General features: G+C 45.7%; 1 protein-coding gene across 2 annotated transcripts; it reads left to right on the top strand.

The window, feature by feature from the left end:
• Positions 1-35,845: 35,845 nt before the first annotated feature.
• On the top strand, positions 35,846-60,598 carry TMEM33 (transmembrane protein 33). Of its 2 annotated transcripts, none has more exons than XM_056557120.1 (8): positions 35,846-35,947; positions 42,528-42,583; positions 47,242-47,336; positions 51,063-51,250; positions 52,086-52,153; positions 56,658-56,791; positions 57,666-57,749; positions 59,788-60,598. In XM_056557120.1, the coding sequence occupies exons 2-8, from the start codon at positions 42,539-42,541 to the stop codon at positions 59,915-59,917; spliced, it is 744 nt and encodes a 247-aa protein (XP_056413095.1). In that variant the 5' UTR covers positions 35,846-35,947; positions 42,528-42,538; the 3' UTR covers positions 59,918-60,598. The 2 variants fall into 2 exon arrangements, with proteins under 2 accessions (XP_056413095.1, XP_056413099.1); XM_056557124.1 differs by lacking the exon at positions 35,846-35,947 and adding an exon at positions 36,621-36,715.
• Positions 60,599-72,089: the final 11,491 nt, after the last annotated feature.

The following is a 72,089-nucleotide window of genomic DNA, read 5'->3' on the forward strand; positions in this document are numbered from 1 at the left end:
TCTATGTTAATTGTTCGGCGGGCGCAGTAGAGGGCTCAGAAGGGAAGGAGCGTCAAATGGTTTTTGGGGGGCATGTCACCTTTAGGAAGCCCCTATGGTGCCAGGACAGCAAAAAAAAAACACATGGCATACCATTTTGGAAACTAGACCCCTCAGGGAACGTAACAAGGGGTAAAGTGAACCTTAATACCCCACAGGTGATTCACGACTTTTGCATATGTAAAAAAAAAAAAAAAAATGTTTTACCTAAAATGCTTGGTTTCCCAAAAATGTTACATTTTTAAAAAGGATAATAGCAGAAAATACCCCCCAAAATGTGAAGCCCAATTTCTCCCGATTCAGAAAACACCCCATATGGGGGTGAAAAGTGCTCTGCTGGCGCACTACAGGTCTCAGAAGAGAAGGAGTCACATTTGGCTTTTTGAAAGCAAATTTTGCTCTGGGGGCATGCCGCATTTAGGAAGCCCCTATGGTGCCAGAACCGCAAAAAAAAAACACATGGCATACCATTTTGGAAACCAGACCCCTCGGGGAACGTAAAAAGGGGTAAAGTGAACCTTAATACCCTACAGGTGTTTCACGACTTTTGCATATGTTAAAAAAAATTATAATTTTACCTAAAATGCTTGGTTTCCCAAAATTTTTACATTTTTAAAAAGGGTAATAGCAGAAAATACCCCCCCAAAATTTGAAGCCCAATTTCTCCCGATTCAGAAAACACCCCAAATGGGGGTGAGAAGTGCTCTGCTGGCGCACTACAGGTCTCAGAAGAGAAGGAGTCACATTTGGCTTTTTGAAAGCAAATTTTGCTCTGGGGGCATGCCGCATTTAGGAAGCCCCTATGGTGCCAGAACCGCAAAAAAAAACCACATGGCATACCATTTTGGAAACCAGACCCCCCCGGGAACATAAAAAGGGGTAAAGTGAACCTTAATACCCTACAGGTGTTTCACGACTTTTGCATATGTTAAAAAAAAAAAAAATTTTACCTAAAATGCTTGGTTTCCCAAAATTTTTACATTTTTAAAAAGGGTAATAGCAGAAAATACCCCCCAAAATTTGAAGCCCAATTTCTCCCGATTCAGAAAACACCCCATATGGGGGTGAGAAGTGCTCTGCTGGCGCACTACAGGTCTCAGAAGAGAAGGAGTCACATTTGGCTTTTTGAAAGCAAATTTTGCTCTGGGGGCATGCCGCATTTAGGAAGCCCCTATGGTGCCAGAACCGCAAAAAAAAAACACATGGCATACCATTTTGGAAACTAGACCCCTCGGGGAACGTAACAAGGGGTAATGTGAACCTTAATACCCCACAGGTGATTCACAACTTTTGCATATGTAAAAAAAATAAATAAATTTTTACCTAAAATGTTGGTTTCCCAAAAATTTTTGATTTTTAAAAAGGGTAATAGCAGAAAATACCCCCATAATTTGTAACACCATTTCTCCCGAGTACGGCGATACCCCATATGTGACCCTAAACTGTTGCCTTGAAATACGACAGGGCTCCAAAGTGAGAGCGCCATGCGCATTTGAGGCCTAAATTAGGGATTGCATAGGGGTGGACATAGGGGTATTCTACGCCAGTGATTCCCAAATAGGGTGCCTCCAGCTGTTGTAAAAGTCCCAGCATGCCTGGACAGTCAGTGGCTATCTGGTAATACTGGGAGTAGTTGTTTTGCAACAGCTTGAGGCTCGGTTTTGGAAACAGTGGCGTACCAGACGTTTTTCATTTTTATTGGGGAGGGGAGGGGGGCTGTGTAGGGGTATGTATATATGTAGTGTTTTTTACTTTTTATTTTATTGTGTGTTAGTGTAGTGTAGTGTTTTTAGGGTACAGTCGCACAGGCGGGGGGTTCACAGTAGTTTCTCGCTGGCAGTTTGAGCAGCGGCAGAAAATTTGCCTCAGCTCAAACTTGCAGCCGGATACTTACTGTAATCCTCCGCCCATGTGAGTGTACCCTGTACGTTCACATTGGGGGAGGGGGGAACATCCAGCTGTTGCAAAACTACAACTCCCAGCATGTACGGTCTACCAGTGCATGCTGGGAGTTGTAGTTTTGCAACAGCTGGAGGCTCCGTTTTGGAAACGGTGGCGTACCAGACGTTTTTCATTTTTATTGTAGGGGTATGTGTATATGTAGTGTTTTTTTTACTTTTTATTTTATTGTGTGTTAGTGTAGTGTTTTTAGGGTACAGTCGCACGGGCGGGGGTTCACAGTAGTTTCTCGCTGGCAGCTTGAGCTGCAGCAGAAAATTTGCTGCAGCTCAAACTTGCAGCCGGATACTTACTGTAATCCTCCGCCCATGTGAGTGTACCCTGTACATTCACATTGGGGGGGGGGGACATCCAGCTGTTGCAAAACTACAACTCCCAGCATGTACGGTCTATCAGTGCATGCTGGGAGTTGTAGTTTTGCAACAGCTGGAGACACACAGGTTGTGAAACACCGAGTTTGACAACAAACTCAGTGTTTTGCAACCAGTGTGCCTTCAGCTGTTGCAAAAGCTACAACCCCCAGCATGTACGGACAGCGGAAGGGCATGCTGGGTGTTGTAGTTATGCAACAGCCGGAGGCATACTACTTTGGCTGGGGATGCTGGGGATTGTAGTTATGCAACAGCTGGAGACACACTGGTTTGCTACTTAACTCAGTGTGCCTTCAGCTGTTGCAAAACTACAACTCTCAGCAGTCACCGACAGCCAACGGGCATGCTGGGAGTTGTAGTTATGCAACCAGCAGATGCACCACTACAACTCCCAGCATGCACTTAAGCTGTTTGTGCAAGCTGGGAGTTGTAGTTACACAACAGCTGAAGGTACACTTTTCCATAGAAAGAATGTGCCTCCAGCTGTTGCAAAACCATAAGTCCCAGCATGCCCATAAGTGCATGCTGGGAGTTGTGGTGGTCTGCCTCCTCCTGTTGCATAACTACAGCTCCCAGCATGCCCTTTTTGCATGCTGGGAGCTGTTGCTAAGCAACAGCAGGAGGCTGTCACTCACCTCCTGCTGCTGCTTGATCGCCGCACAGGTCAGTCTCGCCGCCGCCGTCGTCGCTCCTGGGGCCCCGATCCCAACATTAACGCTGGGGATCGGGGTCCCCAGCACCAGGGGTGCACGTCCCGCACCCGCTCACGTCCTCCGGAAGAGGGGCGGAGCGGGTGCGGGAGTGACACCCGCAGCAGGCGCCCTGATTCGTCGGCCGGTAATCCGGCCGACGAATCAGGGCGATCGTGAGGTGACACCAGTACCACCTCACCCCTGCAGGCTCTGGCTGTTCGGGGCCGTCAGATCAGCCAGTAATTCCGGGTCACTGGAGACCCGATTGACCCGGAATCGCCGCAGATCGCTGGACTGAATTGTCCAGCGATCTGCGGCCATCGCCGACATGGGGGGGCATAATGACCCCCCTGGGCGATATGCCGCGATGCCTGCTGAACGATTTCAGCAGGCATCCGGCCCCGGCTCCCCTCCGGCTAGCGGCAGGGGGTCGGGAAAGGACAGGACGTACTCCTACGTCCTCGGTCCTTAAGGACTCGGAAATGGGGGCGTAGGAGTACGTCCATTGTCCTTAAGGGGTTAAATATACAATATATATATATATATACTATTATATACTATTTGCTTGAGTTTGACAATGTATCTTCATTTAATTTACACAATGTCCAGTCCTCTGAAAGAAAGCGGAGAGGAAGGCCACACATACCCATTGTGGAGTGGCACGCTGAGCTTTCTTCACTTTTCATCATTTCTCAGGAAAACAATCTTTATTTGTCTGTTATGATGGTGGAGTACAGCTCGGATGACATACAATACAGAAAATAAATGGCACTTCTTCTCTACATAGAAGGGCCCTATTGTAAGAATGGTCTGCATCCATCATTTGTTAATGATTTACAAACAAGATTTTGGCCTCAGGTTAGACTAGCAGAAGGCAGAGGATGCTAGATTGTACACTATTGATAGATGCTATAGATGGATCGGAGTATATTTTAGCTATTTTCTAGAAAGCTATACACAGATCATTTTCCCAATCCATATTGTAATACATTTGATGAATCTCTTAATTAGAAGATAAAAAAATCAAAAGCGTCTTTCTTGAAATGAAACAGGTAAGAAAAAAGAATATTTGTCATTTATTTATGGTTGTTCGGTGACTCTCGGTTACTGGACGTCATATTAGATGAAATGCCAAATGACACAACATGGATAAATGTCACTGTGGTCTACAACTAGATGACCTGTCCATATGATCAAGTTATCACACAGGAACAATAGATATACACAGAGACTGAGTTTAATAACCTCTTTACATTTAAATGGGCACTGTCATGAAATCTAAAAATTTATATGTTATAATACCGTATTTATCGGGGTATACCACGCACCGGCCTATAACACGCACCCTCATTTTACCAAAGATATTTACCCAAATATCCATGGTAAAATGAGGGTGCGTGTGTGCGCGTGTATACCCCGATACACCCCCAGGAAAGGCAGGGGGAGAGAGGCCTTCGCTGCCAGCTTCTCTCCCCCTGCCTTTCCTGGGGTCTAGAGCCCTGCTGCCGGCCCTTCTCTCCCCCTGGCTATCGGCGCCGCTGCCCGTTCTGTCCCCCTGACTATCGGTGCTGGCACCCCATTGCCGGCGCCGATAGCCAGGGGGAGAGAAGCGGCGTTGACAGCCAGGGGGAGAGAAGGGGCCGCGGCACCCATTGCCGGCGCCGCTGCCCCGTTGCCTCCCCCCATCCCCGGTTGCATAATTACCTGTTGCCGGGGTCAGATCCACGCTGCTTCAGGCCTACGGTGTGCGTCCCCTGCATCGTTGCTATGCGCTGCACGGCACGGCGCATGACCTCAGTGCGCTGCGCCGTGCAGCGCATAGCAACGACGCAGGGGACGCACACCGAAGGCCTGAAGCAGCGCGGACCCGACCCCGGCAACAGGTAATTATGCAACCGGGGATGGGGGGAGGCAACGGGCCAGCGGCGCCGGCAATGGGTGCCGCTGCCCCTTCTCTCCCCCTGGCTGTCGGCGCCACTTCTCTCCCCCTGGCTATTGTCGCCGGCAATGGGGCGCCGGCACCGATAGTCAGGGGGACAGAACGGGCAGCGGCACCGATAGCCAGGGGGAGAGAAGGGCCGGCAGCAGGGCTCTAGACCCCAGGAAAGGCAGGGGGAGAGAAGCGGGCAGCGACGGCCTCTCTCCCCCTGCCTTTCCTGGGGGTGTATCGGCGTATAACATGCACATAGACTTTAGGCTAAAAATTTTAGCCTAAAAAGTGCGTGTTATACGTCGATAAATACGGTACTTAAGTACTACAACATATCTCTAATATTCTTTAATTAAAAAAAGTGATTTTAAACAAGTTTAAAATCACTTTTAAATTTGGCCACTAGGGGTCGCCCTCCTAGTGGCCGAATGCATTCGGCAGTGACGTCACTACTGGATTTCGACTCATTTAAGCCTGGCAATGAGTCGAAATCCAGTCACTGCGGTGCTCGCTCCCGCCTGTCAATCAAACAGGCGAGAGCGAGCACGCTGATAGCTGGGGCTGCACGCATAGGCCACTGGCCTCGCGCGCGGCCCCGCCCCCGTTACCCTGTCCGGAGGCAGCTCATTGATCCTCCGGTAAGTCTGCACCACTAGAGGAATGGGGTGGGGGAAGCAGGGTTCGGGGGAGCGCCGCCGCTCAGCACTAGAGGCATGGGGGGGGGGGAGCGGGGTTCGGGAGAGCGCCGCCGCTGCTGCTTCAGCAGCAATTTTCAAACTTTTTGCAAAATTTTCAAAATCTGAATTTTTCAGGGACCAGTTCAGGTTTGAAGTGGATTTGAAGGGTCTTCTGGTTAGAAATACCCCATAAATGACCCCATTATAAAAACTGCACCCCTCAAAGTATTCAAAATGACATTCAGTAAGTGTGTTAACCCTTTAGGTGTTTCACAGGAATAGCAGCAAAGTGAAGGAGAAAATTCAAAATCTTAATTTTTTGCACTCGCATGTTCTTGTAGACCCAATTTTTGAATTTTTACAAGGGGTAAAAGGAAAAAAATCCTCTCAAAATTTGTAACCCAATTTCTCTCGAGTAAGAAAATACCTCATATGTGTATGTCAAGTGTTCGGCGGGTGCACTAGAGGGCTCAGAATGGAAGGAGCGACAAGGGGATTTTGGAGAGTGAGTTTTTCTGAAATGGTTTTTGTCCCATTTAGGAAGCCCCTATGGTGCTAGGACAGCAACCCCCCCCCCCCCACATCGCACACTATTATGGAAACTACACCCCTCAAGGAACGTAACAAGGGGTACGGTGAGCCTTAACACCCCACAGGGGTAATAGGAGAAAATGCCCCTCAAAATTTGTATCCCCATTTCTTCTGAGTATGGAAATACCCCATGTTTGGACATCAAGTGCACTGCGAGCGAACTACAATGCTCAGAAGAGAAGGAGCGTCATCGAGCTTTTAGAGAGATAATTTGTTTGGAATGGAAGTCGGGGGCCATGTGCATTTACAAAGCCCCCCCGTGGTGCCAGAACTGTGGACCCCCTCCCCACATGTGACCCCATTTTGGAAACTACACCCCTCACGGAATGTAATAAGGGGTACAGTGAGCATTTACACCCTACTGGCGTTTGACAGATCTTTGGAACAGTGGGCTGTGCAAACAAAAAAATTATATTTTTTATTTTCACTGACCACTGTTCCAAAAATCTGTCAGACACCTGTGGGGCGTAAATGCTCACTGTACCCCTTATTACATTCCGTGAGGGGTGTAGTTTCCAAAATGGGGTCACATGTGGGTATTTATTTTTTTGGGTTTATGTCAGAACCGCTGTAAAATCAGCCACCCCTGCGCAAATCACCAATTTAGGCCTCAAATGTACATAGTGCGCTCTCACTCCTGAGCCTTGTTGTGTTTTTTTTTACACTTACAGGCTGGTGTAGCCCCCAACTTTTCCTTTTCATAAGGGGTAAAAGGAGAAAAGGACCCCAAAATTTGTAACGCAATTTCTCCTGAGTACGGAAATACCCCATATGTGGCCCTAAACTGTTTCCTTGAAATACGACAGGGCTCCAAAGTGAGAGAGCACCATGCGCATTTGAGGACAAAATTAGGGATTGCATAGAGGTGGACATAGGGGTATTCTACGCCAGTGATTCCCAAACAGGGTGTCTTCAGCTGTTGCTAAACTCCCAGCATGCCTGGACAGTCAGTGGCTGTCCAGAAATGCGTGGAGTTGTTGTTTTGTAAGAGCTGGAGGCTCTGTTTTGGAAACACTGCGGTACAATAAGTTTTTCATTTTTATTGGGGGGGACAGTGTAAGGGGGTGTATATGTAGTGTTTTACCCTTTATTATGTGTTAGTGTAGTATAGTGTTTTTAGGGTACATTCGCACTGGCGTGTTACGAGTTTCCCGCTAGGAATTTGCGCTGCGGCGAAATACTTGAAGCAGGAAACTTACTGTAAACCTGTCGTGTGAATGTACCCTGTATGTTCACATGGGGGGGGGGCAAACCTCCAGCTGTTTCAAAACTACAACTCCCATCATATACTGACAGACCGTGCATGCTGGGAGTTGTAGTTTTGCAACAGCTGGAGACACACTGGTTGGAAAACCTTCAGTTAGGTTCTGTTACCTAACTCAGTATTTTCCAACCAGTGTGCCTCCAGCTGTTGCAAAACTACAACTCCCAGCATGCACGGTCTGTCAGTACACGCTGGGAGTTGTAGTTTTTTAACAGCTGGAGGCACACTGGTTGGAAAACCTTCAGTTAGGTTCTGTTACCTCACTCAGTATTTTCCAACCAGTGTGCCTCCAGCTGTTGCAAAACTACAACTCCCAGCATGTACTGACAGACCGTGCATGTTGGGAGTTGTAGTTTTGCAACAGCTGGAGGCACACTGGTTGGAAAACCTTCAGTTAGGTTCTGTAACCAAAGTCAGTATTTTCCAACCAGTGTGCCTCCAGCTGTTGCAAAACTACAATTCCCAGCATGTACTGATCACAGAAGGGCATGCTGCGAGATGTAGTTATGCAACAGCTGGAGGTACCCAACTACAACTCCCAGCATGCCGAGACAGCTGTTTGCTGTTTGGGCATGCTGCGATTTGCAGTTTTGCAACATCTGGAGTGCTACAATTTAGAGACCACTGAACAGTGATCTCCAAAATGTGGACCTCCAGATGTTGCAAAACTACAACTCCCAGCATGCCCAAACAGCAAACAGCTGTGTGGGCATACTAGGAGTTGTAGTTTTGCAAGATCTAGAGGGCAGTATAGAGATCACTGTGCAGTGGTCTCTAAACTGTAGACCTCCAGCTGTTGCAAAACTACAACTCCCAGCATGCCCAGACAGCAAACAGCTGTGTGAGCATGCTGGGAGTTGTAGTTTTGCAACATCTGGAGGGCTACAGTCTAGAGACTACTATAGTGGTCTCAGACTGTAGCCCTCTATATGTTGCTAGGCAACTCACCGGCTTCCGTCGCATCCAGGGAGCCGTCCTCTTCTGCCGCACGCCGCCTGCAGATCTCTGTCGCCGCCCGCCGATCACCGTCGCTCTGCTGCCTCCGGACGGGTAAGTGATCTTCGGCTCCGCTCCTCTTCGTTTTCCCCGTTCTGGCCCACCTATAGTGGGTGGGCAGGACGGGGAAAACAAAAGTAAACCCCCCCCGCCCCCGATCTGCTATTTGTGGTCTCGTCTAGACCACCAATAGCAGGGATAGGAGGGGTGGCACCCGTGCCACCTCACTCCTATCGCTTCAGGGGACCGCGATCCCCCTTATATTCCGGGTCACCATAGACCCGGAATGACCCGGAATCGGCGCAAATCACAAGTGTGAATTCACTTGCGATTTGCGCCAATCGCCGACATGGGGGGGTCTAATGATCCCCCTGGTCATTTGCACGGGGTGCCTGCTGATGGATATCAGCAGTCACCCCGGTCCGGTCCCCGCCCGGCACGCAGCGGGGACCGAAATTCCCACAGGCGTATGGATATGCCCTTCGTCCTTAAGTACCAGGACGCAAGGGCGTATGCATACGCCCTTCGTCCCCAACAGGTTAAGGACTCAGGGTTTTTCAGTTTTTGCACTTTCGTTTTTTCCTCCTTACCTTTTAAAAATCATAACCCTTTCAATTTTCCACTTAAAAATCCATATTATGGCTTATTTTTTGCGACACCAATTCTACTTTGCAGTGACATTAGTCATTTTACCCAAAAATTCACGGCGAAACGGAAAAAAAAATCATTGTGCGACAAAATCAAAGAAAAAACACCATTTTGTAACTTTTGGGGGCTTCCGTTTCTACGCAGTGCATATTTCGGTAAAAATGACACCTTATATAGGTTTGATTTTGTCGTACTTCTGGAAAAAATCCTAACGACATGCAGGAAAATGTATATGTTTAAAATGTCATCTTCTGACCCCTATAACTTTTTTATTTTTCCACATACAGGGCGGTATGAGGGCTCATTTTTTGCGCCGTGATCTGAAGTTTTTATCGGAATGATTTTTGTTTTGATCAGACTTTTTGATCACTTTTTATTCATTTTTTAATGGTATAAAAAGTGACCAAAAATATGCTTTTTTTGGTCTTTGGAATTTTTTTGCGCGTACGCCATTGACCGTGCGGCTTAATTAATAATATATGTTTATAGTTCGGACATTTACGCACGCGGCGATACCACATATGTTTATTTATTTTTTTTATTTACACTGTTTTATTTTTTTTATGGGAAAAGGGGGGTGATTCAAACTTTTATTAGGGAATGGGTTAAATTACCTTTATTAACACTTTTTTTTTACAGTGTTATAGGTCCCGCGGCGGTCCCGAACAGCCCAACTGACTAGCCGGGATAGTTTCCCTTTCACTTTAGAAGCGGCGGTCAGCTTTGAAGGGTTCTAAAGGGTTAATACCGCACATTGCCACGATCGGCGATGTGTGGTATTAGCCGTGGGTCCCGGCCGTTGATGAGCACCGGGACCGACGTGATGTGATGCGGGGTCGCAGCGTCGTTAAGGGGTTAAAGGGGTGCTTCAGGGAACTAAACCCATAGCCCATCCTTCCCCTTTTACCAACCTATGTATTTGTTTAAATATCATTCATTAGCTATATAGAGCAGTTTACCTCTTTCAGCTGTCACTTACATGCAGCAAGTGAGAGAAAAATTTAATTTTTAGATCCACTTTGTCTCTTTGTGTAAGAGCAGCCCCCTCCCTTCAAGACAACACCACCTGATCTCTGTCTGATTTCTGTTTGGTCTAGAGCTCTGGCTGTGCAGCCACACCTCCCCCTCCCCTCCCTGTGTGAGAGCTTTTGAGCTGTGAGAGAAAAGCAGTGAAGATTATTAGTCACAACTGAGCATATAGCTGCTGTTTTTCTGTTGAAAATCTAATCATTGACTTCTGCTACTCAGAGCACAGCATGATTAATTGTTGGGGGAATTATAGTTTAACCTGTTAAGGGCCCAGGGCATACCTGTACGTCCTGAGTCCGCTCCCGATCTATAACGTGTGCCACGCGGGTCAGGCCCAGCCTCTAACAACGGCCGGGACCCGTGGCTAATAGCGCGCGGCATTGACCCTTTAGACGCGGCGTTCAAAGTTGAACGCCGTGTCTAAAATGAAAGTGAAACCATGCCGGTTAGCTCAGGGAGCTGTTCGGGATAGCCGCGATGAAATCGCGGCATCCCGAACAGCTTACAGGACAGCTGGAGGGTCCCTGCCTGCCTCCTCGCTGTCCGATCGCCGAATGACTGCTCAGTGCCTGAGATCCAGGCATGAGCAGTCAAGCGGCAGAATCATCGATCACTGGTTTCTTATGAGAAACCAGTGATCAATGTGAAAGATCAGTGTGTGCAGTGTTATAGGTCCCTATGGGAGCTATAACACTGCAAAAAAAAAGTGAAAAAAAAAAGGGAATAAAGATCATTTAACCCCTCCCCTATTAAAAGTTTGAATCACCCCCCTTTTCCCATAAAAAAAAACTGTGTAAATAAAAATATGTGGTATCGCCACGTGCGGAAATGTCCGAATTATAAAAATATATAATTAATTAGACCGCACGGTCAATGGAGATCAATAAGTCCTAGCAATGCAAAAATGGTACCGCTAAAAACTTCAGATCACGACGCAAAAAATTAGCCCTCATACCGCCCCATACGCGGAAAAATAAAAAAGTTATAGGGGTCAGAAGATTACAATTTTAAACGTATAAATTTTCCTGCATGTACTTATGATTTTTTTCAGAAGTACGGCAAAATAGGCCGTGATCTGAAGCGGTACCATTTTTGTATTGATCGGACTTATTGATCACTTTTCATTCATTTTTTCATGATATTAAAAAGTGACCAAAAATACGCTATTTTGGACTTTGGAATTTTTTTGAGCGTACGCCATTGACCGTGTGGTTTAATTAATGATATATTTTATATAATTTGGACATTTTAGCATGTGGCGATACCATATATGTTTATTTTTTTATAAAATGTTATAAAAAAGCAGCTATTTTGACCTTTTTTTTTTTTTTTTTTTTTACGTTCACGGCGTTAACCGTACGGTATCATTAACATTTTATTTTAATAGTTGGGATATTTACGCACGTGGTGATACCAAATATGTTTATAAAATATATTTTTTAATGGGACAATTTAAATTTTTATTGGGGGAGGGGGTTTTTCAAATTTTTTTTCTTTTTCTTTTACTTTTATTTTTACACTTTAACCCCTTGCCGCAGAACGCCAGGTTTTTACGGCGCTGCGGCACAGGAGCGTTATGAAGCGAGCTCAGGAGCTGAGCTTGCATCATACCCGCACGGTCCTGGCTGCTATCAGCAGCCAGGACCCGTGGCTAATGCCGGACATCACCATTCCGTCAGATGTCCAGCATTAACTCTTTAGACGTGGCAATCAACTTTGCATTGATCAGTGTTATTGGCGGTTGATTGCTCAAGCCTGGATTTCAAGCTTGCAGCAATCAATCGCCGTTCGGAAGCGCAGGAGGCAGGTAAGGCACCCTCCTGCTGCGTCCCGGCAGCTCAGTCAGGCTAATCGAGACATCGTGACAAAATCACGATGTCCCGATCAGCTGGGAAGCAGCAGGAGGGTTCCTTACCTGCCTCCTGCGCGTACGAACGCTGATTGATTGATCAAACGCCGATAACACTGATCGATGAAAAGTTATGTCTTTGCAGTGATCTGTGGAAAAGATCAGTGTGTGCAGTGTTATAGCCCCTATGGGAGCTATAACATTGCAATAAAAAAAGTAAAAAAAATTAAAAAAAAGTGAATAAAGATCATTTAACCTCTTCCCTAATAAAAGTTTGAATCACCCCCCTTTTCCCATAAAAAAACCCAGTGTAAATAAAAATAAACATATGTGGTATCGCCCCCTGCGTAAATGTCCAAACTATAAAGTTAATTAAACTGCACGGTCAATGGCATATGCGCAAAAAAATTCCAAAGTCCAAAATAGCTGTCACGATGCCGGCTGGCAGGTAGTGGATCCTCTGTGCCAGAGAGGGATTGGCGAGGACCGCGCTAGTGGACCGGTTCTAAGTCACTACAGGTTTTCACCAGAGCCCGCCGCAAAGCGGGATGGTCTTGCTGCGGCGGTAGTGACCAGGTCGTATCCACTAGCAACGGCTCACCTCTGACTGCTGATGATAGGCGAGGTACAAGGGAGTAGACAGAAGCAAGGTCGGACGTAGCAGAAGGTCGGGGGCAGGCGGCAAGGTTCGTAGTCAGGGTGGATAGCAGAAGTTCTGGTACACAGGCTTTAGACACACAAAACGCTTTCACTAGGCACAAGGGCAACAAGATCCGGCAAGGGAGTGCATGGGAGGAGGTTAGATATAGTCAGGGACCAGGTGGAAGCCAATTAAGCTAATTGGGCCAGGCACCAATCATTGGTGCACTGGCCCTTTAAGTCTCAGGGAGCTGGCGCCCGCGCGCCCTAGAGAGCGGAGCCGCGCGCGCCAGCACATGACAGCAGGGGACGGGAACGGGTAAGTGACCTGGGATGCGATTCGCGAGCGGGCGCGTCCCGCTGTGCGAATCGCATCCCCAACGGCCATGACAGTGCAGCGCTCCCGGTCAGCGGGACTGACCGGGGAGCTGCAGGGAGAAAGACGCCGTGAGCGCTCCGGGGAGGAGCGGGGACCCGGAGCGCTAGGCGTAACAATAGCGTATTTTTGGTCACTTTTTATAAAATAAAAATATGAATAAAAAGCGATCAAAAAGTCTGATCAAAACAAGAATGGTACTGATAAAACTTCAGATCACGGCGCAAAAAATGAGCCCTCATACCGCCCCGTACATGGAACAATAAAAAAGTTATAGGGGTCAGAAGAGGACAATTTTAAACATATACATTTTCCTGCATGTAATTATGATTTTTTTCCGAAGTAATAAAAAATCAAACCTATATAAGTAGGGTATCATTTTAATCGTATGGACCTACAGAATAAAACTAAAGTGTCATTTTTTATTTATTTTTTAATATATTTTTATTTATTTTCACGTAAAGAAAATAACAGCACATGAGCCAGGACAATCCCTGGACTGGATACTAGTGCATATCAAATAGTGACATAGGATAAAACAGGAAGACATAGGAAAACAGAAACAAAACAAGAAAGAAAGGCCACCGAGGATCCCCTTCAAGATCACATTAGTGCCTGACCGCCGACTGTACATCAAGGCACTTATACTCGTATCTACAGACATCGAGCAAGCGCAAACAAATGGAAGACAAACAATGTCAAGTGGGTACTATATTACTATATCTGCAGAAAACGGACCGCGGCCCCAAGGAAAACACAAGTTGTAGTAAAGATGTTATGGAAGTGGTACCTGCAACCTCCCTAGGGAGCCCGCAAGGGCCCTCGTGAGGTACCACGTAGTGTCCCGAAAAGGTCCCATCACTCTTGCTATCTCTTGGTCAGTGCAAAAAGCCATCAAGAACGGCCGCCATTTTTTAAAGAATGCCTTAGCCGATTTTTCTTTTGTACGTTGTATGTCAGTCAGATCCATAAATAAATACCTTTTCATCTGCAGCATAATTTCCCCAATAGAGGGGGTCGTGGGTAACAGCCAGTGTGTTAAAATACACCTTTTAGTAACCAATAAAAAGGTATGTATCAGTAAAGAGATGGTGGTATGTTCAGGCGGGATGTGAAGAACCAAAAGCTTGGGGTCCAAGGGTAATGAGACTTGTAGGCGGCCCCCCAAGAGCGCAAAAAGAGACGCCCAGAGCGACCTAGAGGAAGAGCACGTCACCAGTCCGTGCAACAGATCCGAGCGGTAAGTCCCGCACTTCGGACAGCTCTCAATGCGCTCCGGGCGGTTCGGTGTGCGGGGGAAAATAAAACCATACGTTGCGTGGTGTATTATCCGAAACTGTGTCTCCCGCCATTATTCATTGATTATAGCTTTACGCACCTTCGCCCATCCCTCTAAGATCGGGACAGTGAGATCAGGTGTATTCAGTTTAGTCTCCCAGTAGGAGAACAGGGAGGCTCGTGAACCCTGTTCACCTCTTCTAGTGATATGTCGGTATAGCAAAGATAAAGAGTGATAGCTCCCGTCATGAGTGATAAAGTGATCAAAGGACGTGCTGGTTGCTTCTTTCGACAAGTCCCTCAATCTCGGCCCTAAAAATCCCATAAGCTGTTGGTATGGCAGAAAGTGTTCTGGTGGGAGATTATATGTCGGAGAAAGTTCCTGAAATGTGAGGTATCTCTGATCTGTTGGTGAAAATAGATGCTATACCTTCCCTATCCCCATTCTCCTCCAGATCCCAAACATACTGTTTGCCTTCCCCATGGGGAATTCCGGTAGGCTCCACAATGGCATATGTTTGCTCAGTAGGAACGGTAAGCGCATGTGGGATCAAAGTGTAATTTTTAATGAAAAATGTACTGCGTAGAAACAGAGGCCCCCAAAATGTACAAAATTGCATTTTTCTTCCCTTTTGTCTCACAATGATTTATTTTCTGTTTCGCCGTAGATTTTTGGGTATAATGACAGATGCTATTACAAAGTAGAATTGGTGGCGCAAAAAATAAGCCATCATATGTATTTTTAGGTGCAAAATTGAAAGGGTTATGATTTTTAAAAAGTAAGGAGGAAAAAACAAAAGTGCAAAAACAGAAAAACGATATGTTCTAAAGGGGTTAATAGTCCTTTATAGCAATCATTCGATTGCTAATACTGTTCAGTGCTATGCATAGGACATCTTTGCAGAGGAAGGCTTGTGAGCCCTCAGCATGGTGTGAACCACTTGGGAAGAGAAACCGAGGGTCCTCAGAACCGCTGTCTCAACTGCCACGCGGTCAAAAGCAGAGACGGTAAATAGGGGTGGCACAGGAGACCTGATATAGGAGGTCTGGACGATAGGGAAGGTGCAGAGTTAAGTAGTACAGGAGTCTTACCACAACGGCGTACCACGCCCTCCGGGGCCAGTCTGGGCCACGAGAATGGCGGGAACGCCCTCTGCTGTGAGTTTCCTCAGGACCCCAAAAAGAAAGGAAGGGGAGGAAACAGATAAGGTAGGGCAAAGCCCGCCCAATAAACAGATAAGGTAGGGCAAAGCCCGGCCAAGAAAGAGGAGCGCTTGGTTGTAGTGGGAAGTGCAGAGGTCCACGCCTGGAGCGCCCCAGAGGTTGCAGATCACTGCAAACACCTCCGGATGTAGGGACCGCTCGCCTTGGATGACTGAGGACCGGCTGAGAAAGACCACATCCCAGAAACGCCCGGAATGAAAAGCCCTGAGATGGCCGGAAACCTGAGTTCCGCCAAGAAGCAAGCAAGAAAGGATTGCCCTAGGCCCCAACATGTTGAAGGGAAAAAGGGCTTCTCGAGGGATCAAGGCCCCAGACCGGCCAGTCCTTGAAAACACCTCCCCAGCCCGACAGACTGGCAGGGAGGGGCAGGAAGGAGCGCCCCCGAAAAAGCAGGGGGGAAACGAAGCCACCATAGAAGGGACCGACAAGACTGTCGAGTGACAATGGAGACCTGTCCCACCGGAAGAGAATCACCAATTGAAGAGGTCGGTGATGAAACTGGGCAAATGGCACGGTCTCCACGGCCGCCGCTAACCGACCCAGGACATCCATGCAAAAGCAAATGGAAACTGGAGCAGGGTGCCGAAGTCATCGGACTCTTTATAAGAGAGTCAGCCGATTGGTCGGCGGAGTTGAAAGCGGGCAAAGGCCGAGTCAAACTGGAGCCCCAGGAAAGCGGTAGGACTTGTCCCGAATGACCATCCAACCGAAGAGAGACAAGGTCTGGAGGTTGAGACTAAGACTCTCCAGGATCTGGGCCCTGGCTGGGCCCTGGCTGGAGCAACTGTTGTCCATAAAAGGGGCTATCACAGGCGCCAGGACTTTGTTAAAGGTCCGCGGAGAAGTGGCCAGACCGAAATGGAGGGCCACAATAGAAAATGACCGTCCGGAACTGCAAAGCAGAGGCACCGTTGATGACCGGAACAATGAGATGTGGAGGCAGGCATCCTTGATGTTCACCGAGGAACGAAAATTCCCCATGAACCAGGGACGCCAGCACCGAACGGAGAGACTCCATTCGGGATGGAAAGCAGAAGATGCTGGCTGAGATACTCGAGAACCAAGATTGGGCGAACAGAAACGCCTTACTTGGGGACCACAAAGAGGTTGGAATAAACCTCAAAAACGTTCCCCTGAAGGAACCGAGACAGTGAATGTGCGTGGTCCAGGCATCCCGAAAGAGTAAGAGGCGACCAACCACCTGAAAAAGATCGGCGGGTGGGAGTGACCCATCAGATCGAGGAAGGCCTACGGGTGCCTGATGGGGCCGCAAAACGGCCTGAACGGATAGCCGACCTCCGGGAGGGACAGGTCCGGAAGGAGGGAGCCCTCTTCCCGTGAAGGCGCCCGGCTGGACCCTTTGTTGGTACCTTGTGGTGGCAACAAAGGTCTGCAGAACCCGAAGGCGGACTTACGACGGAAGCGGTTCTGTGAGCCGTATCCAGAGGTAATAAAGAACTCTTTTCCGCCCGACGCCTCACTTCCTGAAGGCGGCGTCCACATTCCAGGCTTTAAGCCACATGGAGGGATGGTGGCTACCAGGTAGCTTGTGGCAAAGGCAGCACAGTGGCTGCGCATGGAACAGAAAATCTCCAGCTGCTGAGCATCGGGAGCTAGATTAAATAAATCCTCCAGAGGGATCTTGAAAACTACCCTGGAGGAGATGGGAGACCATACTGAAAGGGCCCGTGACCCCCAGGCCGAAGCAAAAGCAGGAAGATCCTGCTGTCTCAAAGGCAAAGTTTGCCAAAGTCTCCATCTTCATGTTGGCTGGATCTTGAAGGCAGCCGCATCAGCCAAAGGCCCGGTAGGCGCCTTAGAGAGGCGGGAGACCGGCAGATCCACAGTTGGAGAGGAGGTCCACCGAGCAATGAGGTCCTTGGCGAAGGGATACCGCACTTGAACCTTCTATGTTTCCTGAAACTTCTTGTCAGGTGCCTCCAGGCGGATACCAGTAGGGCGTAAAATTCAGCGTGAGAGCTGAAGGTCTTGGGTGCCGGTCGGGCACGAAGAAAAGCAGACTTCTGGAGCCACGTCCGAAGTTCCTGGGTCCTTTAGATGGAAGGTGTATCTTATGGCCGAAACCAATGAGTACACCACATCAGGCATCCATGCGTTCCTTTAAGTCGGAGGCCGAATCAGAAACCTCATTCGGAAGTTCTCCAGGTGAATGGGAACGAGGTGAGGCCAGGGCCGGTTTTAGACTAAGTGTGGCCCTGGGCAAAAATGAAAAATGGGGCCCCCAGATTGCGTGACCAAAGATCACTATGTAGTGCCCGCTGAATTGTGCTGCATCGTGGCTAATGCGAGTAAATGAGACTGCGCTGCAAACCCCAAATGGCTGTGACTACAACATGAGAAACGTAATAATTCCATCCAGGATGTATTTGTGGCTGTGGTAATTTGGGGTCGCAATGTGACCCCATTTAGTGCAGATCAGCTCCCCCCTTTGCAAAAGTGAAGTGCACGGACAGCTGTGGAGCAACAGCAACTTGTAAGGACACACGTAGGGAAATCCACCGCAAAACAGCATCATAACATGTATGGTCACAGGAAAACACAGGGTCACAGAAAGCCATACATTTTATGATGCTGTTTTAAGGGTTTAATAAACCCCCCAAAGAGCAAGAACTGATTTGTGCTGGATTTCTCCGTGTGTGACCACATTTACTTACATTAGCTAAGATTCGGCACCATTCAAGGAGAACAACATGGTGATCTTTGACTGTGCGACCCATTTTTGCCATGTAGCCCTCACCAAATATTGTTACCTTGCTCTTTATACAGTAATAGTCACCGCACACAGATAAACAGTGATCTTAACGCTACCTATCAGTAATAGCGCCCACATATACTATAACGCTAAGTTCACTGACAGAATGTCCACATGGAGAATCTCAATGCAGATAATCCGCAAACTGCAGGACACCGACATAATATGCCACCACTAGGACTGCACAGGAATGCAGCGTCTCTTAGACAGCCATGCATTCTGTGCAGATACAGAAAATTGAATTTCCGTGCCGGAAACACCTGTGGATCCGCCAGTGACCCGACCCATTTTGTGCCTTCAGCTGTTGCCACCCCCCTTCCCCCACCTCACCCGCCTGTTACGCCGAGCGCTCCGGGTCCCCGCTCCTCCCTGGAGCGCTCACAGCGTTCTTCCATTCGCAGCGCCCCGGTCAGACCTGCTGATCGGGTGCGCTGCGATAATGTTCCCAGCCGGGATACGATTCGCGACGCGGGACGTGCCCGCTCGCGATGCGCATCCCGACCCGCTTACCAGACTCGTTCCCCGTCTGTGCTGTGCCGGCGCGCGGCCCCGCTCCCTAGGGCGCGCGCACGCCGGGTCTTTGCGATTTAAAGGACCGGTGCACCACTGATTGGCGCATGGGTTTTATTCAGTACCTTCACCTGTGCACTTCCCTATTTATGCCTCACTTCCCCTGCCGGATCTTGTTGCCATTGTGCCAGTGAAAGCGTTTCCTTGTGTGTTCCTAGCCTGTGTTCCAGACCTCCTGCCGTTGCCCCTGACTACGATCCTTGCTGCCTGCCCTGACCTTCTGCTACGTCCGACCTTGCTCTTGTCTACTCCCTTGTACAACGCTTATCTCAGCAGTCAGAGAGGTTGAGCCGTTGCCGGTGGATACGACCTGGTTGCTATCGCCGCTGCAAGACCATCCCGCTTTGCGGCGGGCTCTGGTGAAAACCAGTAGCAACTTAGAACCGGTCCACCAACACGGTCCACGTCAATCCCTCTCTGGCACAGAGGATTCACCTCCAGCCAGCCGAATCGTGACAGTAGATCCGGCCATGGATCCCGCTGAGGTCCCGCTGCCAGTTGTCGCTGACCTCACCACGGTGGTCGCCCAGCAGTCGCAACAGATAGCGCAACAAGGCCACCAGCTGTCTCAACTGACCGTGATGCTACAGCAGCTTCTACCACAGCTTCAGCAACCATCTCCTCCGCCAGCTCCTGCACCTCCTCCGCAGCGAGTGGCCGCATCCAGCCTCCGTTTATCATTGCCGGACAAATTTGATGGGGACTCTAAATTTTGCCGTGGTTTTCTTTCACAATGTTCCCTGCATTTGGAGATGATGTCGGACCAATTTCCAACTGAAAGGTCAAAGGTGGCTTTCGTAGTTAGCCTTCAGTCTGGGAAAGCCCTGTCATGGGCCACACCGCTCTGGGACCGCAATGATCCTGTCACTGCCTCTGTACACTCTTTCTTCACGGAGATTCGAAGTGTCTTTGAGGAACCTGCCCGAGCCTCTTCTGCCGAGACTGCCCTGCTGAACCTGGTCCAGGGTAATTCTTCTGTTGCCCAGTACGCCATCCAATTCCGTACTCTCGCCTCCGAATTGTCCTGGAATAACGAGGCCCTCTGCGCGACCTTTAAAAAAGGCCTATCCAGTAACATCAAAGATGTGCTGGCCGCACGAGAAATCCCTGCTAACCTGCATGAACTTATTCATCTTGCCACCCGCATTGACATGCGTTTTTCCGAAAGGCGTCAGGAGCTCCGCCAGGATATGGACTTTGTTCGCACGAGGCGGTTTCTCTCCCCGGCTCCTCTCTCCTCTGGTCCACTGCAATCCGTTCCTGTGCCTTCCGCCGTGGAGGCTATGCAAGTTGACCGGTCTCGCTTGACACCTCAAGAGAGGACACGACGCCGCATGGAGAACCTTTGCCTGTACTGTGCCAGTACCGAACATTTCTTGAAGGATTGTCCTATCCGACCTCCACGTCAGGAAAGACGCACTCCGACTCCGCACAAAGGTGAGACAGCTCTTGATGTGAATTCTGCTTCTCCACGTCTTACTGTGCCGGTGCAGATTTCTTCTTCTACCTTCTTCTCAGCTGTGGCCTTCTTGGATTCCGGATCTGCAGGAAATTTTATTTTGGCCTCTGTCATCAACAGGTTCAACATCCCGGTGACCAGTCTCGCCAGACCCCTCTACATCGCCTCTGTTAATAATGAAAGATTAGACTGTACTGTGCGTTACCGCACGGAACCCCTCTTAATGTGCATTGGATCCCATCACGAAAAGATTGAATTTCTGGTCCTCTCTAACTGCACTTCGGAAATTCTTCTTGGACTACCATGGCTTCAACGCCATTCCCCAACCCTTGATTGGACCACCGGGGAGATCAAGAACTGGGGTACTACTTGCCACAAGAACTGTCTTAAGCCTGCTCCCTGTACTGTCAGTCAAGACCCTGTGGCTCCTCCGATACCTGGTCTCCCCAAGGCCTATCTGGACTATGCTGATGTTTTTTGCAAAAAACAAGCAGAGACTTTGCCTCCTCACAGGCCTTATGACTGTCCTATTGACCTCCTCCCTGGTACTACTCCACCCCGGGGCAGAATCTATCCTCTGTCTGCTCCGGAAACACAAGCCATGTCGGAGTACATCCAAGAGAATTTAAAAAAGGGGTTTATCCGCAAGTCTTCCTCCCCTGCCGGAGCTGGATTTTTCTTCGTTTCCAAAAAAGACGGCTCCTTACGTCCTTGCATTGATTACCGCGGACTTAATAAAATCACTGTAAAAAACCGCTATCCCCTACCTCTTATTTCGGAACTCTTTGACCGCCTACGAGGCGCCTACATCTTTACCAAGCTGGACTTAAGAGGTGCATATAATCTCATCCGCATCAGGGAGGGGGACGAGTGGAAGACCTCGTTTAACACCAGAGATGGACACTTTGAATATCTGGTTATGCCCTTTGGGCTTTGCAACGCCCCTGCCGTCTTCCAAGACTTTGTAAATGAAATTTTTCGTGATCTTCTATATACCTGTGTTGTGGTCTACCTAGACGATATTTAGATTTTTTCTGCTAACCTAGAAGAACACCGCCGGCATGTCCGCATGGTTCTTCAGAGACTTCGGGACAATCAATTATATGCCAAAATGGAAAAATGTCTCTTTGAATGTCAATCTCTTCCCTTCCTAGGATACTTAGTCTCTGGCCAGGGACTCCAAATGGACCCAGACAAACTATCAGCCGTATTAGATTGGCCACGCCCCTCTGGACTCCGTGCTATCCAACGTTTCTTGGGGTTTGCCAATTATTACAGACAATTTATTCCGCATTTTTCCACTATTGTGGCCCCTATCGTGGCCCTAACCAAGAAAAACGCCAACTCTAAGTCCTGGTCTCCTCAAGCGGAAGATGCTTTCAATCATCTCAAAACTGCCTTTTCTTCTGCTCCCGTACTCTCCAGACCTGATCCATCTAGGCCCTTCTCGCTGGAGGTAGACGCCTCCTCGGTGGGAGCTGGAGCAGTACTCCTACAGAAAAATTCTTCCGGACATGCTGTTACTTGTGGTTTCTTTTCTAGGACCTTCTCTCCGGCAGAGAAAAACTACTCCATTGGTGATCGAGAACTACTGGCCATAAAATTGGCGCTTGAAGAATGGAGGCACCTGCTGGAGGGATCCAAATATCCAGTTATTTTATACACTGATCACAAGAATCTCTTTTATCTTCAATCTGCCCAACGGCTGAACCCTCGCCAGGCTAGGTGGTCGTTGTTCTTTGCCCGTTTTAACTTTGAAATTCATTTTCGCCCTGCTGACAAGAACAATAGGGCTGACGCCCTCTCTCGTTCATCGGATGCCTCTGAAGTGGAAGCTTCCCCGCAACACATTATTCCTCCGGACTGTCTGATCTCCACTTCTCCAGCCTCATCAGACAAACTCCTCCAGGGAAGACCTTTGTCTCTCCACGCCAGCGCCTCAGGATTCTCAAGTGGGGACACTCCTCACACCTCGCAGGCCATGCTGGCATCAAAAAATCCATCCAGCTCATCTCTCGATTTTATTGGTGGCCTACCCTGGAAGTTGATGTTGTTGATTTCGTGCGGGCTTGTACAGTCTGTGCCCGGGACAAGACCCCTCGCCAGAAGCCTGCTGGTCTCCTCCATCCTCTGCCTGTTCCTGAGCGACCATGGTCTCAGATTGGTATGGATTTTATTACTGACTTACATTTATCCCATGGGTGGTCGTTGATCGATTCTCCAAGATGGCACATTTTATCCCTCTTCCAGGTCTTCCTTCTGCACCTCAGTTGGCGAAACAATTTTTTATACACATTTTTCGCCTTCACGGGCTTCCTACGCATATCGTCTCGGATAGAGGCGTTCAATTTGTGTCAAAATTTTGGAGGGCCCTCTGTAATCAACTTAAAATCAAATGAAACTTCTTGTCTTCTTATCATCCCCAATCCAATGGGCAAGTGGAAAGAATTAATCAGGTTCTGGGTGACTATTTGCGACATTTTGTTTCCTCCCGCCAGGATGACTGGGCCGATCTTCTACCATGGGCCGAATTCTCGTACAATTTCAGAGTCTCTGAGTCTTCCACTAAATCCCCATTTTTTGTGGTGTATGGCCGTCATCCTCTTCCCCCCCCTTCCCACTCCCATGCCTTCTGGTTTGCCCGCTGTTGATGAGGTGACTCGGGACTTCTCCACCATCTGGAAAGAGACTCAAAATTCTCTCCTACGGGCCTCATCCCGGATGAAGAAACATGCCGATAGAAAAAGAAGAATTCCCCCCATTTTTTCTCCCGGAGACAAAGTATGGCTCTCCGCCAAGTATGTCCGCTTTCGTGTCCCCAGTTATAAACTGGGACCACGTTATCTTGGTCCATTCAAAATCAAGTGCCAAATCAACCCTGTCTCTTACAAACTCCTTCTTCCTCCTTCTCTCCGTATCCCCAATGCTTTCCATGTCTATCTCCTTAAACCACTCATCCTTAACCACTTCTCTCCCAAGGTTGTTGCTCCCACTCCTGTTTCCGGGTCCTCTGACATCTTTTCGGTGAAAGAAATTCTGGCATCCAAGACGGTCAGAGGTAAAAAAAAATTCTTGTTGATTGGGAGAATTGCGGCCCAGAGGAGAGGTCATGGGAACCCGAGGACAACATCCTTGACAAGAACCTTATCCTCAAATTCTCAGGTACCAAAAAGAGGGGGAGACCCAAGGGGGGAGGGTACTGTTACGTCGAGCGCTCCGGGTCCCCGCTCCTTCCCAGAGCGCTCACAGCGTTCTTCCATTCGCAGCGCCCCGGTCAGACCTGCTGACCGGATGCGCTGCGATAATGTTCCCAGCCGGGATGCGATTCGCGACGCAGGACGTGCCCGCTCGCTATGCGCATCCCGACCCGCTCACCAGACTCGTTCCCTGTCTGTGCTGTCCGGCGCGCGCCGGGTCTTTGCGATTTAAAGGGCCGGTGCGCCACTGATTGGCGCATGGGTTTTAATCAGTATCTTCACCTGTGCACTTCCCTATTTATACCTCACTTCCCCTGCACTCCCTTGCCGGATCTTGTTGCCATTGTGCCAGTGAAAGCGTTTCCTTGTGTGTTCCTAGCCTGTGTTCCAGACCTCCTGCCGTTGCCCCTGACTACGATCCTTGCTGCCTGCCCTGACCTTCTGCTACGTCCGACCTTGCTCTTGTCTACTCCCTTGTACCGCGCTTATCTCAGCAGAGAGGTTGAGCCGTTGCTGGTGGATACGACCTGGTTGCTACCGCCGCTGCAAGACCATCCCACTTTGCGGCGAGCTCTGGTGAAAACCAGTAGCAACTTAGAACCGGTCCACCGACACGGTCCACGCCAATCCCTCTCTGGCACAGAGGATCCACCTCCAGCCAGCCGAATCGTGACACCGCCCCTGGCCTGCTGAAAATGTTCCAAACGCTGGGGCAGTGGACTACCCCTTTAAGTAAGCAGCATAGTTCCCCCCCTCCCCCATATTAAGTTGGCAGCACAGTTCCCCCCCACATTAGGTTGGCAGTATAGTTCCTGCACATTAGTTTGGCAGTATAGTTCCCCCACATTAAGTTGGCAGTATAGTTCCCCCACATTAGGTTTGGCAGTATAGTTTCCTTTCATTAGGTTGGCAGTATAGTTCCCCCACATTAGCTTGGCAGTATATTCCCCCACATTAAGTTGGCAGTATAGTTCCCCGACATTAGGTTCGAAGTACAGTGGTCCCTCAACATATGATATTAATTGGTTCCAGGAGAACCATCATATGTTGAAACCATCATATGTCGAGTACATATGTCTATGTAAAAATGGTAATTGGTTCTGGGGCCTCGGAACCATTGTATGTTGAATACATATCTCTATGGGAAATTGCTAATTGGTTCTGGGATGACCATTGTATGTGGAGTGTATGGGGAGTTTATAACAAACCAGGGTGCCTCCAGCTGTTGCACAACTACAACTCCCATTATGCATGTACAGCCATTGACTGTCTGGGCATGCTGGGAGTTATAGTTTTGCAACAGCTGGAGGCACACTGATAGGGAAACATTGATGTATGGGGTGTATATTGTGTATATGTATTGTATGTGATGTGTGACATCGCATACAGTACTGTACAGTTCTTTAAATACCTTCAGGGGGGACAGAATGTCCTCCATTACCATCCTGCCGACTACAGCTCTATAGGAAAGGAAGGGGAGGGCAGCCAGCAGCTCATTGGATGCCTGCAGCAAGATGCTGCAGGCTATTGGCTATGGCTGCTCTGGGGGGGCGGGGCTTACACGGAGCTCACAGTGGAAGCCTGGGTGAGTTAGCAGGACAGCATGTGAGTAACAGGAGGCAGAACGGGGCACATTAAACAACTATCTGTCAGTTGCTGAAGTTGTCAGCGCTGTCAGATAGCTGTTTGTAGGATGGCCCCGAAACACAGCAGCATCATATGTCGATACTGCCTTCAACATACGATGGGCTCTGAGAGGCCATCATATGTTGAAATGATCATATGTCGGGGCCATCATAAGTCGAGGGGTCACTGTATAGTTCCTCCACATTAGGCTGGCAGTATGTCCCCCCCTCCCCCCCCATTAGGTTGGCAGTATACTTCCCCCACATTAGGTTGGAAGTATAGTTTCCTTTCATTAGGTTGGCAGTATGTTCCCCCACATAAGGTTGGCAGTATAGTTCCCCCACATTAGGTTGGCAGTATGTTCTCCCCACATTAGGTTGGCAGTATGTTCCCCCACATTAGGCTGGTAGTATGTTCCCCCACATTAGGTTGGCAGTATAGTTCCCCCACATTAGGTTGGCAGTATAGTTCCCCCACATTAGGCTGGCAGTATGTTCTCCCACATTAGGCTGGCAGTATGTTCCCCCACATTAGGCTGGCAGTATGTTCCCCCACATTAGGCTGGCAGTATGTTCCCCCACATTAGGTTGGCAGTGTGTTCCCCCACATTAGGCTGGCAGTATGTTCCCCCACATTAGGCTGGCAGTATGTTCCCCCACATTAGGCTGGCAGTATGTTCCCCCACATTAGGCTGGCAGTATGTTCCCCCACATTAGGCTGGCAGTATGTTCCCCCACATTAGGCTGGCAGTATGTTCCCCCACATTAGGCTGGCAGTATGTTCCCCCACATTAGGCTGGCAGTATGTTCCCCCACATTAGGCTGGCAGTATGTTCCCCCACAGACATACAGCCTACAACCATATACAATGTATGGCTGGAGGCTGTATGTCTATGTATTGCCCTGCTTTAGTGCTCCGACCACCGCTCCTCCTGGTTTATAGGCCATAGCAGTAGGTCCCGGGACCAGAGGAGCAGTGGTTGGAGCACTGAAGATGACGTGCCTCTGGTAACTTATCATGCTTGCCAGTGGGCGTCCTCCTGCTCGATGCGCCGCGCCTCCGTTCCTATGGGCGTACGCACGGGATGTCAGTGATGTCCCGGCGTGCGCTATCTCCCGGCGGCCCCTGCGTTTTTAAAGTTAATGCAGGGCTGCAGAGAGTTAATGGGGGCAACCTTGTGTCCCGAAAAGATCTTTCAGGACATAGGGATGTCCTTAATAGTGATGGGGGAAATTAATCTGGGGGGGGGCAATTGCCACTGATACTTACACTACCAATACTGCCAGGGCCATTTTTTTGCAACCCTAGCCAAAAGCTAATTTTGCCACCCCTTCACTCTGCCCTTTGACACACCCCACCTTACTACTGGGATGACACACTGTAACAAATCTTCTCATCATGTAATCACCTTACTACTGGGGTGACACTGTAACAAGCCTTCTCCTCATGTAATCTCCTTACTACTGGGGTGACACACTGTAACAAACCCCCTCCTCATGTAATCGCCTTACTACTGGGGTGACACAATGTAACAAACCTCCCCCTTATGTAATCTCCTTACTACTGGGGTGACACATTGTAACAAACCTCCTCCACATGTAATCTCCTTACTACTGGGGTGACACACTGTAACAAACCTCCTGCTCATGTAATCTCCTTACTATTGGGGTGACACACTGTAACAAATCCCCTCCTCATGTAATCTCCTTACTACTGGGGTGACACACTGTAACAAACCTCCTCCTCATGTAATCACCTTACTACTGGGGTGACACTGTAACAAGCCTTCTCCTCATGTAATCTCCTTACTACTGGGGTGACACACTGTAACAAACCCCCTCCTCATGTAATCGCCTTACTACTGGGGTGACACAATGTAACAAACCTCCCCCTTATGTAATCTCCTTACTACTGGGGTGACACATTGTAACAAACCTCCTCCACATGTAATCTCCTTACTACTGGGGTGACACACTGTAACAAACCTCCTGCTCATGTAATCTCCTTACTATTGGGGTGACACACCGTAACAAATCCCCTCCTCATGTAATCTCCTTACTACTGGGGTGACACACTGTAACAAACCTCCTCCTCATGTAATCACCTTACTACTGGGGTGACACACTGTAACAAACCTCCTCCTCATGTAATCTCCTTACTACTGGGGTGACACACTGTAACAAACCCCCTCCTCATGTAATCTCCTTACTACTGGGGTGACACACTGTAACAAACCTCCTCATCATGTAATCACCTTATTACTGGGGTGACACACTGTAACAAACCTCCTCCTCATGTAATCTCCTTACTACTGGGGTGACACACTGTAACAAACCACCTCATCATGTAATCTCCTTACTACTGGGGTGACACACTGTAACAAACCTCCTCCTCATGTAATCTCCTTACTACTGGGGTGACACACTGTAACAAACCGCCTCCTCGTGTAATCTCCTTACTACTGGGGTGACACACTGTAACAAACCTCATACACACATCATACATACCTACATCATAGATACACATCTAACACACATACACACATCATACATACACATCTATCATGCACACATAATACATATACACACACATCATACAAAATCATACACATACATATACAATACACATCCCCAACCCAAAGCCTCTCCTTACCCCCAGGAGATGATTGCTGGAGATCGGGTTGGCTGAGGCTGCGTTGCTGGTGTTCCAGGGTCACATCAGCAGGGGCTCCCAGCAGCCCTTGGCCTCCTCAGCCCTGGAGGGCCACAGATAGTAGAAGGAAAAAAAAAAGTGCTGTCAGCAATCGCCTGGGCCCCGGAGCAGTGGAGCGCAAGCAGGATGTGAGGGGATTTACTAGTGGAGCGCTGCCTGCGTGGTGACGTCTGATAAGTGGAGCGCAAGTAGGGCTCCTCCAGAATGCTCAGGACAGGGGGAGGATTTTACCACGATTTTGCGCAAAAGGGAGTATTGTTAGTAATGCCCTAAAGCTTTTCAGGAGCCCTCTTTTGGAGGGGGGTCCTAGGCAACTGCCTAGGATGCCCCGCCCTAACGCCGGCCCTGGGTGAGGCAGCCCTGGAAGAGGTCGGGCACGATGAGAGGAAACTTCTGGACCACGTCCGAAGTTCCTGGGTCCTTTAGCTGGAAGGTGTCTCTTATGGCCGAAACCAATGAGTACACCACATCAGGCATATCCGTGCAGTCCTTGTGGATGAGGTTTGTGAGTCGGAGGCCGAATCACAAACCTCATCCACAAGTTCTCCAGGTGAATGGGAACGAGGTGAGGCAGCCCTGGAGGTTGGGCACGATTAAAGGAAATGGAGGGGCGGCCGAACCCACCGGGTCTGGTAGACAACCAGGGTAGAATAGCAGGGGGGTCTGGGGGAGCAGTGGAGCAGGCAGAACAAGTGGTTCAGCAGAACCAGACATTTTTGAGATACAGCTTTTACAGATGTAATGAGTGGCTAACGCTCCAGTTAACTGTTTAGAGGGAGCAAATGGGTTCAGCAGAACCAGGCATTTTTGGAATTACAGCTTTTACAGACAAAATGATGAACTAATGCTCCAGTTGTCTGTGCAGCCCAAGTCTGTGACCCCAGGGCAGCTGCTGTGAGGAGAACTCCGTTCTACTGGAGAAATGCCGGCCAATAGCAAAAGAGGGGCGGGCCAGGAGCAAGGGCACTGCTGATTGGCCCCTGCCTCTCACAAACGCGTGCACAGCGCTGATTGGAGGCTAATTCGTGCCTCTTAGAAGCCCCGACAACAGAGGGGGCGGAGCTATAGTGCCCTCAGCTACTGAAGGTCAGTAATGGCGCCCATGCCCGCTCCTCTACCCGAGCGCACTGTCATTCGCATATGCGCTTGCGGGGAAGCGAGCAAGCGAGACGCAGCCGACTGCTGCCGAAAGTGAAAGTAAACCGGCGCTTCATGCGCCCGCATAGTAAAAACGCTGCGGCTGTCAGCCGCTTAAAGAAACACACACACCACACACACATATCGTTCAGGAAAGTGAAAAGTATGAATAAAGCTGTGCCCCAGTCCAAAAATGCTCCTGCTCACCCCAGCAATAAATATAGAAAAAACCCCTGTCCAGGCCAGCCCCTGAGAAAAAGTGGGCAAAAAGTGAGGGTCTCCAGAGGTTGCAAGGCTGTACCTAAGGAGAAAGGGAATATATTCACCTCAGTCAGAAGAACTTACCTAATGGAGTCTTCTGTGAGGTATTCAGTCAGCTTTCTGTCACCTGCATCACGCTGAGCTACCATGTGCGAGCGAGGCAAGCAGGGAAATAGGGGGACCCGGACTCATGAGGTACAACCCTAGGCGCTGACCGTTGGCGAGAGGGGGTTAACAGCGCATATACGCAATGTCTGTGCCCCCTCAATCGCAATGTGGAAACAGTGAGCCGCAGTTCCTGAATCCCCACCTGAAAACATGAAAGAAAAAGGAATAAAAAAACTAACACATCCCTAACTAGGAAAATAATAAAACATAAGGCCTGGTCTTGAGAGAACTCCAGACCATGTCCACCTCCTTAAGACACTAAACTAAAACTGATTATCTCAGGTGCCTGTGGGCGGGTATACCCTGCTGAGAGGAGCCGACTTCTCTTGTTGCCATAGTGTCGAGCCTCCTAGAGACAGCAGCATACACCCATGGTCTGTGTCCCCCAATGGAGCCGATAGAGAAATTAAATTTTTTTCACTAAAATGCTGGTGTTACCCCAAATTGTACAAGGGGTAATAGGAGAAAAATCCCCCCAAAATTTGAACCCCATTTTTTCTGAGTATGGAAATACCCTATGTGTGGACGTCAAGTGCTCTGCGGTTGAACTACAATGCTCAGAAGAGGAGGAGCGCCATTGAGCTTTTGGAGAGAGAATTTGGTTGGAATAGAAGTCGGAGGCCATGTGCGTTCACAAAGCCCCCCATGGTGCCTTAACAGTGGACCCCCTACATGTGACCCCATTTTGGAAACTACACCCCTCACAAAATTTTAAATTTACATCACACTGGCATTTGATAGATCTTTAAAACAGTGGGCTGTGCAAATGAAGAATTACTTTTTTCATTTTTACAGACGACTGTTCAACAAATCTGTCAGACACCTGTGGGGCGTAAATACTTACTGTACCCCTTATTACATTACGTGGGGGTGTCGTTTCCAAAATGGGGTCGCATGTCCACTGTTCTGGCACCATGGGGGTAAACACACATGGCCTTCAAATTTTCTCTCGAAAAGCCCAATGGTGCTCCTTCTCCTTCTCAGCATTGTAGTGCGCCCGCAGAGCACTTTACATCCACATATGGAGTATTTCCATACTCAAAAGAAATGAGGTTACAAATTTTTGTTTTTTTCCTATTTTCCCTTGTGAAAATGAAAAATTTAGGATAACACCAGCATTTTAGTGAAAACATTTTTTTTTTTTCATTTTAGTTTCCAGGTAGGTGTTTGAGCTGCGGCTGAAAATTGGCCACAGCTCAAACTTGAAGCAGGAGTCTCACTGTAAACCCCCGCCTGTGTGATTGTACCCTGTACATTCACATGGCGGGCAAACCTCCAGCTGTTGCAAAACTACATCTCCCAGCATGCACTGACAGACAGCGCATGTTGGGAGTTGTACTTTTGCAACAACTGGAGGCACACTGTTACCTAGCTCCGTAGCTCAGTATTTTCCAACCAGTGTGCCTCCATCTGTTGCAAAACTACAACTCCCAGCATGTATTGATCACCTAATGGCATGCTGGGAGATGTAGTTATTAGGGGTGTGAATCGCCAATAATTTGGCGATTCGATTCGAATCACGATACCAGGGTGGCGATTCGATATATCGCAATATATCGCGATACTGTCATGTTGGCGATATATCACGATATATCGCGATATTCCCTATTAAAAGCTTGGGAAAACTTATTCTAGCTGAGAAAGAACAAGGTCCCGCGCGAGTTGTCCTGTGAGTGCGTACGTTCTCCTTCCTGTTTGTTCTGAGTCTGTAGTCTCGCGGTAGCAGCCTGCGAGTGGGACAGAGCTGATAACAGGTACACTGCCAACTAGTGATCAGGAGTTTAAGTGTTATGAAAAAAATAAGACAGACAAATAGGACTGTGACTCAGTGAGTGAAATACAGTAAATGTTAATTATAATAATTTATAAAAAAAATCGATTCTCAGAATTTTAAAATCGATTCAGTATCGCGGAACAAAAAATCGCGATAATTGCGCAAATCGATTTTTTCTTACATCCCTAGTAGTTATGCAACAGCTGGAGGCACGCAACTGCAACTTCCAGCATGCCGAGACAGCCGTTTGCTGTTTGTGCATGCTAGGAGTTGTAGTTATGCAAGATTTGGAGACGTACAGTTTAGAGACCACCCCACAGTGATCTCCAACCCGTGGCCCTCCAGATGTTGCAAAAATACCAATCCCAGCATGCCCAGAGAGCAATCTGCTGTGTGGGCATTCTAGGAGTTGTAGTTTTGCATGATCTAGAGGGCCACAGTTTAGAGACCAATGCACAGTGATCTCCAAACTGTGGCCCTTCAGCTGTTGCAAAACTACAAATCCAAGTATGCCCAAACAGCTGTCTGGGCATGCTGGGAATTGTAGCTTTGCAACATCTGGAGGGCTACAGTTTAGAAACCACTGTATAGTGGTCTCCAAATTGCGGCCCTCCAGGTGTTGCTAGGCATGGGACCGGAATTCTCACAGGCATACAGGTACACCCTGGGTCCTTAAGGATTAGGGATGCAGGGCGTACCTGTATGCCCTGCATCCCCAAGAGGTTAAGGGCTGGAGGGGTATTATGAGTAGTTAGGGAATGTAGCCTGAGTTAGTTTAAAAAAGGTACTTTTTAAATGGTACGTGTATTTTAATGTTTCCTTTTATATATATTCTGAACACTTAATTGTTTGTGCACCATTTCACAGCAGACATTTCTGCAACTGACATATTTAGTTCTACAGTATGTGCAAAGATTTATGCAAGTCACATGACTTAGTTAGTTTCTATGCAGAAACTACTAGAAAGCCTGAGGAAAAAGTATTCCAAGTACAGAGTTTTGGAACCAAACCTGTTATGTCTGGCTATAGTCAGAGAAAGGGGAGGATGTCTCCCAACTCTGCTCCTGTTGGGTAGATCAGAGCCTGGTATAGCTAAGGCTAAAGAGCATAACCAGCCTGTCTGTTCTCTGCTAGGTCATGTGAGAATGTTTAAGGCCTAGTCAAAAACCTATTTAAGTTAAAGCCTGTTATAAGCAGATCTGGTCAGTTCGCAGTAATCACAGCACTGTGAGGCATTCAGGAGGTTTCATCCAAGACTGTTTCCAGTCCATGTTGGGAGGACAATTATCTCCAATATCCTGTTTCCTGAATTATCTAGTCAGAAGAGGCCAATAGCTGAGCAAGGACTATTCTGCAAACACTTAAGTCTTCCAGCCAGAATTAGTGCTGCATCACAAACTTTAGAGTACACCCTGCAGTAAGGAATCGCGCAGCATTTTAGTTATAAAGTTGGTGACCTCTTGCTATCAGTTATGGTATTTTGGGGGTTTTGACCAATGCAGTATTGTAAGCACTAAACTTCAACAGGAAATCTGCAGTGAAATCTTCAGTGACAAATGTGCACTAAATAGTCTTGATTTTAGTGTAGATTACCTTGCTTATTAAAGAACAGCTGTTTATGAAAAATTAAAAACTATACTCACTTAACCAATGCCACAGCGATCCCAATGCTGCAGCTTTCCTGGTCTTTGCCAATTTCCAGCAAAGCTGTGTTGACCCATGGGAACACCATAACCTGTGACTGGAGGCAAGCAAACTGAGTGCAGTAGGGGACCAAGGAAGTCCTGACTCCGTGCTATTGGGGATATTGATAAACATTTGATTAAAATTTCACTTCTGTCTTAAAATCAATGCTGTAAATCTGTAAAAAAAAATCCACAGCAGAAATTGACTTTTTGGGGAGTTAGAAATCTGCACTTCAGGTCAATTCCTTTGTGGATGAGATTTGTTAAAGTCTCATCTATTTTACTGCTGTTGCTGTATTCTGCTTTAGATTTTCCATCCAGAAATCTGATTAGAAAATCTGTAGCATTTCTGCTACATGTGAACGTAGCCTTAGAAAGCATTAATCAAGAAGACTGTACCCTATCATGGCAAATCCCTCTGATTACTCTGGGACCATTTATCCTCATAGCTGCCATTAGTGCCGTAACTGCAACGCGAGGTAAATGAGACTCTAAAGAATTTCCAGACTCTGGAGACCTCAGAGGTGAAATCCTAGCAGAAAGCTCACTGAGTATGAAAGCTTTACCCTGTATATTACACTCACAATATACCCAATTTCATCAGTGCCCGCTGCAGACAGAATCTCTGATTGATATGTTTCTGGGTAGAAATTCACCAGTGTGCATGGACCCTAAGGAAACAGGCCATAAGGGGATGTGTTAAAGCATTATTGTCATTAAAGGGGTACTCCGGTGGAAAACAAGTGGTAAACAAATGTTTTCAAATTAACACGGGCCAGAAAATTTTAACAGATTTGTAAATTTTCTTCTATTTTAAAAACGTAATCCTTCCAGTACTTATCAGCTGCTGTATACTACAGAGGAAGTTGTGTACTTCTTTCCAGTCTGACCACAGTGCTCTCTGCTGCCACCTCTGTCTGTGTCAGCAACTTTGCTCTTGCTCTGGACAGTTCCTGGCACGGGGAGCACTGTGGTCAGACTGGAAAGAACTACACAACTTCCTCTGTAGCATACAGCAGCCGATAAGTAATGAAAGGCTTATGATTATTAAATAGAAGCAATTTACAAATCTGTTTAACTTTCTGGCACCAGTTGATTTGAAAAATGTTTTTCCCAACGGAGTACCCCTTTAACACTTATCCCCATCCAGACATGTCAAAAGTTTAGATCACATCAGGTCTCAGTACTGATAGAAACTGCGATTGAGAGTTATAACTGGGTTAAGTAAAATACCGTCTACCTGAATAAGTCGGCTGGGGTGGCTGTCCAGGCATTGAAGGGCACTGCTGTGCCCTTCACCCTTTTATAACTCGCAATCACAGCTTGAGCCGCAATGCGGTCTAAACTTTTCATATGTCTGGACGACACATCTAAAGTTTATGTTAATGACAGTAATGCTATAGTGATTTGATAACATCCCCTCTCTTTACCCTTCCTCATTGGCAGCACAGAGGATGTAAGCACATTCTAATAATGGAGCGTGTTGGGGTCGTCTCCTTTGGGACTTTTTCAGAGCTTTTCTTGGGTTTAAGGCAGTGTTTTCCAACCAGTGTGACTCCAGCTGTTGCAAAACTACAGCTCCCAGCATGTTCAGACAGCCTTCGGCTGTCTGGGCATGCTGGGAGTTGAAGTTTTGCAACAGCTGGAGAACACTGGTTGGGAAACACTGGGTTCTGGTGGCCATTCAGATGAGCTGCTCTGTCGTAGCTAGAGGGGCTCCCTTCTCTATGATGTCTACATGGACATTGCTTCAAAGCTCCCTAAAGACAAAGAACACTATAGGGCAGTATTATTTATAATATTTTGGCGGTATTATTCTTGTATGACAACTTTTTTTCTTTCTCTCTGTACAATGGTATTTTTTGGCACAGTATGGAAGTATTTGGTATCTTTATGGAAATTTCATACGGAACCCCTGCCGGTATTACACTGGCACAGCCGCCATTTTGCCCACACTGCAGGAATCTTTATTTCTACTTCTATTTAGTGCAATATGCTAGGAGTTGTAGTTTTGGTTTGGGGCAGGTGCAGAGCCATAGGCTGTATCGGGGCATGCTGGGAGTTTCGTAACTAACAGCAACACCCAAATTTAATAAAAAGTTATCAAAAATTCCATCAAAACAAAAGTGATACCATTAAAAACGGCAGATCACAGCGCAAAAAATGACCCTATAACATCCCCGTATACGGAATAATTATTAGAATTATAGGTATCAGAAGAGGGCAGAATTTGGGCCGCATATGTATTGTATCTCTTACATCACTTTCTGTGATGTCACGCATGTATAATTAATTATGCTAATTAGTATGACCGGTATTTTTTTTTTTTGCAAGAAAGGTGGCAACCCTATATGGAAATGTAATTTGTATATGGTATACGGCATATCTATCATACACATTGTATAATATATACTATACATATATAAGTCTTTTGCAGCACTACAGATATAATAAGAAATACCACTGGTGCCAACGTCCACAGCTCGATGACAACTCCACAGATATCCACACAAGGCGCAGCACTCCATGTGACAGGAGATAATAAACTACACGAATGTTGATATGTTGTGCTGCGCCCTTTTGTGTGTGTGTGTGTATGTATATATATATATATATATATATATATATATATATATATATACACAGTGTATATATATATATATATATATATATATATATATATATACACATACACTCTGCCCCTACTACCTGAATGAATTGCTGTCTACATCACTACCTAAGCTGAGCCGTATCCCCGTCCCATAGTGGGTTGCTTCACCTCACATGACTGCATCCACTATGCGGAAGATTCTAGAACTGTCATCCCGTCTTTTTCATTGGTTCTTCACCCTGCCAATCACCGTGACGTTCTTAGTTTTGCGACCGGTCTCGCCACACTTCTGTCGTGGAGCCACGCCTCTCTTTCGTCTTTCCCTGCAGTCATTGGCTGGGCTACAGGTGACGTCATTGGGTTGCTGTCGCTACCGGAGGAAGAAAGTGTCCGCTAGAGACCAGTGTGTGCGGTAAGGAGGGGTACCGGGGGCACGGGGTGGGCACAGGAGACCGGTGGGGGGCAGCATAGTGCGGGGGTGACCGGGCTGTGTGCTGCTGGGGAGTGTATGGCGGCGTCCTGTAGAATGAATGGGAGCCATGATGCTGGAGGCCTGAGCTGTCACTGCATCCCCTGTGTGTAGTGAGGCTGGCTGTGACATTGTGTTACATTGTGTTGTATGGATGTTGTCCACAGCCTATACACAGCCTATATTAGGCAGAAGTGCACTAAAAATCAAAGGATTCTTCCGGGAACTAAAACTTATCCCTTTATCAACAGGATTAGGGAAAAGTGCCTCATTGTGGGGCGATGACCGCTGGGACGCCCTAAATTCCAGCCAGGCCAGGGCCCTCCTTCATAGATGAACACAGGTGACAGGACCCCCATCTTAGCTGATGATTGGCTGAGCAGACTGTCACTTGTGCTCATCTTGGAAGGTGGGGGTCATCGTGCACTTAGGATAAGTAAGTAGCAGGGCCCTGTACAGAAGATTGCGGAGGGTCCCAGCGATCAGACCCCCCATGATCAGACACTTATTACCTGTGGATAGGGGATAAGTTTCAGTTCCCCGGAAAGCGCTTTTTTTAATTAATATTCTAATTAGGGTGTTTGGTGCACTGGGGGTGTTACTTTACCTCTAGGTGCACTATTTTGCCTGCTCTCCTCTGTAACAGCGCCTCCCCTTGGATAATTTATAGTCCGACTGCTAAGACCCTCTGTGATCTCCTGGATGGGAAAGGTGAAATTCTTTTTTTTTTTCTCAATATGCCCAGTATTCCGCTATTAATGAAATACACCTTGCCGCTGCTGCCGTAAATTTTGCGCAGCGTCAAATACGCTGCGTATACGCCCTGTGGGAACGCACCCTTAAAGGGGTACTCCGGTGCTTACACATATTATCCCCTATCAATAGAATAGGGGATAAGATGCCTGATCGCGGGAGTCCCGCAGCAGGGGACGCCAGTGATCATGCACGCGGCACCCCGTTTGTAATCAGTCCCCGGAGCGTTTTCGCTCCGGGTCTGATTACGACCGACCGTAGGGCCGGCGTTGTGTGACGTCAAGCCTGTGCCCCCGTGTGACGTCACACTCCGCCCCTCAATGCAAGCCCACGGGAGGGGGCGTGACAGCTTAGTTCACTTTCACTATTACTTTGGATTTTAATATGTTCCATTAAAGCCTTACTTTTATCCAGGATAGCCCAGCCCCCCCCCCCCCCTCCCCCTCCCCCTCCCCGCAGCACCATTGCGGGGGAGCAATCCACTGTGGAGGTAGCCAGAGGGCTTACCTCTGCGTCATTGGTGTCTGTGGCTCTTCATTGGATTGAGCCTGGCTAACCAGGCCCCACCAAATGAGCACAGATCACACAGATCAATAAAGTGTGGAACTCCATTGATCTGTATGAAGAATCAAACGATTCCTCCTAAATGTACCCTAAGGGGACTAATAAAGTGTGAAAAAAGGTTAAAAAACACCCATCAACCCCTTCCATGTTAAAAGTTTAAATCACCCTCCATTTCCCATTTTCCATATAAAAAAAAAGAAAAATATTTGGTATCGCCACGTGCGTAATTGTCCCAACTTTTAAATTATGTTTCTGATCCTGAAATATAAAATGAAGCATAAACGCAAAAAAAAAAGCAAAAATTGCTGATTTTGATCACATCCCCAAAAAAAGTAATAAAATAAGTACCAAAAACATGCATTTTTGGTTTCAGTTTTGAGGCAAGCGTAGCCTAAATTTTCAGTTTTGTCCCAAAATGTACCTTTCGGTGCATCTTTACTACACTGCTCACAAAAATAAAGGGGACACTTAAACAACACAATGTAACTCCAAGTCAATCACACTTCTGTGAAATCACACTGTCCACTCAGGAAGCAACACTGATTGACAATCAATTTCACATGCTGTTGTGCAAATGGAACAAACAACAGGTGGAAATAATAGGCAATTAGCAAGATATCCCCAATAAAGGAGTGGTTCTGTAGGTGGTGACCACAGACCACTTCTCAGTTCCTATGCTTCGTGGCTAATGTTTTGGTCACTTTTGAATGCTGGCAGTGCTTTCACTCTAATGGTAGCATGAGACGGAGTCTACAACCCACACAAGTTGCTCAGGTAGTGCAGCTCATCCAGGATGGCACATCAATGCAAGCTGTGGCAAGAAGGTTTACTGTGTCTGTCAGAGTAGTGTCCAGAGCATGGAGGTGCTACCAGGAGACAGGCCAGTACATCAGGAGACGTGGAGGAGTCCGTAGGAGGGCAAAAACCCAGCAGAAGGACTGCTACCTCCACTCTTGTGCAAGGAGGAGCACTGACAGAGCCCTACAAAATGACCTCCAGCAGGCCACAAATGTGCATGTGTCCACTCAGATGGTCAAAACAGACTCCATGAGGGCCCGACATCCTCAGGTTGGGGTTGTGCTTACAGCCCAACACCGTACAGGAAATTTGGCATTTGCCAGAGAACACCAAGATTGGCAAACTTGCCACTGGCGCCCTGTGCTCTTCACAGATGAAAGCAGGTTCACACTGAGCACCTGTGACAGTCTGGAGACGCTGTGGAGAATGTTCTGCTGCCTGCAACATCCTCCAGCATGACCGGTTTGGCGGTAGGTCAGTAATGGTGTGGGGTGGCATTTCTTTGGGGGCACGCACAGCCCTCCATGTGCTTACCAGAGGTAGCCTGACTGCCATTAGGTACCAAGATGAGATCCTCGGACCCCTTGTGAGACAATAAGCTGGTGCGGTTGGCCCTGGGTTCCTCCTAATGCAAGACAATGCTAGACCTCATGTGGCTGGAGTGTGTCAGCAGTTCCTGCAAGAGGAAGGCACTGATGCTATGGACTGGCCCGCCCGTTCCCCAGACCTGAATCCGATTGAGCACATCTGGGACATCATGTCTCGCTCCATCCACCAACGCCACGTTGCACCAAAGACTGTCCAGGAGTTGGCGGATGCTTTAGTCCAGGTCTGGAGGACATCCCTCAGAAGACCATCCGCCACCTCATCAGGAGCATACCCAGGTGTTGTATGGAGGTCATACGGGTGCGTGGAGGCCACACACACTACTGAGCCTCATTTTGACTTATTTTAAGAACATTACACCAAAGTTGGATCAGCCTGTAGTGTGGTTTTCCACTTTGATTTTGAGTGTGACTCCATATCTAGACCTCCATGGGTTGATAAATTTGATTTCCATAGATAATTTTTGTGTGGTTTTGTTGTCAGCACATTCAACTATGTAAAGACGAAAGTATTTCATACAATTAGTTCATTCATTCAGATCTAGGATGTGTTATCTTAGGGTTCCCTTTATTTTTTTGAGCAGTGTATTTACGGCAGTATTTCTGTTTTCAATTTACAATATGTGAACATAGCCTGAAGCTGCACTATCCTTTTTCTGCAGACATTTCCAGTTTTTCCAGTGTGTTGTAATCTTCAGAACCCACTTGGGATTGTGTGGGCAGTCACTCCCTCTGTGTGATGATGATGTCAGACAGAAATAGACACATTGGGGGAGATTTATCAAAACCTGTCCAGAGGAAAAGTTGCTGAGTTGCCCATGGCAACCAATCAGATCGCTTCTTTCATTTTTGAATAGGCCTCTTTAGAAATGAAGGAAGCAATCTGGTTGCTATGGGCAACTCAGCAACTTTTCCTCTGAATAGGTTTTGATAAGTCTTTCCCATAGTTTCTAGTGAAAAATAGAATTTTTTTTTTATATAAGGTCACATGTTACATTAGTGACTTATGTGCACTGTATCCTCAGTATAGTGTATGTTCTTTTCATATATACTTTATCTGTTACACAATGTACAATCCTTTAAATGGGCGTCCACAGTGCCTGTCCATGTGCTGCCGCCCTTTCTGTGTTAATATTCATTTCAAGATGATTCTCACTTAATTGTAGCTGTGGTGAAAGTTATTAAAGAGGTGCTCCAGCATTCTAAAGCTTAGAGCCGGAGGCCGGGACTGTGACATCAGACACGCCCCCCTCATGACATCACACCACACTCCTCCATTCATGTCTATGGGAGGGGGTGTGTCATAGACATGAATGGAGGGGTGTGGCCGTGGCATCATGACCACTGCTGCAGGAACCCGGCGTTTGTTTAGCACTCCAGGTGCTGCCGGAGATCGCGGGGGGCCCCAGCAGTGGGACCCCCCCATGATCAGACATCTTATCCCCTATCCTTTGGAAAGGAAATTTGATATCTAGCAGCAGAGTGCCCATTTAAATAGGGCCGATACCCGTTATTTGCATCGTATCGGGGACTTGTCTAATGTCCCCAATACCAAAGCCGATACCTGGTGGAGTGCTCCGCTGCTTCTCTGATCCGCATCATGCCGTAGCCCTGTTCTGCCGTGCCCTTTACTGCTGCTGCTCCATTCTGCCGTCTGCATTATGTTGTCTTATGGAGGAGCATGTGACACACACGTCACTCCACCTCCTCCCCTGCGCCCAGCGTAACGCTACGGAGGAAGCAGAGTGACGTGTGTGTCACATGCTCCTCCATAAGACCACATGATGCAGACGGCAGAACGGAGCAGCAGCAGTAAAGGGAGCGGCAGAACGGGACAGCGGAGCGGCGGCAGGCAAGTAAGCAACTACAAGTGGGGTCCTCCTGGCTACAAGGGGGTGGGTCCTGCTGGTTAAAAGGGAGGTCCGACTGGCTAAAGGGGGGGGGTCCTGCTCTCTAAAAAGGGGGTCCTGCTGGATACAGGAGGGCTGATACAAATGTTTACAGGGTAGGCTGCTGTCTAATGTCTGCAACTATCTATACTACTTACAAGGGGATACTACCTATTATTAAAGACAATCTTACAGCAGAGTCACCTGCACTAACTTAAATTTATAGGTAGATGCAGGTGACCCGGTTTCTACCACTGCTCAGCATGTGGTCATAGGTCTCACCGCCAATGCAAATTCCCTGTTCTGTCCAATGGAGAAGAGAGAAATCTTGGCTCATACTACAGCAGCCGCCTCCATTGTACACAACAAGGAACCCACATATCATACGGTAAGCAGCGCCAGAAACCGGGTCACCCTGGTGTCAGATTCCCTTTAAAATAAAAGTACTCATACTTGGTATCGGCAAGTACTAGAATTAAAGTATCGGTACTTGGTCTTAAAAAAAAAAATGGTATCGGGACATCCCTACCTTTTAAATATTGTCCCATTCATAGGACAATGCTGATTTTTTTATTTATTTATTTATTATTATTTTTTCATTCCTAAAGAATGAAAGCAACTGAAGTTTTTTTTAAAAAAATGCCCTACTAGATAAGTTTCTTCAATGACCTGAAAAAGTAAACACATTAAACAAATCATACACCGGTTACATCATAAGTAGTAACTTAAGTTGTAACATTATGTAACCGGTGAATGATTTGTTGACTTTTTTGGGTCATTGACCGCATTTCCTGAACTGATAATCTCATATATAATACATAAGTAAACTAAAGAATTCTTTAGTAGGAATAATTTCATATGGTTCAAGAACCTCCCACAGAAACGTGAACTGTTTTACAGCCTGACTGGTTTATTAAAATATATATTAAATTACTTAAAGGGGTATTCCTAGCTAATGAAGTGATGGTATATTGCTGGGATTTTTCCTCACTGTATAGTCTTAGGGGAGGTCATACTGCTCCTGAGAAAGAAGCCGTGGTGCTGATTTAGCGCTGTGACCCCATTCACTTAGGGATCTGTATTGTAACCACCATTCACTTAAATGAAGCTGTGCAGGGATCTGTATTGCTGTGCTGCATAGTGGGTGACTGGGTGTCATTGTCAATGGGCCACAGAGATGAATCATTGCTATGCTGGCTACATTCTCAGGATTAGTGGGGGTCGCAGAAGTTGGGTCTCCACCAATTGTAAAGTAACGGGTGATCCTAGTGATATGCCATTGTATTATAAGAAGGAAATGCCCCTACAGCGTCTAATCACATGTACTGTATTTGAAGCTGCAGATTTTATGCTGCAGCATTCAATGCAAGCTACTGTAAATGACTGAACACAGCTTCAAATCTGCAGCATCAAATATACGTAGAATACTGTAGGTGTGAATAGACCCACAAACTGCAAGTATCATAATCCAGTGATATGTTAGATCACCCTTTCATGACCATTAGTGTACAGAGAGGTCGGGGGGGGGCTGTCGCGGTGGCGGTCGCGGCAGGGGAGCGGTGGCAGTGATAGTTCTCAGGACCCCTGGACAGGCAGGGGGAGAGAAGCGGGTGGCGGTGGCGGTCTATGGCACCGCAAAAGCCACTGCAGTGCATTGATTTAAAGCGCCCGCTTTAAATCAATGATCTGCAGCGGTGTCGTGGGGGGATAAATAGCCGATAACTTATACCGAAATATCGGTATAAGTTATCGGCTATCGGCCCTGACCTCCACCGATTATCGGTATCGGCCCTAAAAAAAAGATATCGGTCGATCCCTAATGAAAACCTTTTGACTTATGTTTTTGACATATCAGAAATGATAGCTACAGCACTGGTAACTAACATTTACAATAATCTTACCTATCTATTACAGATTTAGCGGACATGGCGGACTCCGTCCCTAACAACGCTCCTCAGGCAGGAGCAGTGGTGAGTAGATGTGTCATGGCTACACTTGCACACATACGTACCCTTGTCGGTAGTTCTCTCGGTATTGGCGGCAAGAGTAGCACTGCTTGCAGTAATATTTTTGCTGTGCCAACTATGAAACCCCAATGTACTGTGGTGTAAGTCAATGGGTTCCATGGGTTGCGGTATACAACAGATGTGGCCCAGCGTCGTGTCTTATGGCATCTGGTGACTGATTCACAGATTTGTATAACAATATGGGCTGTTTTAGTTTTGTGACCTTTGTTTGCTATCACCTCAGTAAATAAAAGCTGCCATTAAATATTAACTCTTTCCATTCTTTAGTACTCCCCAGCACATTCCAGGAGGGGGTTTTCAATGAATACATTGTCCTCAAATAGCTGTTGTCATTTTATGGCTTGTTCTTCTTCCTTATTTCTTACCAGCAGTCACTGTAACATAGACTATAGTATATACAGTCATGGCCGTAAATATTGGCACCCCTGAAATGTTTCTAGAAAATGAAGAAAAGGATTGCAGTAGCACATGTTTTGCTATGCACATCTTTATTCCCTTTGTGTGTATTGGATGTAAACCAAAAAAGGGAGAAAAAAGCAAATTGGACATAATGTCACACGAAACTCCAAAAATGGGCTGGACAAAATTATTGGCACCCTTAAGTAACACTCACTAAAATAAATGTTTACCCTTATGGTAAATAAAAAATATTTCTAATATACTTTGTTTAAAAAAAAAAAAAAAAAAAAATAATGAAGTTTTCTATGTTTTATTTGTGCTTAAAGGGTAGCTTCCACCATCCTATTTTTTATTTTTTTTTGCTAACCCGTTCCCTCCTCCTAACCCCCCCCCCCCCCCCCCCCCGCATGCACCGTTCCCTCATTACACTTGCAGTTACTGCAGAGTCCGGCAGCGGGCGTGCAGGGACAGAGGCGTCGGCGGCGATGTGCGGGAGGAGTGGCCTCCCAGCCAGTGGCCGGGGAGCCAATGCACTCACTCCCGCCTGTCTGATTGACAGGCAGGGAGCGAGTGCAGCGTAACTGAAAAAGGACTGATTGCCACTCCAAAATCAGTCCTTTTTCAGTGGCCGGTTTTTAAATGTAAATTAAACCTTTTTAATGAAAAAAAAATAAAATAAAAGTATATTAGAGATATGTTGTAGTACATAAGTACTACAACATATCAAAAAATTAAGTTGGTGACAGTGCCCATTTAAAGGTGTGATTTATTTTTTTTATTTTTTTTTATATTGCCCACACCTGTTACTTGCCCCAGGTGAGTTTAAAGGAGCATCACATGCTTGAAACAATCTCTTATTTTTCCACAATTTTGAAAGGGTGCCAATAATTTTGTCCAGCCCATTTTTGGAGTTTGGTGTGACATTATCTCCAATTTGCTTTTTTCCTCCAATGTTGGTTATGTTCCAATACACAAAAAGGGAATAAACATGTGTATAGAAAAACATGTGCTACTGCAATCCTTTTCTGTGAGAAAAAAACACAATTTTCTAGAAAAATTTCAGGGGTGCCAACATTTACGGCCATAACTGTATGTATGCATTTCCAAGCTTTACTTATCCAATAGTGCATTAAACAACTGTGTCACCATATTATTTATTTTTATAAATAAAATTATTCTATCAAGATAAAGCATTTCATTTATATATTTACTTTTAGGACAATGTAGTTTTAATGTTATTTATTAATAAAGTGTGTACTGGGGGCTGCCATTGCTGTAGCCTCTTTGTGGTGTGTCACTTCACAACGCCTACACAGTTGCTTTATGGCAGGCACAGGGCATGAGAAAGTTAAGACTAAGAGTGTCTCATAGAAAATTGTGGACTGCTTACTGCACATGTGCATAGCACAGGCTAGGTGAAATTTTCTTGAAGTCCATGAGGAGCAGTGGCCTATCAAGAGACATCTAGTCTGTTCTTTACCACTATTCAGACACCAACAAAATGGTGACAGTGGAATTGGAAAAAACTATAAATAATAAATAAACCCCTCCCTCTCCTTTTGCACATAGACAGAGGAGGAAGGTAGACAGGCGAGGTATATTTTGTAGAAGACAGACAAGTTCCTTGCTTTTACCAGATTCCTCATGTTAGCTCCCTCTGCTGGTCAACAGTGAGAGATATTACAAGTTATTTAATTTTTCATATTTTGTGACAAGTATATTTTTTTAAATATGTCCCCAAAAAATTATTTAACCTCTGAAAAAAAAATCACATTTAGTGACACATTCCCTTTTAAATGGGCACTGTCATGAAATCAAAAAATTGATATGTTGTAATACTTAAGTACTACAACATATCTCTAATATACTTTAATTAAAAAAAGTGATTTTAAAACCGTTTAAAATCACTTTTAAATTCGGCCACTAGGGGTCGCCCTCCTAGTGGCCGAATGCATTAGGCAGTGACGTCACTAATGAATTTCGACTCGTTGAAGCCTGGCAACGAGTCAGAATTCATTCACTGCGGTGCTCGCTTTGAAAGAAGAGGACGCGCGCAGGCTCCCTGGCAGGCCCCGACTCCCGGCGACAGGTAAAAATATCTATGTTGTGTCTGCTTTCAATGTGTTTTTGTGCTTTTGCGGGGGGGGAGGGGAGGGGGGGTAGTGTGTTGAGCGGCACATCGGGGCCAGGGGGGTTGCGGGCTGCGCGGCGGGAGCGGGATGTGCAGCCATTCACCTATACAGTATGCCTCCAGTTGTTTCCCCACTACAACTCCCAGCATGCCCTGACAGCCAATAGATGTCAGGGCAAGCTGGGAGTTGTAGTGGGGAAACAGCTGGAGGGACACTGAATAGGTGAACTAAGGGGGGGTGGGGAGTGAGTTGAGCGGCGCGACGGGGGGGGGGGGGGTTGCGGTCTGCGCGGCAGGGAGCGGGATGTGCACAGCGATCACAGGTACTGTTTTCAGCTATACAGTATGCCTCCAGTTGTTTCCCCACTACAACTCCCAGCATGCCCTGACAGCCAATAGATGTCAGGGCAAGCTGGGAGTTGCAGTGGGGAAACAGCTGGAGGCGCCCTGTATAGGTGAACTACGGGCGGAAGTGTCGGCACCAGCAGGCATCAGTGACGTGGTGCCTGCTGGGGAAGTCTGCCTGGTGGTGAGCACACTGTCAGGCAGACAAAAATGCATTTTTTAATATGTGTAAAAAATTTAAAATAAAATAATAATATGCAGGGAGGGGATTAGGGATAGATGGGTAATAGGCAGGGACAGAAAAAAAGAAAAAAATTGATGGGGGGGAGCTACTCTTTAAAGGAGTATCTCACTTCATTCAATTCCTGCTTGACAGTAAACAGGTCACAAAGTGTCCTTTGGCAGGATCACGCAGCGATCAGCTGTAAGCTGTGGGACAACCTGGACAATAACTGTTACGTTTCCCCGTGGGGTCACCACATGCAAATTAAAGGGGTACTCCCATGGAAAACTTTTTTTTTTATTTTTTTTTTTTTTAATCAACTGGTACCAGAAAGTTAAACAGATTTGGAAATCGCTTCTATTAAAAAATCTTAATCCTTCCAGTACTTTTTAGGGGCTGTATACTAAAGAGAAATCCAAAAAAGAAATGCTCTGATGTCATGACCACAGTGCTCTCTGCTGACCTCTGCTGTCCATTTTAGGAACTGTCCAGAGCAGGAGAAAATCCCCATAGCAAACAAAAGTACTGGAAGGATTAAGATATTTTTTAATAGAAGTGATTTCCAAATCTGTTTAACTTTCTGGCACCAGTTGATTTAAAAAAAATAAAATAAAAATAAGTTTTCCACGGGAGTACCCCTTTAAGGCATTACATTGTGCCCATTTATATCTCTGGGTTGCCATTGCAATGCAGGACATGACAACTAGAGATGAGCGAACTTACAGTAAATTCGATTCATCACAAACTTCTCGACTCGGCAGTTGATGACTTTTCCTGCGTATATTAGTTCAGCTTTCAGGTGCTCCGGTGGGCTGGAGAAGGTGGATACATTCCTAGGAAAGAGTCTCCTAGGACTGTATCCACCTTTTCCAGCCCACCGGAGCACCGAAAAGCTCAACTAATTTATGCAGGAAAAGTCATCAACTGCCGAGCCGAGAAGTTCGTGACGAATCGAATTTACTGTAAGTTTGCTCATCTCTAATGACAACCCCTTTCCACTCTGGCCAAAATACAAAGATAAGACTTTGTTCGCTCAGTTCTGTTCACCAACAAATGAGATATCTTCAGCCATGTCATTTTTATCATTAAAGGCATATCGTTAGTTAAAACGCTTATCCCTCTATACCCAAGTTTCCCAACCAGGGTGCCTCCAGCTGTTGCTAAACTACAACTCTCAGCATGCCCGGTCAGCCAAAGGCTGTCCGGGCATGCTGGGAGTTGTAGTTTTGCAACAGCTGGAGGCACCCTGGTTGGGAAACACTGCTCTATACACTATCTGGAGCACAAATAAATTTGTATAGTTTTGATGCATAACTCGCATCAATAAAATGAATATGATAATGTGCATAACATCTTATGAATATAATAATCAAATAGTTTTTGGCCTATATTAAATAAAATCTTCTTCATAAAATGGTGACCTCGTGAGTGTAAAACGCTAACATTTCTGATTGAATAACTTTATAAGGAATGATAAACGATCTTTTCCATTCTCTTCTACAGCAATTCCTGATGGCCAATAAACTGGACTCGGCCATGTGGCTGTCTCGGTGGTTCACAGTATACTGTTCGGCTTTATTTATTCTTCCGATTTTAGGGTAGGTTACTTTTTATGCTTTGTAAAATCTTCCTTAGATACATTAAAGTGTGAGGATTTTTATTTTAGGAGCAATAATAGAAAAACATATTTCGAGGGAATTCATATTATCCAATGTGGCCATGAAAGCCAGTGTATCTGGTCTATAAAAGTCTGTAGGGGAGATAAGAGAGGCCCATACACCTTAGACCAGTGGTGTCCAAACTGTGGCCCTCCAGATGTTGCAAAACTACAACTCCCAGCAAGCCCGGACAGCCGTTGGCTGTCCGGGCTTGCTGGGAGTTGTAGTTTTGCAACATCTGGAGGGCCACAGTTTGGACACCACTGCCTTAGACTAAGGCTGGGTTCACACTACGTTTTTGCCATACTGTTTTCAATCAAGAATACCGTATGGCAAATAAACGGATGGAACAGTATGGAAAAAAGTAAAACGTATGCGTTTTTAAACAGTATACTGTTTTTAAAAGTGCATACAGTTCCGTCAGTTTTTATAAAAAAAAAAAAAAAAAAACATCCATTTTTGAAAATGTTGTCCATTTTTAATGGGAGGGGTCTTGGGTGGGGACTTTAGGATTCAAATGCGCATGTGCAAAGTAAAAACGTATACGTTTTTCCCGTATGGAACCGTATACATGTGCGTTTCCCATTGACGTCCATGTTTAAAAAAAAAAAACGTATGCGGTTGCACCACGGTTTTTAAACCGGAGTCAAAACCGTGATTGACCACGATTTTGTCTCCGGTTTAAAAACAGTACTGCAACCGCATAATTTTTTTTTTTAACATGGACGTCAATGGGAAACTCACATGTATACGGTTCCATACGGGAAAAACGTATACGTTTTTACTTTGCGCATTTTAATCCTAAAGTCCCCACCCAAGACCCCTCCCATTAAAAATGGACAAAATTTTCAAAAACGTATGTTTTTTTTTTATTTTTTATAAAAACTGACAGAACTGTATGCACTTTTAAAAACAGTATACTGTTTAAAAACTTATACGGTTTACTTTTTTCCATACTGTTCCATCCGTTTTTTTGCCATACGGTTTTCTTTAGGAAAACGGATTGAAAACCAGTATGGCAAAAACGTGATGTGAACCCAGCCTAAGGGTTATGTTCACATTACAGAATTCAGCAAGAAAATATTTGTCCCCGAAACCCTCTTTCTACTCTATAGTAAAATGGAGCAGAAATGATGCAGAATTGGCACTTATTCTTAGAGGAATATAGTGTAGAAATCAAAATCCCATTCACTTAATGGGCTTTTACTTGTGGTTTATGCTGGAAAAATGAACATGTTTATTGTTCCACCGGAATATGGATCAGTGTTGGATACATCTGTGGGGAAATTCTTCTGTGTACACAATGAGAAGTGTGATGCAAGGCGGAATCTGCGCTGAATTAAACACAACATTTTGGACAGATTTTCTTTGGGGTGAACTAGCCCGAAAGGTGTGTTCGACTGTCTAAAGCAGTATTTTTCAACCAGGGTACCTCCAGCTGTTGCAAAACTAAAAGTTCCAGCATGCCCAGACAGCCTTTGGCTGTCTGGGCATGCTGGGAGTTGTAGTTTTGCAACAGCTGGAGGTACCCTGGTTGGGAAACACTGGTCTAAGGTGTATTGTTCTCCTTCCTAATGTATGATGTTGGTGGAAAGAAAGATCGGCTTGTTGGGTTTTTACTACCCGACCCTATTAATCTGGGGGAGAGAGGACGCTACCAGAGCTGTCTGGCTGCATCTTACCCCTCCTGATAGAGGAAACACGAATGTTTGGCTTCATTCATGTGAATGAAAAGGTAGGGAGAGTTAAAGGGGTACTCCACTCCCCTGCGTCCGGAAGTTTATTGTTCCGGATGCTGTGTGCGGGCTTCCGTGTTCAGGGCTGCCCCTGCCCCCTCAGGGAAAGTGTATGGGAAGGGGGCGTGACGGCCATTGCGCCCCCTTTGCATAGACTTTCCCTGAGGGGGTGGGCGTGACGTCACGAAGGGGGGCGGGCGTGATGTCACGAGGGGCAGCCCTGAACACGGAAGCCCGCACACAGCGTTCGGAACAATAAACTTCCGGACGCTGGGGAGCGGAGCTTCCGACACAGGGCAATGGAGTACCCCTTTAAAGCGCAACTGTCATGAACTCTGGGTGCTATAACCTGCACACAGCCTTTGTACTGTGTGCAGATGGTGTGTACAGCATTGTTTTTATCTTTGCAGGCTTTTATCACCCCAAAAAAATGCTTTTGATCACAGCCACACCGAGTCGGATAGGCGTGGCGCGAGGTACGCTATTCCCTGCTGCTGCCACGCCCACCCCCTTGTGTCAGCGCTGGGACCACTGTGTGTTTGACACACAGGTCCTAGCGCATGCGCCCTTCAGCTCATCTAACGTGCGCGCCGTTGGGTGTTATCCAGGCAAGCGCTCTCTCCCGCTGCCGTCGTCTGCCTCCTCAGTACGCCTGCGCAGTGCTAGAGGCAGAGAGCGCGCTTCCTCTCTGTCTCTAGTACCAGGAACGGTCCTGCACGCGCAGGCGCACTGAGGAGGCAGGTGGCGGCGGGAGTGAGTGCTTGCCTGGATAATATGCGGCGGCGCATGTGCTGGGTCCTGTGTGCCAATCACACAGCGGTCCCAGCGCTGACTCGGGGTGGGCGTGGCGGCGGCGGGGCATAGTGTACTTTACGTCACGCCTATCCGACAGTATGTGGCTGTGATCAAAAGCATTTTTTGGGGTGATGAAAGCCTGCAAAGATAATGTGAAAACAATGCTGTACACACCATCTGCACACAGTACAAAGGCTGTGCGTAGATTATAGCACCCAGAGCTCATGACCGAAGAAGCATTCAGCTGACACTTATTGAAAAGTGTGGATGGATGGATGGATGGATGGATATACACACACAGGGTGAGATTTATTAAAACCTGTCCAGAGGAAAAGTTGCTGAGTTGCCCATAACAACCAATCAGATCACTTCTTTCATTTATCAGAGGCCTTTTCAAAAATGAAAGAAGCGATCTGATTGGTTGCTATGGGCAACTCAGCAACTTTTCCTCTGTATGGGTTTTGATAAATCTCCCCCACAATGTCTACCATGTCATATGCCTTGACTAAGAAAAATCCTGCAGGTTTAAGATGTGCCAGATGTATCAAGTCTCATACATTTCAATAAATCCAGTACATCTGTGGCCTCTAGTGGTGTCATTCTAGTACATATTCCGGACAGTGCAGATCCAAACCTATATATAACTTAAATAATCAAAACACTTAAAATAATAAAACAATTTAAATAGAAAGAAAAGAAGAAAATGTAATTAAATACAGCAAGAAACTAAAAAAGGAGGCGGAAAGGGGAGGGAGGGAGGGTAGGGGACAGTCCGCACATTTCAATGTTCCAGAGGGCACTAGGACCGGTCATAAATGCGGCGCCTCATAGATGGCAATGCATTTCCGAGCGGAATTTGCAGAAAGAATAAGCAAGTCTATTCTTTCTGCAGACTCTAGTATTGTGAGGCAGAAACAACTGCTGCAGGAATTCCGCCCTGTACACAGTGCAGCAGAATCCCATTAAAATCAATGGGACTTTGCTGCAGTGGAATTTCCAAAAAAGAATATTGCCAGTTAATTCAGCTCACAAATTCCGCTGTGTGAACATAGCCTTGTAGCGCAACATATTGATCAAAGTGAACTAATGTTTTCAGGATTTGCTGGTATTAATGTGTTTTTCCCCTCTTCTACAGCTTGCATGAAGCTGCCAGTTTTTATCAGCGTGCCTTGCTGGCCAATGCTCTCACCAGTGCCCTGCGGTTACACCAGAGGTTACCACACTTCCAGCTGAGTCGGGCATTTCTGAGCCAGGCCCTGTTAGAGGACAGCTGCCACTACCTATTGTATTCACTCATCTTTGTCAACTCCTACCCCGTCACCAGTATCCTTTTCTATAACTACATGTAAAGGTGTTAAAGACAGGTCTTAATACATATAGGTTATAAACATTCATCTCCTATCCACAGAACAGGCAGCCATGTGGGTGAGGAGGAACAGAAGACTCTGGATCCCCATATTAGAGCAATCTTACATTTATCACCTATTTCAATGTTTCCCAACCAGAGTACCTCCAGCTGTTGCAAAACTACAACTCCCAACATGCCCGGACAGCCCTGGGAGTTGTAGTTTTGCATCAACTGGAGGTACCCTGGTGTGGAAACACTGCCCTATCCTATGAAAAGATTAGAGAAACCCCTTCAATGTCTTTGATTACCAATATCTTCAACCAGATAATGTTGTGAAAGTATTTAAAGGGATAGTTCAACTTGAAACACTTAGCCTGTATCCATAGGTGTAGGGGATAATTGTCAGATATGGGGGGGGAACAATTAATGGAGTTGTTTTACACATGCACAGCCCACAACTCCGTTCCGACAGGAGACTTTGCTCCCTGTCTGTGAGATGCTCAATCCAACCCAATGAGTGTGTTTGATTTTTTTGTTTTTAGCCAGTGAGACTTACCCAGCCTTTTTCAGCTCCGGCCATTTTTGCAGTGTTTTGCGGTTAGTCATAGTCTGTCTGTACAATATATAGCTACAGACTGGGCAGCACAATACTAATCAGAAGTGTAGTGTAGGCTTGTCTGTCATTACAGCTCCAACATAAATCATATGTCATGGTCGGAGAACCATTATAAAGCATTAGATCCACTGTATCTCTTCAGAAAATGACTATAAAGTAGAATTATCTTGTATTCCTTAATATGTTTTTTTCAGTGAGCATATTCCCTGTTCTCCTGTTTTCTTTGCTTCACGCATCAACATATACCAAGAAGGTCCTGGATGTAAGTACTCCCACGTTATTAGTTACTGTGATGTGTGTAATCTCTATTATGACAGACTTCTGTAAGGGTGGGTTCACACCACGTTTTTGCAATACAGTTTTTTTTTCAGATTTTTGATAAAAAAAACGGATTCCTCAACCTGACTAAACTTTATCAAAACGTATGTACAAAGTTTTATCTGTATACGGTTTGAAAAGTGATGTCCGGTTGCATCCGTTTTTAAAGAAAAAAAACCGCATACGTTTTGAACTTTTCACTCCATTATGAATAAAGTTTCACTTGTTTGATTGAAATTCCAAGAAAAAAAACTGTGCAAAGTCAAAAACCGTATGGTAAAAACTGGATGGAACCGTACACACATACAGTTCTGTACGGTTCCCATTGACTCCCATGTTAAAAAAAAAAAAACTTATACAGGTCAATACGGTTTTTCACCTGGACCAAAAACCGTGGTAGGCCACGGTTTTCTGTCCAGAAAAAAAAAAGTAAAAAACCATGTGGTGTGAAAAACGGAGACAACCGTATGCAATATGGTGCATACTGTTTTGAATGGAAAGTCTATGGGCACAGTTTTCTGTATAGTTGCATATGTTTATATTTTTTTTATTTTTTTTTTTATAAATTTTTTTTTTTTTTTAAACCGTATCCAAAAACTGTATAGAAAATCGTGGTGTGAACCCACCCTAATATGAAGGTATGTACTCTGTATTGTGAAATATCACTACTGGGCCCGGTGCTCTTTGACCGCCGCTTCTAAAGCGAAAGTGAAAGTATCCCGGCTAGTCAGTCGGGCTGTTCGGGACCGGGTGAAATCGCGGCGTCCCGAACAGCTGACCGGACACCGGGAGGGCCCTTACCTGCCTCCTCGGTGTCCAATCGACGAATGACTGCTCCGTGCCTGAGATCCAGGCGGAAGCAGTCAAGCGCCGATAACACTGATCACAGGCGTGCTAATACACGCCAGTGATCAGCATAGGAGATCAGTGTGTGCAGTGTTATAGGTCCCTATGGGAGCTATAACACTGCCAAAAAAAAAGTGTTAATAAAGGTAATTTAAGCCCTTCCCTAATAAAAGTTTGAATCACCCCCCTTTTCCCATAAAAAAAAATAAGTGTAAATAAAAATAAACATGTGGTATCGCCACGTGCGTAAATGTCTGAACTATAAAAATATATCATAAATTAAACCGCACGGTCAATGGCGTACGCGCAAAAAAATTCTCATACCGCCCTGTACGTGGAAAAATAAAAAAAGTTATAGGGGTCAGAAGATGACATTTTTAAACGTATAAATTTTCCTGCATGTAGTTATGATTTTTTCCAGAAGTGCGACAAAATCAAACCTATATAAGTAGGGGATCATTTTAACCGTATGGACCTACAGAATAATAAGGTGTCATTTTTACCGAAATATGCACTGCGTAGAAACGGAAGCCCCCAAAAGTTACAAAATGGTGTTTTTTCTTCGATTTTGTCACACAATGATTTTTTTTTTCCTGTTTCGTCGTGAATTTTTGGGTAAAATGACTAATGTCATTACAAAGTAGAATTGGCGACGCAAAAAATAAGCCATAATATGGATTTTTAGGTGGAAAATTGAAAGGGTTATGATTTTTAAAAGATAAGGAGGAAAAAACGAAAGTGCAAAAACGGAAAAACCCTGAGTCCTTAAGGGGTTAAGGGAGGATATAAGGAAGGTGCATTGTCACCTTATATCCTCCCTTATGGGGTCTATATGTTTTATCACACGGGATTTGTAATGCATACACTACTTTACTTGTGTTATACAGTGGTCCCTCAAGTTACAATATTAATTGGTTCTGGGACGACCATTGTATGTTGAAACCATTGTATGTAGAGACCATAACTCTATGGAAACCTGGTAATTGGTTCTGAAGCCCCAAAATGTCATCCAAAAATAGGAAAAAGTGAGGATTAAAGAAAAATAAGTAGATAACTAATATAGATAAAGCAAATCCTTACATATAAAAGTAAGAAAGATCTGCTGGGAGCTGTAATCACTGTCTATGTCAGTGTTTCCCAACCAGGGTGCCTCCAGCTGTTGCAACACTACAACTCCCAGCATGCCCGGACAACCCTTGGCTGTCCGGGCATGCTGGCAGTTGTAGTTTTGCAACAGCTGGAGGCACCCTGGTTAGGAAACAATGGTTTATGTAGAGGACAGGAGCTTCTTCAGGGTCCTATACAGTACACACAGTGTCCCAAATGGAGCCACCCTTATCTGGTGTCCAAAGGAGCAGCTAACCCTGGCACAGGTAAGGAGTAGTACAGAACGTGTAGTTCCTCCCTGTACTGTAGGGGGAGCTACCAGACACCAGTCAGTCCATGTACTTCAGTAATACAGGTGATTTACCAGTAAAATGCCCATTCTGACTGGTCAGTTCTTCCAGTAATTGACACGTTTCACAGATCTGGACTGTCCGGCACAATGCTGACAGTTAAAGGGGTATTCCAGGCAAAACCTTTTTTTTATATATCAACTGGCTCCGGAAAGTTAAACAGATTTGTAAATTACTTCTATTAAAAAATCTTAATCCTTCCAATAGTTATTATTATTTTTTAATAGAAGTAATTTACAAATCTGTTTAACCTTCCGGAGCCAGTTGAGATATATGTATATATATATGTGTATATATATGTGTATATATATATATATATATATATATATATGTGTATATATATGTGTGTGTATATATGTATATATATGTGTGTATATATATATATATATATGTATATATGTATATATATATATATATGTTTTGGCCTGGAATACCCCTTTAAGGTGTGCATGTGTGCCTTTTTTTTTCTATGTCTTTTAATGGGTTTTCACTAGTTTTTGGTGTATGTCACCCTTTACTATTTTTGGTGTATGTCACCCTTTTCACCCTGTCTATTGGCAAGCGTCTGACCCTTTTTATCAGCAAAGAAGAGTGTCTCAATAAATGTTTTAATATGGGCCAGCATTTTAATATTGTCCTCTTAAAGGATTGCATGGTGATTGTATGTCATGGCCAGCACTTGATCCTTTTTTTTTTTCTTGGAACCATTGCTAAGGCCCTGTTCACACTGCTCGGAATCCACATTTATTTTTTATTTTTTTCCCTGACTTGCGCTGCATGCCCTTTATTTCAATAGGTTTTGTGTTGGTCAGTTCACACGTCTATTGTTAGGCAATGACACATCAGATGAGGATGTGGATGATTAAACATGTTTCGTGTTCTACTGGAATTTTGATATTCTTTACATACAATAGGATTAAAATAATACCCATGGTTACATGATTTTCTATTATTATACTGCTTTTAAAAAAATGTAAACTTATAATTTTTTTTTTTTTTTTTTTACAAAATAAGTAGGTTTAAAATTGCCCTATTTTGACCACCTATGACTTTCTGATTTTTCCATATACAGGGTTGTATTTTTTTACGCAGTGATCTGTAGTTCTTGCATATATGTGACATGTAAATCACTTTTTATAAAACATTTTTGGAGTGTTATGTGACAAAAAAAGCAGCACTCCTGACTTTTTTTCTTTTTTTTTTTTTTTTTCTTCATTTACGCCGTCCACTGTACGGGGTAATTAACATTATATTTTGATCGGACATTTAAGCATGCAAATTTATAGCAATTATTAGATTGCTAATACTGTTTAGCACTATGCATAGGCATAGCACTGATCAGTATTATGAGCGAGCCTCTTCTTTGGTCTGCTAGAAGGCAGACCAGGGAAGAAGACCCCAGGAGAGCGGCAGAGGCAGGTGAGGCTAGAGCTGGGCGGTATGACCAAAAATGTGCATCACTGTATTTTTGTAAATTATGGTGGTTCCAAGGTATTTACCGCCTCCCCCCCCCCCCCCCCCATCATGATGTGATGGGCGCAGCTTCCCCCCCATTATTTGGAGGGGAGAGAAGCGCTCGCAGGTGACATATGATTAGTCCCCCGATGTGGAGGACAGCGCAGCACTGGGCTGATAAACGGGGAGAGAGAAGCAGAACAGCGCCAGGGGGTGACACATGATTAGTTCCCGTATGTGGGAACAGCGCGCTGCGGCTAATAATTCATTCATTCGAGGGGGGGGGTGGCCCAACCGGTATTGCGGTATGGGAAAAATTCATATCGTGCAGGAACATTTTTTTGGTATTCGGTATGAACCGGTATAACCTAGGTAAGGCAACCTCTGTCCATCATCTTGGCTGATCATATCTCCGTGGTCATGTCATGGGCGATCTGATTGGCTGTTACAATTGCCTCAGATACCATAAGTATTGATCACACTGCTGTCTGCCATTACCGGCGGGTGCCTGGCATCTGAAGGGCATGACGCGAGTGCAGAGCCTGTGCTAGCTTCATGTATACAATGTGAATGTATGTCTTGGTGCGTTAAGTTTATGCTAAAAACTTGCAAGAGTTTAAGATGCAGAATTGTCAGAAATCTTTGCAGATATGTCTGAAATAGCTTTTCTTATTTTTACTCTCATTTCAGGCCAAGGGTGCCAACAGTATGCCATTTGTCAGATCCTTGCTGGACAAACTGAACGCAAATCAGCAAAATATTCTGAAGTTTATCGCTTGTAATGAGATCTTCTTAATGCCAGCTACAGTCTTCATGCTGCTTAGGTATGAACCTGTGATACAGACTAGAGACATACTTGTATGCTGGGGGTTCCACGTCAACATGACATAACTGTTGTGCAATAGTGAGTGATGAGTGACACCATAAATCTCTTGGTAGCCTCATTGTAAACTGCCCCTTCTTATTCTGCTCTTTCTAATGATTGCTTATACCTATGTTGATTATGCTTGCAGTACTTGTTGAGGCCCACCACAATCTCCATGAAAAACATGTTTACAAAATAAGGCCAGTTTCACAACACCATTTGTGAATCTGACACGCTGACATATCCTTGCTCTTACGGGCACAGACACCATTCAGCCCAATGGTTCGAGCGGAATCAGCTAGTGACTACATTTGGGTCATTTTTTTAGCCTATATAAGTTGTCGGACTGAAAAATATGGCTTGCAGTACTTTCAGTTCAAGCCAAAGCTTGGATACATTTTGAAAATGATCTGAACGTAGTCTCTAGCTGACTACACTTGGGCCTTTTTCAAATAAATGGGGCCTGTTCCTGCCCAAGCACGGATACATCGACATCTCATTTTGGCAGTTCCTTGAGGTATCTGCGCCTCAGAAGCACAAATTGTGATGTGAACTCAGCTTTAAAGGGGTACTCCACAGCCAGCGTTCTGCAGTAAATGTTCTGAATGCTGTTTTTGCGCTGCAGGGGTCGACCACGCCCCCTTGTGACATCACGGCCACACACCCTCAATGAAAGTCTATGAGAGGGGGTGTGACGGCCGTGTTGTGAGAGGAGCTTTTATTTTGAAAAATTGTGACCTTGTGAGCTGCTTGCGCCTCATTCTGCACATTCTCATTATATTTTATTCTGACACTATGTAGTTAACCTGTACACATTTTTACATATTTTACAGTGGACAGGGAAGTTTGTTGCAGCCTTTTATTTACTACAGATTCCTGACGCTGCGTTATACCTCAAGAAGAAATCCCTACTGCCGGTAAGAGTCAGACATTTTCCTGTTCTAAAACTTAAAGGCTTTGGTCAGGTTTAATTGTCACTTTATAAATACTACTAATTTATGATTGATTTTAATAAACCATTTGGTTTCTGCAGCTTGCATATTACAGTACTGTAAGCTGCTTATTGCCTTTTGTGCCCCTACCAGTCTTCATCCTTTTGATGACTTATTCTGCAGCCCCTTTCTCCTCTTCTGATTCTTTGCTCTACTCCTATTTAATATACATTTATTTTATTAGATTTTATCTTAGATTCGTGTTCAGGAGAGTGGAAAGAGGCTGCAGAGTGAATTGTCAGAACACACACTAGCATTTTGCAGTGTTTGATGTATTGTAAGACAATTGTCAAATGATAGAAAATAAATGTAGTTAAAAATATTGGCCTAGATGTACCAATCTGTCTGTGACAACACGGATAGACTTTAAATCTGCCCCATTCATCAAGGTGTATCGGGCTGATTGATAAATCTAGAGACTGTCAAGTGAAAGTTTACACAAACTATTTTTGTTGCTTAAATGTGCACCAGAATTTGGTGCACCTTTTTTGGCATATCTAATGCCACGCCCCTTTTCCGTGAAGCTACATACCCGTTACATTCCCCTTTTCAGACAAGTCAGAAAAGTGCTAACAAATGTAGAAAATGCATAGTAAAAGTTTTGCTTAAACTGCCAAAATTCTGGTGCATGTGCTATAGTTAAAGGAGAACTCCGTAATAGGAAAATTGGCCCCCATACTGCCGGCAGTAAAAAAAATAAACCGGTACATACCTTCCTTCGCTCCCCCAGTGCCTCCGGTAACCGGCTCCGTCCTCCGCCGCGATCCTATTCCTGGTTGCCGGTGGTCGGCGAGTCATACTGTGCTCAGCCAATCACCGGCTGCAGCGAAGTCCCAACTTGGCCGGTGATAGGCTGAGCAGCAGCGAGACGTTTTCGGTAAATTACTTAAAATAACCATCATATGGAATTTTATGTGCAAAATTGAAAGCGTTATGATTTTTAGAAGGTGATGAGGAAAAATGAAAATGGAAAAACGCAGAAATTTTTTTTTTCAATTTATTTTTTTATAACACCTTTTTCCCAAAAGAAAACAAAAAACAAAAACAATAAAACTACAACCATTTCTGTGATTTCTACACAAAAGCTTCAAAAAGCTGGTGTGAAATTTTTGATGTAAACTGGACTCTCACCTCTTCGAAAATATCATGTAAAGCAGACAATATACGTGGACACGCCCACTTTTACAAAACTGACGTGAACAGTGTAAACCGCAGCACAAAGCTCTTTGAAAATGTGGTCGATACTTTTCGCGCCAAAATTTTGGTGCGAAATTGATTTTTTTTTCCTGCAAAATTCTTTGAGAATCTCCCTCACTGTCTGCAAAACACTGGCTTTGCGGATGCCATTGTGTGAAGTTGAGACCCTTGCACTTACACTGGACCACACAATGCGGCACATTAAAGGAGAACTGTAGTGCAATATAACTTAAAGTTATAGATTGCGGGGGGGTCCGAACGCGGCAGTCTGCAGGAAGCTCCGTGTCATCCCCAGCAGGAAGCCGCAGCAGATATGAGGAAGGGGGCATGTTGGCCGCAGTGTCATGCGGGGATGGAACGCCCCCTTCCAGCATATTGCTGCTGCCCCTTACAGGAGATCGCGGGGGTTCCCAGCGATCGGACCCCTGCAATCTATAACTTGTTACCTATCCTTAGGGGATAAGTTATATTGCACTACAGATCTCCTTTAATATTCTTGACAATACAGAAGTGATGCAGTTATATGAATTTGGAGAATTGGAGTTTTGGACTTGCATAGGCTGTCATGGTAAATATTCACGCCCCAATGTGTACATCAGGCCCGTGTGCAAGTTTATTTTTATGGTGAACTGGATAACCTGGGTCACAGCCGCTCCCGCCGCGATGTCTGTGATTCCTGTAGTCCAGATTTCCTTTGAGCAGTAGTACACCGCTCCAGTGAAGACAGTGCGCTAATATAAAGTATGTTTAATCCTCTGTTTTCCAGGACTTTGTTCACAGAGCTGAGGATTATCCTGGAGCACCTTGTAATGAAACCAGCATGTCCAGACTTTGTCAGAAGATTGTGTCTCAGCAGCATTGCCTTTATAAGCCGACTAGCACCAACCGTTGCATAAGTTATTCTTAATTAAATTATACAATATGTATGTAAATGAGCATTAGCAGCTGGTATTTCTGCTCTCTGTACGATATCCAGATGGTTTACAATGACGATGATGGCGTCCACACGAGCAATGCTGAATTCTCTTCTGCCTTTTTATACATCACTTTTACGATTTCTTAGAGTGATCCCTGTGACATGTTCCCCACAGGTGAATGTAAGCCTGGCTGCTATACCCTTTCACGTGAACCTAGTTTGTACATACTTGTACAAGTACTGTCAGGAACATCCTTTCCCATGATCGCCTTAGAAATTTGCAGCATGTTGTTGTTTTTTTTTTTTTTTTTTTTTTTTTTTTTTTTTTTAAATATGTAAGCTGCAAAAAATGCACAAGGTTCGTCTGAGAATAAACTTATTTGTGATATCTAAATGTTCTAGTTTCAGCTTTTCGGGAACAGAGTAGTTTGACTGTACAAATTTATCATGGATCTGTTCTATTTCTCTCTGGTTATATAATCTCCTTTGTATGAAGATTACAATTAAAATGTACATAGGATAAGCAAATTTAAACAGTGATTTTAGAACATTTTTGAGGTCAGTAGGTTCTGAAAATTTCCAACTCAAGTGTTTTTTTTTTTTTTTTTCCCCTTTTTTAAAGTGTACACATTCAAAAGATGCAATAAAATACCTACACCGATACAACCAAATACTGGTGTGTAGTATATTGAATTCCATGTATCTCCTGTGCTTTCTCTTCCTTTGCAGTACTGATCCTATGATGACTTAGCATGACACAAGAGCAAAGGGAGTCGGTACCATCTCTGAATAAACCTGGGAGGGCCATGGGATTATTCTTCCCTCTATATTATGCTAAATAAGAAAAAGCTGATATGCAGCAGACTTTTTGATGCAGACTTGCTTGCAATAACCTACATTAATGTACAGTTTCAGCGGTATGGATTAGGGATCAACCAATTATCGGTTTGGCCAATACTATCGGCTGATATTCACGATTTTGGACGTTATAGGTATCTGCAATTACCTTGCCGATAATCCGATAATGCCGCCCCGGCCAGAGACTGCTCCCCCATCCCCGGTTTTATAATTACCTGTTCTCGGGGTCCGCTCTACTTCCGGCTCCTGCTGCGTCCTGCATTGCGCCTCAACGTGACATCACCGACTGTGCGCACAGTGACAGCTCAGGACACCGCCGGAGCCAGAAGTAGCACGGGCCCCGGGAACAGGTAATTTATAAAATCGGGGATGGGAGAGGCAATGGGGCAGCGGTGGCGGTCTCTGGGCGGGGCGGTGGTTGGACGAAAGACTGTCAGGGCGAGAGAAGCGGGCGGCGGAGGGGGGTGCTGAAATAGCCGATAACTTATACAGATATTCCGGTATAAGTTATCAGCCTTAACGGGGTACTCCAGCGGTATATTTGTCATTTTCACTGTTCCACATGTCGCAGAGCAGTCTGCTAACCTGTAATATTTGCTATGGTCTCTGCTGTCCTTGCTGCTGCGTTTTTTTTGTTTTTCTATAGTTAGACTTTTGTTTACCTTTCTGTCTCCCTGTCTTTTGGTGTGTGGGAACTACAGTTCCCATGAGATCTTGCGTTGGCTTTTTTATTTTTTTTATTTTTTTCGGGCTGATGCTTCTCCAGAAGGTACGCCCTTATGGGCAGTTTTTTTTCTGTAGTCATGCCCCTGTTTGTATGTAGAATTCAGCCCCTTTTTTTTTCCCTAGTTGGTTCCGCCCTTGTGTGATTATGTGGGCGGCATCGTGATACTCACATGCTGGGTAGACAAACTTGCTAGCTGTGTTGTTGCTGTTGCATTGACCAATGAGCAGTTTCTGAACTTTCCCCTGGCTCTGATCACTGTGAACCAGGGACAGCTGCAGGGGGAGCGGGGATGAGCACCGCACGTAAGCTCAGCGGCTCCCGTCCCTGCACATCCCTCGGGCGCGTCAGGGGGTGGGGGGAGGGGCCGACTGTGCCAAGTCGCTCTGATTGGCTGCCGGCCAACCAAACATTACACTGTGAAAACAGCGATCACGTGAACAACAGGGTTCACGTGACCGCACTCTCTAAACAAGGATTGGACAAAGTACATCCAATCAACTAAGAAACTGCAGCAAGGGCGTTCCTGGGCAGGAGCCACCGAACAGAGCCATGAATATTCATGAGGGGGGTTCGGCCGGGCAAAAAAAATTAGAGGAAGGAGACCCTTACGTCACGAGCGCAACATGGCCGCCGACCAGGGGAAAAAAGTGGTCGCCAGCACATGGAAAAGGCAATGAACTACAAGACTTCCTGCATAAACACAAAAGGTAAATTTTCAATGAATGCAAAGTAGCTAGAAAAACGCAGCCAGAGGCATAGGAATGACCCTAAAGAAACTAAACTATGCCAAAAAAAAAAAATACCATCGCCTGAGTACCCCCTTTAAAGTCCACATAATCAGTATCGGCCCTGAAAAATCGATATCAGTCGATCCCTAGTATGGATAATGTTTGTAGAAGTTTTGACTAAAAAAAAAATTTCATGCATTAATCGACTTGTGGTGCGGATGTTTATTCTGCAGCATCTAAATTTTGGTCTCGGAAAGGCTGCAGATTTATTTTCTATTTTCCCCATTGACTTGAATGGGACAGTCAAAATTCACATTAGGGGTCTATTCACACGTACAGTATCCTGCGCAGATTTGATGCGCTGGATTTGTAACTGCTGATTAGAGCCTGTGCTCAGTCATTTAGTTTACATTGAGATTTGCAGAAGAAAATCCTGTGCATCAAATCTGCATACATGTGAACATGCATATTTTGCTGCAAAAACAGAATATCTGCAACAGTGAATTTCGGATACCTTTCTAACCCGTGATGTACAGGTACCTATGTATGGTGTTTGCTCAGGAGCTTGGCCCCCTCCACATACGGCGGGTTCTGGCTGTTGGGTGTTGATACCCACCGTAAATGACCAGCCTTGGAGATCAGGAGCAAATGCTGCATCTATTATATAGTTTTACTTTAAGTCATTGAGGATTCAGAAGTCTGATCGGCACTGCATCGCCGGGTGCTGATCAGTTGTCATAGTAGCTTAAAGGGGTACTAACAAACCGTACCGAACGCTGGAGCCGGCGCCGGGAGCTCGTGACAGCCCCGCCCCCTCATGACATTACGCCCACCCCCTCAATGTAAGTATATGGGAGGTCACGCCCCCTCCCATAGACTTGCATTGATGGGGCGGGGCGTGATGTCATGAGGGGGCGGGGATATGACCTCACTACCTCCCAGCTCCAGTGTTCGGAACAGTTTGTTCCAAACGCTGAGCAGCAGAGTACCCCTTTAAGGCTTCCATGGTTGCCTTGACAGATCTTCTAGTACAGCATGCCACAGGCCAATTTTAACATTTCCATTGTATTAAATGATATGAGTAATTAAGCATATGATTGTGGTACCACTGCATTCTTGCCACAATTTTCTAAAATCGTAGTAAAACGCAATTTTTTGGCAATTCGCTGTAGTACAGTGGCCTAGTAACACAACGTGTGAGCATGTGTTTAATTTGTTTTACTACTTTTTGGTATCATTGTAATCATACTGACCCATAGTACAATTTTACCATACAGAGAAAAAAAAAATTTATTAAACAGAAGTAAAATCAGTGTGGGTCTTAGAAGGTGGGTAATAGAGATTAGCGAAGTTACAGCGATTCGATTCGTCACAAATCTAGCGGCTCAGCGTTTGCTGACTTTAGCCTGTATAACTTAGTTCAGCTTTCAGGTGCTCCGGTGGGCTGGAAAAGGTGGATACAGTCCTAGGAGACTCTGCCTGAAATAGTGGCCTAACCCCTCGCACAAATTTGATTAACTGTTAACCAGCAAATCTCCACTTGTGGTCGGGTTAACATGAACGTGTAATGAACTAGTGAGGATGCAAATACTCATACCTGATATAACTATAAGCCTGAGGTGTGCCAATATTACAGGCGAGAATACGAACATATCTGATGAAATCTTTAGAGGTTAACGGAAAATAAATGAATCAATTGGGTTACCATGCAGCAGACCTAGCCATTTCTGGAAGACTTTTACAGGACACCAAGAATTATTACGGGGATAGAAGCTAATTACCGCCTGATTCATTTGTTGAGTCTTAGGCCAACACTAACTTAAAGGGGTACTCCGGTGGTCAACGTGTTTTTCCGTTTTTGACTTACCCTATTTGTTTTGTTTCATGTCTATTCTTGTGGTTTAGCCTACTCTATTTCCGTTCTTTGTTGTCTTTTTATCCCCCACTTTGTTTTCCTATCTTTGCTTCTATTTCCTGTTTCTTGCTGTGCTGAAAACTACAAGTCCCAGCATGCCACATGCCTTGCTGGTTTGGGGTGGCTTTTTATTTTTCCCCCCACCCAAGTTGGCCCCCTTATACACAGCACACTAATATAATCAGCCCTGGTTGAGATACACTGGCATACACACACAAAAGGGACTACAACTCCCAGCATGTCATTCAGGAGTCTTCAGTCTGTGGTATAACACCAGCATGCTGCCTCTGTAGTCTCCTGGGGGTTGTAGTTCACCACACCTCTATAGGGCTTACACCAGTGTTTCTCAACCAGGGTGCCTCCAGGTGTTGCAAAACTACTACTACCAGCATGCCCGGACAGCCAAAAGCTGTACGGGCATGCTGGGAGTAGTAGTTTTGATACAGCTGAAGACACCCTGGTTGGGAAACAATGCTTTTTGTTTGTAATAGGCAAATATAGAAACGAAGCCAGCTCACCCCTGGTCCGGATATCGAGCACGGAGAGAGTGCGGACTTGCACTCGCAGACAATAAGGAATATGGAAAGAACTCCAGCTCAGGTGCAGATCAAATCAATATGGCTTTATTTTACATCACGCCAGAAGCAACAAGTAACAGGTTGGAAGTGACACATTTCGGCCAGGTGCTGGCCTTAGTCATACATGACTAAGGCCAGCACCTGGCCGAAACGCGTCACTTCCGACCTGTTACCTGTTGCTTCTGGCGTGATGTAAAATAAAGCTATATTGATTTGATCTGCACCTAAGCTGGACTTCTTTCCATATTCCTTTTTGTTTGTAATATACTGAATAGGCTAGGACAGTGTTTCCCAATCAGTGTGCCTCCAGCTGTTGCAAAACTACAACTCCCAGCATGCCCAAAGGCTGTCGGGTCATACTGGGAGTTGTAGTTTTGCAACTGCTGGAGGCACACTGGTTTGGAAACACTGGTGTAACATGATGTGTATGCTGAATAGGCTAGGGCAGTGTTTCCCAACCAGTGTACCTCCAGCTGTTGCAAAACTAAAACTCCCAGCATGCCCAAAGGCTAACAGTGCAAGCTGGGAGTTGTAGTTTTTCAATAGCTGGAGGCACACTGGTTTGTAAACACTAGTATACACATAACAGGGACTACAACTCCCAGCATGTTTCATTCAGGAGTCCTCTCTTTCCCCCCCCCCCTCCCCCCCCTTCACACATAGAAATCATCCCCAGTCTGAGATGAATTTCGCTGCAGCCTATACATCCCCAGCCCGTGCACTTTATCCTCCCCTTCAGATAACACTCTTATCTTCTCTGTCTTCTTTCAGTGCAGACCTGTGTCCACAGAAGACAGAGCAGGGGGAGGGGAGATGTGGAGCTGTGTACGTCCTCCCTCTACCCCTGCTCTGGCTTCTTTCTCTCATGTAGACCTGCGTCCTCGGGGAGGGGGAGATGAGGGGCGTGGCTTCATTCTCTCATGCAGACCTGCGTCCTCCGGGAGGGGGAGATGAGGGGGCGTGGCTTCTTTCTCTCATGTAGACCTGCGTCCTCCGGGAGGGGGAGATGAGGGGTGTGGCTTCTTTCTCTCATGCAGACCTGTGTCCTCCGGGAGGGGGAGATGAGGGGTGTGGCTTCATTCTCTCATGCAGACCTGCGTCCTCCGGGAGGGGGAGATGAGGAGGCGTGGTTTATCTCTCTCATGCAGACCTGTGTCCTCCGGGAGGGGGAGATGAGGGGTGTGGCTTCTTTCTCTCATGCAGTTCTGAAAGAACAGAGAAAAAAAAAGCCATGACATGTTGTCCACAGCCTAATCCTAACCTGTGCACAACAGTAAGAGATCCAACACAGAACTTCCTGGCCCACAAACAGGTAAGAAAAAAAAGACACATGCTACACAAACCTATAATACATGTCAATTGCAAAAAACATGAACATTAAAAGAAGATGCAATATAGCCAAAAATCTTAACCACCAGAGTACCCCTTTAAAAAACAGAACTGGGGGGGGGGGTAACAAATGTTTGATGAGTAAGGTATGAGTACTGTACGGAGTTTTAATGAATTCACCCAGTATAAGAAAGCTGTAGTATCCTAAGTATATGACACCCCAAAAGGGTCGCTATCCAGTATCCTACTGAATTGTTGAAAACAGGCAGCGGACAAAGGCTCTCTAGAAGGGGGCCTAGGCTTCTCAGTCTTCTTGATACCTTTTAGGCTAGATTCAGACTACGGATTCCGAGTGCGGCCAGTGCTGACTGAATCAGTCGGCCCTAGGACCGCGCGGACACTGCAGTCTCCAATAGACTGCAATGTGTTCCGCGCGGATTTCCGCCTGAAGATAGAGCAACGCCTTTCTCGAGGCGGAAATTTCCAAGCGGATTTTCCGTTCACAAATTCCGCTTCACAAATTCCGAAATGTGAATTTGTGAACGGAAACCCATTCACTACACTATACATTTTAGCAAGCGGAATTTCCGCCTGCAATTTCAAACAGGAATTGCAGGTGGAAATTCCGTAGTCTGAACCTAGCCTTAAGGCTGCTTTAACCGGGGGAGCACAGAGTATGGAGGGAAGACTGGGGAAACTTAAAGACCAGAAATGTTGTATGCCTGCTAAATATAGTCGTATGGAATTGTGAGATAATTTTAGAAATGAGTGGCAAAATGAAACGAAAGCCAGGATGTATTGAATCTCAAATGGGGAATGTGTCGGGCATTTGGTTTGAAATTTAAGAAATGTGTTCCCTACTAGCTTATAGGACCTGGCAGTATTGTTGGATAATAAGTGGTTGATCAGATCTAGAGCGCCCGTATAGAACCTGTTTAATCCAGTGTCAAAGACCTGATCGGAGGTGCCAGCGTGGCAACTTCGTCTGCTTCCGGCATTACTTTGCATCAGCGGCTACGTTCTTAACCCCTTCAATATGAACACATTCAATATGAAACTTTCTTATCAGGGCTGTATATGTTAGCCTCCGAAGAAATTACATTATGGTAAGTGATTTAGACCTTCCTTTGCAAATAATGTTGCGGGTGCCAGTGTTGTCAGTGTAAAAAACAACCATCTTCCCATGCCACAAATGACCCCAAGTTATAGCGACTGCCACTATAGGGATGATTTCAAACAAGGCAGACGTTGAAAACTCTGGTAGTGCCAATAGTCCTGAAGGCCAAGACCCTGACAACCAGTGAGGGGAAAAATGGCCGCAAAACCTGTGGAAGCTGCTGCATCGGTAACAACAACTGGCGAGTCCAGACAGGCTTTGGGGACGAACATGGATACCCCATTCCATTCAGACGACAAGAAATGGTCCCAAATTATAAGATCTGCTTTAGCTTCTTGATCGACTACCACTGTCATGTTGTGGATAACTGCCTGAATGCGATCCAACTTGGTAACCTAGCCTCCATGTTGACTGAGTCAAGAATGATGCCCAAAAAGGAAATGGACATGGCGGGACCCTCCACCTTTTTATCTGCCACGGGGATATTCAGGTTATGAAGAACTAGAAGAAGCGTTTACAGGTCCTTGGGCTGGCAGGTTGGACTTTCGAGAAGTAAAAAATCGTCCAGGTAGTGTAACACATTCGTACAAGACCAATGATTGATCAAGATCCATTCTAATGCTGCAGAAAATGTGTCAAACAACCTGGGACTACTTTTAGACCCGAAAGTAAGTTTTGTTGCAAAATAGTATTGCCCGCACCATTTGATACCGTGCCATTGCCACAGATAACTTACTTACTCACTGGCAATAACTTAAAAGCATCAGAAATGTCAGTTTTAGACAGCCAAGTGCCAGGCCCAAGGAGCAAGATTTGCTGAATAGCTGCAACCACTAAAGTGTACTTAAGTGTAAACTCTCCTGATGGAATTAAAGAATTAATGCTGGGAATTGTGGAAGAATGGGGTGCAGACAAATGGTAAATCAACTGGAATTTATTTGAAAATTTACCACAGGCAACACCTATAGGACTAATCCTCCATTGATTAAAGGAAGCCCTAGAAAAAGGCCCTATGACAAAACCTTTAAGAATTTCATTCCTCAGGAGCTCAGCACTACCTCTGGGTTACCAGCAGCCGACTGCAGATTACGACATTCAAAAGTTTCCTGGGGGAGACACACCAGCCCGAAGAACCTCTGAATTGACCCCGCCTTTTCATGCTTCCGGCCCTGATTTCTTGGGCCATTGACTTTTCGGATGGGCTCTATGGCAAATGCAACAAATGTGCAACAACCTGCGTTGACTAAAGCGGCAAGAGGAAAAATTGAAATTGTTGCAAATTTGTGCATTACCTAAGTAATGCACTGGTCTGCCTAACTTATCCACGGAAGGCCTGGGCTGAGGTTTGGGCAATGGTCTGGACTCTGTGGCTACTGCATTAGGGCACCACCGGAAAAATGTCTACAAAAGAGTTCAGTGTCCAGTACGGCCCAGTTGGTAGTTTGCTGGAACTGAAACAGGGTAGCCACTGCTTTACCAGAGAATGAACGGTGGTAGTCATAAAATGCGAATCCACCGTTCTTGTACCCTAACTCCACCAATTTATGCAGGTATTGATCTAATTCCTATTGGGGCTAACAGCGCCACTACGTCCCTGTAAAGCCCAAAGGCTAGCACAAATTCCAGAATATTTAGAAGCCCGCTCCCTGCCTCTAGCACTGCGCAAGCGCACTGAGCTGGTGGCAGACAACGGGAGTGAGTGCTTTCTCTCTGCCTCTAGTGAAAGCAGAAGCAGTGCGTCTCTGGCACCAGGAGAAGAAAGAAGAGGAGTACGGGCACTGTATTTCAAATATCATAAAGGTGCACATAATATGTATAGGCTTACTGAAGTCAGACCGGACCACACATCATGGACATCGGGGGTGGGGACCTGTGTGTCAATCACACAGTGGTCCCAGCGCTCACTTACAGGGGATAGGAGTGGCAGAGGTGGGGCATTACGATCCCCAGCCACGCCTATCTGACAGTTGCTGACCGTACAATAAAACTATTTTCATGCTGATAAAGTGTGATAAACAGCAGCCAAAAGTATATCTGCATTACAAGTCATCATCTATACTATCATGTTATTAGTCTGGGGGTATAATATCCATGACTAATATAACTAAAGCAATGGAAATAGAAAAGGAGAAGACTGCATATTAGCTAATATATGTGATATAAGCCCCAACTTATCATAAACAAGTACAAAGGGGAAGATACGCTACCTAACTGGCTGTAAAAGACTTGACGAAGGGTGGAGACAGAATTAGCACTAACCTACAGAGATGACAAAACATAAAATGCAAATGAAACCCAACTAAAGAGCCGTGATAGGAATCTCGGGATTCCTGAAAGATACCAACAATGATGGATATTTATCAACGGGTTTAGTCAGGTTTTATTTACTATAATTGTCGCAAAATTGTCTAAACTTCGACTACGTGTGTTTTCGTGCGACAATTTGCATGAAGAACAAGAAAAGCAAGAAAATTTACGTAGTAAATTTTTCAAAATGGATTTGCTTTAGTCGGGTATTTATCAACTGCGACAGTCGTAACTGCGCAAAAAAAAGGTTAAAAATTGACTAAATTTACTCCATCTCCAACATGGAGCAGAAAAAGCTACTACCAAAGTAAAAAAGGAAAAATTGCTTACGTGAAAGAAAATCATCAACAGGCTGAAAACAGTTGATAAATAAGTCACACATAAGCAAAAAAAAAGTAAGGAAAAAATTACTAAAAAAAAGAATACATAAGCAAATGTCCCTCAATATGAACATAAAAACCCTACCACAATAGCGATAGACCATGGAATAAGGCACAGGGAAGCACGAGATTCGTCAAACGGATCTAAAGTAATGTACATGAATAAAATCAGAAATAGTTGTTAAAACCATTGACCCTTACTTATCGTGCTAGTAGTTTAGCTAGCTACTAGCGCACGTGGTGACGATGGACAGGTAAAAGCAGGGGGAGGGGGTTTGGTGAATCAGTGAATGATGTGGCAAAGGAGGGGATGGTGTAATATAATGGCACATCGGGGGCGGGGGGGGGGGGGGGGGTTAACCCCTTAAGGACCAGGGGGTTTTCTGTTTTTGCACTTTCATTTTTTCCTCCTCACCTGAAAAAAATCATAACTCTTTCAATTTTGCACCTAAAAATCCATATGATGGCTTATTTTTTGCGCCACCAATTCTACTTTGTAATGACATCACCCAAAATGTACGGCAAAATGGAAAAAAAATCATTGTGAGACAAAATTGAAATAAAAATTTTGTAACTTTTGGGGGCTTCTGTTTCTACGCCGTACATTTTTTTTTAAAATTGAGACATTCACTTTATTCTGTAGGTCCATACGATTAAAATGATACCCTACTTTTATAAGTTTGATTTTTGTTGTACTTCTGAAAAAAATCATAGCTACATGCAGGAAAATGGATAAGTTTAAAATTGTCATCTTCTGACCCCTATTACTTTTTTATTTTTCCGCATATGGGGCAGTATGAGAGCTCATTTTTTGCGCCGTGATCTAAAGTTTTTAGCGGTGCCATTTTTGTATTGATCGGACTTGTTTATCGCTTTTTATTCATTTTTTCATAATGTAAAAAGTTACCAAAAATACACTATTTTGGACTTTGGAATTTTTTTTGCTCATACGCCATTGACTGTGTGGTTAAAGTAATGATATATTTTTATAATTCGGACATTTTGGCATGCGGCGATACCACATATGTTTATTTTTATTTACACTGTTTTTTTATGGGAAATGGGGGGTGATTAAAACTGATGTTTATTCACTTTTTTTCACTTTTTTTTTGCAATGTTATAGCTCCCATAGGGGGCTATAACACTGCACACACTGATCTTTTACATTGATCAGTGGTTTCTCATAGGAAACCCGTGATCAATGATTCTGCCGATTGACTGCTCATGCCTGGATCTCAGGCACTGAGCAGTCATTCGGCGATCAGACACCTGGAGGCAAGGTAGGAGACCCTCCTTGTGTCCCACAGCTGTTCGGGATGCCACGATTTCACCGCGGACATCCGGAACAGCCCCCTGAGCTAGCCGGCATTGATTTACTTTCACTTTAGACGCGGCTTTCAACTTTGAACTTGAACGCCGCATCTAAAGGGTTAATAGCGCGCGGTACCGCGATCATTGCCGCGCGCTATTAGCCACGGGTCCCGGCCGTTGTTAGAGGCCAGGCCCGACCCGCTATGACGCGGGGCCATGTCGTGGCCCCGTGTTATAGAAAGGGAAAGGACTCAGGACGTACCGGTACGTCCTTGGTCCTTAAAGGGGTACTCCGCCCCTAGACATCTTATCCCCTATCCAAAGGATATTGGATAAGTTGTCAGATCGCCGGGGTCCCGCTGCTGGGGACCCATGGGATCTCCACTGCGGCACCCTGATATCATTACTGCACAGAGCAAACTCACTCTGTAAGTAATGACGGGCAATACAGGGGCCGGAGTGTTGTGACATCACGGCTCCGCCCCCTCGTGGCATCATGATCCGCCCCCTTAATGCAAGTCTATGGGAGGGGGCGTGATGACCGCCACGCCCCCTCCCATAGATTTGTATTGAAGGGCGGAGCCGTGACGTTGCGATGCTTCAGCCCCTGTATTGCCCGTCATTACACACAGAGCGAGTTTGCTCTGTGCAGTAATGATAGCAGGGTGCCGCAGCGGAGATCCAGGGGGTCCCCAGCAGCAGGACCCTGGTGATCTGACATCTTGTCCCCTATCCTTTGGATAGAGGATAAGATGCTAGGTGCGGAGTATCCCTTTAAGAGGTTAAAGAGGTTCTCCAGGGAAAAACTTTTTTTTATATATATGAACTGGCTCCAGAAAGTTAAACAGATTTGTAAATTACTTCTATTAAAAAATCTTAATCCTTTCAGTACTTTTAAGCTG

Source organism: Hyla sarda, chromosome 1, assembly GCF_029499605.1.
Source record: "Hyla sarda isolate aHylSar1 chromosome 1, aHylSar1.hap1, whole genome shotgun sequence".
In the NCBI taxonomy this organism is placed as follows: domain Eukaryota; kingdom Metazoa; phylum Chordata; class Amphibia; order Anura; family Hylidae; genus Hyla; species Hyla sarda.

Coding starts and splice junctions, on each gene's coding strand:
- TMEM33 (XM_056557120.1), top strand. CDS start 42,539: ATGGCGGACTCCGTCCCTAACAACGCTCCTCAGGCAGGAGCAGTG. Junction 51,251..52,085: donor CAACTCCTACCCCGTCACCA/GTATCCTTTTCT, acceptor TGTTTTTTTCAG/TGAGCATATTCCCTGTTCTC. Junction 56,792..57,665: donor ACAGTCTTCATGCTGCTTAG/GTATGAACCTGT, acceptor CATATTTTACAG/TGGACAGGGAAGTTTGTTGC.